We start from the raw sequence: 72,089 nt of genomic DNA, 5'->3' as shown, positions 1-72,089 counted from the left end.
TTTTCCTTAATCAACTCACCTAACACACACACCCCACACCTTTGGGATACATGTCACCACCTCCTCCATCCTCCCAAAAATATCAACAACCACCCCTTATACCACCATTATTCTAATCAAAACCCCCTCCTTCCAACTTACCTAACACTCAACCCATATGGATTGAGAAATCCAACCCATTTGGATAAAAAGCTACCCATTACATCCCTTTTCACAAATACCTTTTTCCTAACTTTACATTTCACACACCTCACCCATAAACTTTATGCCATTATCTATCTTTTTATTTTTTTCACCCCATCGTACCCCTAAAAGTAACCTTCAACACCTATAAAAACCTCATTCACCTCTCAAAAATCAATAAATGCTTGAACACCCCCACCCTTCAAGTCATCTCTCTCAATTTTCTTATCACTCTCATCTCTCCCAATTTTAAAAAATGAACTTCTCAACCCACTCAACTCTCAACTCAAAAAGTCCATCAACCTTCAAGTTCTACATTATAAACTACTTAAGTCAAGACGACGAAAAACACCCCCAAAATATAAAGAAGATGAGTCAAAGAAAGTCAAGTCAAAGACAAGGTATAGTAAAGACAAAGTGATGTGCAAAATCCTTCTTCTCTCCCTCCATTTTTCCTCTTCTATCCTTGAAAGCGCCCTCGATTCGTAGGGTGTGCGGATCCACTTTTAATTTTCTAGGTTTGGGAGTCGCCACCTAGTTATTACGATCTAGGAATCGAGCATTGATTCAAGATGGACAAAAACAACTAATCTATAAAAAAGAATTAAGTCCGGGGATCACGTTACGGGGTTGGAAGGTGTTAGGTACAAACCCCGCCCGGCAAACACTAGTTTCTACTATTTTCCAAAAAATAGATTACATTGCTAAAAGACCTAAAACAAATAAAATAATTAAAAAGGTAAAAAAGAATACCTAGATGATCGCAACGATTTATTTCCTCAGTACTAGCGGAGAAAGTCCTTGTACGAGTTTCCTTATTTTTCCTCCGTCACTAGATCTGTTTCGGATCTCCAAGATGAAGTACCTCTTTCTTAGATCTGAGTATTTTTTTAATTTTTTGATGAATTTATAGGTATTATTTTTGAAGGGTTTTTTGATATTTTTTAAGTAAAAGCTGGGCCTTGGATGATAAGTAGGAAGTTAGGGCTTCAAAGTCAGGATTTGGGGAAGGTTAGGAATACTTTTTGACCTACTTTTTCTAGGATTTATTTTAACCTACGAAATTAGTTTGTGGAGGCTCCTATTTATAGATTTTTTTGGAAGAATTAGGGTTTGAATAGGTCTCCTTTTAAATAAGATAAATTAGGATTTTGACTTTAGTCTTATGAGATTGACTTAGTCTGTTCAGATTAAGCTTTTGACTTAAGTTTTATGAGATTGACTTGGTTGTTTTAATTACGGTTTTGACTGAAGTCTTATGAGATTGACTTGGTCTTTTTAGAATAGGATTTTAATTAGGATTTTGACTTAAGTCTTATAGATTGACTTGGTCTTTTTAGATTAGGGTTCTAATTAGGATTTTGACTTAAGTCTTATGAGATTGACTTGGTTTAGATTTTTAAATTAATTTAATTAAGATTTTACTTTACGTTAATTAATATTTTATTTATTAATTTTGAAATTAAAATTTTTAAAAATTAGAAAATTTTCAAAGCTAGTGACAGTTCATTTTGCAGCTTGATTTAGCAATTCATCGGGATGTTCGGATCCTTGAGGGTAAAACTCTCCTCGAACAAGAAGGTTGTCAGGTCCTCGAGCGCAAGTTCTCACTGACGACGTCAGATCCTTGAATTTTAGAAGATTCTCCTTAACTAAAAATGTGCAAGTAAGTGTACTTGAAATCTGAGATAAATCTCAAATGGTCTGAGCAAAATCTGAGTATAAACTTAGCATAATCTAAGTATAAATTGTGCATAGTTGAGCGAAATATGAGCATAAACTGAGCATAATTTGAGCAAAAGTTGCATGTGTTTCTTTACATACCCTGGGTGAAAGAGTATTGTTTTTTTTTTGGGAGTCATACTTTACCTACTCGGGGTGAATGAGTAATGAATTAATTTTCTGGGAGTCCTACTCTACCTACTCGGGGTGAAAGAGTAATGAACTAATTTTCTGGGAGTCCTATTCCACCTACTCAGGGTGAAAGAGTAATGAACAAATTTTCTAGGGAAACCTACTCTACCTACTCAGGGTGAAAAAGTAATGAACTAATTTTATGAGAGTCCTATTCTACCTACTCAGGGTGAAAGATTATTGAACTAATTTTCTGGGAGTCCTACTCTAACTACTTAGGGTGAAAGAGTATTGAATTGATTTTCTAGGAGTCCTACTCTACCTACTCGGGGTGAAAGAGTAATGAACTGATTTTCTAGGAGTCCTACTCTACCTACTCAGGGTGAAAGAGTATTGAACCAATTTTCTGGGAGTCCTACTCTACCTACTCGGGGTGAAAGAGTAATGAACTAATTTTTTGAGGAAAACAAACGGGGGATTAACACCACATTTGATTTTTTCTTTTAAAAAAACAAAGAGTTGGATTTTATGAAGGTCCGGTCAACATTTTAATTTACTTTTGAACCTCAGGGGTTTTCAACAAATTGATATCAAGAAGGTAACCTTTTAATTCAGTGTTAACTTTATCCTTTGGAGTTGATTAAGCTTCAGAACAAAATGCCCCTAATTTGACAAAAAACATTGCACTATGAATAGTTGAACTCATTTTGAAAAAGACTGCCCCTAGTATAAAGGAGAAAACTACATACTTTAGAAAAAGAAAATGCCCATTGTTTTGAAGATTTGAAATCTTTGATTACCGCAAGCGCAATAAAGATTTAACTTTTAACTTTGACTTTTTATTGAAGATTTTGAGTCTGAGTCAAAGAAAGTGGAACACAATATTTCTTTCTGAAATTTATCATAGCATCTGTTCTTTCTCCCCGTCGGTTCACTTAGGGACATAAAGCTCTTCAGATCAATCATAGACGAGATACTTGTATCCACTGAGTGTATATTTGATTTAAACTGAATATTGAAACTTGATCATTCGAACTTTTAATGTTTCGGCTTGGACCGCCTTTTAGCTTTTCAACTCCCTAAATTTTTTTTTCTGTTGTTCTAATTTTTACCTAGATTGCCCTTTCAAGTTTTCAATCTAGCGGGCTTGCTTTAACTTTTGCCTAGATTGCTTTTTCAGCTTCTCAATCTAGCAAGCTTATATTTTTTTTATTTTTGCTCTGATTATTGTCAAGGTCATTTTTTTGGATTTTCAACCTTGCAAGCTTTCCTTAATTTTTTTCTAAGTCACCCTTTCGGATTTTCAATATAGCAGGCCCCATTTTCTTTTTCTTTTCTTTTGAATTTCTGGAGATATTGTCTGATCATTCTTTATTACCTTCCTTGACTTTTTCACACGGTACTTAGGAAGACTTTCATGGGTAAGCTTAGGACTAGGCATAAAAAGAAACGAATTTTGAGGCTCACTAACCCAAATGCCCCTTGTGTGGCATTTCTTTTCTTTTGCTTTGAATTTTCTTCCCCATTTTGAAGATATTTCTTTTTTTCTTTCTGGGTTTTTTTTTTGTGGGAAAATATATATTTTTTTTATTTTGTTGTGGTTGGGCCTGAAGTAACTTCTCAGGTTGCCTACGTACCCCAGAATTTTGGGATCAGACTAAAACGTAGTTCGAATTCTTCCCTCCCCTAGGTTAGGTGATCGGGTTGAAAAAGAAAAAGGCATCATTTTTTTTAAAAGGCTGCAAAGGGCTGAGAAAGAAAGTATTGAACTGGGTAGCAAGAAAATTGATTTGGTCAAAGATGGCCTCCTTAAATGTACTACCATTTGATTTGGTCAAGGTTGGTTGGTTCTGATAATTTAGTTCCATCATGATCTTGAAGTCTAATAGCTTTTCCCGATAATATTTCTTTAATGATGAACGGACCTCCCCAATTTGGTTTGAACTTCCTTCTAGGGTCAAAGATAGGTGTCCGATTCTCTTTAAGTACTAAATCCCCAACTTGTAAGTGACGAGCCTTAATCTTTTTGTCAAAAGCACGAACGACTCTTTTTTGATAAGCCTACACGTGGTACAGAGCTCTAAGTCATTTTTCTTCGATCAAGTTTAGTCCTTCATACCGATAACGGACCCAGTCTATTTCTAACAATTGACTTTCCATCTAGACCTTGAGATACGAGATTTTCATTTCAACTGGTAAGACTACTTCCATACCATACATTAGGGAGTAAGGAGTGGCTCTAGTGGAAGACTGTATTGAAGTATGATATTGAAATCGCCTCGATCCGTTTTCCACCAAATTGTGGATAGGAGTCCGATTGGTAAATTGGGGATTTTTAGGGAATAAGGAGTCGCCACCTAGTTTAGTTCTAGGAAAGGGTCAGATTACGAGTTTCGAAAGGTGTTAGGCACAGAACCCGTCCGATCGAGATGATCAGTCTCTACAACGATTCAAACTATCCTACGGTTAACGGGTAGAGACTAAAGTCAAGGTTATGGTCCAATCATCATCAAATTATATCGAATGTGCTAAACGAATCTCAAGGCAAATATTTCCCAAATATCGTATAACTTCTCGAATTCCGCATAAAAATGGAAACATTTGAAAAAACCTTAATTCCAACCTATGCTCCAAAGTCCACATGGCAACATTTCAATTAGAAATCCAAATATGTGAAGATTTTCCAAATCTACTAAAATAGGAATTTATGAAAACTTTCTAAAATGGAAAATTGGGAATATGAAACTTCTAATTTGGGAATTCATGAAATTTCTAAAGTAAAAATTAGAAATTTCCTAAATTGAGAGTTTATAAAAATATGAGAGTCTTCCAAATTGGAAACTTGGAAACATAATCTTCTCGAAATAGAAAATTTCAAATATTAGAGTCTCAAATTAGAAATTTGCAAAAGGATTTTCCAAAATAGAGAATTATGAGTATGGGTTTTTTCACGATTGACATTATGAACATGGACTTTTCCAATTTGGCAACTCGCAAATATGGATTTTCTAAATAGAAAACTATGAGTATGGTTTCTTCACTTTTACTTTGGAAAACAAAAAATCACTATGAATGCCACGTACCAATTTTATGAAAAGAACCGATTTTGAATCCCCCATATCCACAAAAATTAGGGAGTCAACTCGTGCATCAATTTTGTTAAAAAATCGATTTTAAATTCCTATGCACACACAAATCAGTGAGTTATCCCACGTGTCCATTTTACTAAAAACAATTTGTCCCATGTGTCCATTTTACTAAAAAAATAATTTCGAAACTTCTATGCACGCAAAAATAACGAGTTGACTCACCTATCAATTTTATTTTAAAAAAAACCTATTTCGAAATTTCTATGCACACGTGCCTTAAGTCATTCTCATAACATAATTCATCAATCAACTCTATCGCCATCATTCAAAGAGAATTCTCGCACCATTACTTGTATAACCCTGCATTCAAAAACAAATCCAAGACTTTAAATATCGAAATATATACAAACAATGGGACTCACCTTCAGATTTTGTGAACCTGGATATAGAAATGGTTCCTTTGAATTCCTTCAGGGACTGTAAGAAGTGAAGACCTCTATGAGAAGTAACTCGAATGGAAGGAACTTGAAGGGAAGAAGTAGGACTGCTGTGTCGTTGAGTGGCTTGGGTAGGAGAAGCAGCAACAAAGATTTTGACTGCTACAACGTTGAGTAGAGAAGTAGAAATTGGAGACCTCATTGTCGGTGTGAAACTTTAAGAAGAAGAAGTGGGCTGTCTTGGAGTGGTTTTGGGACTGGTTATGGGGCTGTAATGATGCTGTTAATGGTGGCAATGTTGCAAGGATAAAGAGTAGTGATTGGGGGCTGGTTTTGGACTGTTTTAGGGGCTGGAATGGGCTGGTTTTTCGGATTGGTTTTGGACTAAAACAGGACTACCAATGGAGGGTGTTTTGAATGGTGGTTGTGGCTGCTAATAGTGATAATGGGGCTGTTCTATAGGCTGAAAAATCAAGGGAAGGAGGGGGCTGAAAACATGATGAAGGAAGGCTATATTCAATTGGGTAATGAAGACAACAGTAGTGGCTGTCAAGGTAGAGAAGATGATGGCACAATGGGTGCTGTAATGAAGTTTTTGGAGGAGAAAATGGTTGTATGTGAATGTGGTTGCTGCAATTCTAATGGAGAAGGTGAAAATGAAGAAGAAGAAGAAGACGTGGAGGAGCTTGAAGCCTGTACGTGGCTCCTGTAAGTTAGTTCTTTTGTTCTTTCTTTTCTCTTCTCACGTTTCTCTTTCCTTTTTTTTTTTCTACTATTTTTTGGTGTCAAAGACGTCAACCTTCTTCCCCCTTTTATGTTGTTGTCTGTTCCTTGCTCTTTTTAGTGTAAAACATCAACAGTGCAGGAGATGATAGGGAAGGGTTCAGCCAGCGTTTTTATCGTTTTAGCCCTCCAAAACCGTGAGAATGACCTCTTTTTATAAGTTTCACTTGATAAAAGTTTTTTAGAAGTTTTATCCATTTGACTGATCCTACCAACTCGAGATCTCCTTCCCTTCCATTCTTAGAAATCCTCCACAAATTCTCCTTTGGTCTTTCCCTTTTCCTTCTTTCCAATTTTCCATTTTATTTGTTTAATTGACTGAACCAAAAAGGGACCATCCTCTTTCCAATTAAAACGAAAGAAAAGGGAGGGGTACGTTTCCATGCTTTGTGACTTACACCGCTCCCATAACTCAAGAATGGTTAGATTCGATGATTGGTTATTGGATTGTTCGATATTTAATCTTTTTGATTGGTTGATTAATTTTGGTTGGTTGATTGATTGAATTTTAATTTGAATGTTAATTGGTTGATTAGTGTTATTTATTTTATTTTATTTTTTTCATCTTGAATGGTTAATTTTAATTTTATTTTTATCCTCGAATGGTTGATTTAATTTTATCTTTAACCTTGATTTTTGAGTCTTGATTGGTCGATTGAGTTTAATTCGAGCTTGGATTTTGATTTTTTTTTTATTGATTGACTTAGTTGGATTTTGATTAGGATTGGTTAATTAGTCATTAATTTGATTTTAAATTTATTTTTGATTTAATTTTAAATTTTAATTTGAGTTTTAAGTTGATCTTATATTTTAAATTGTTTAAATTTTAATTTTAGTTTAATGGTTATTTTCAATTTGAATTTATTTGAATGTGAATTTTAATTGATTTTTTATTTTAAGTTTTAATTTAATTTTGATTAGTCGAGGTTTTTTTTCTGAATTTTTTAAATTTTGTAATTGCGTTTTCCTAAATGTTAAGGTTTCTAAATCGGATTTGGCTGTTGAGGGGCAATTCGATCATTTTGTGATTTTTCATAAATTTATCTAATTTTATCGATTTGGGTCTCGTTAGACTCAAAATCATGTTTTGAATGCAATGGAGGTACTTTCGAGATTTTTCAGAGGTTCGAAATTTATGAAGGGTATTTTCATCATTTTTTCGATTTTTGTCCATTTTGGTTAATTTTGGCCTGAAATTTCTTTCAGTCGCAACGTGATTATTTCCAAGTCTCGAGGTCATATTTTCCTAACGTAGCGAGGTCTCTAAGTTATTCAAATGTGTAGCGAACCTAAGCATACGTGCTTGCTAAGTCGAGTGTATGGTGTGGCGATCCTAAGCGTGCATAATTCTATGTCACGTGTCAAGGAGAAAGAATATAATAAAATTAGAAGACAAAAGTAAATTAGAAGGATGCTTCTCTCAAGCTTTCGAGTTCTTTGCGCTCATCAGTAGGAATCCACAACAACTGGGTGACGGATCGCCAAGTCAGGCGGATGTAAAAATGGGGTGTCTACAGATGCCCCTCTTTGACAGAGGGTGGAAGCAAACGAGATGGCAAATCTATTTTGGTAGATAGTACGATATCCGAATGTCAACGTCAATGACATGTCATTTTTACAGCCTGATTTGGTGGTTCGTCGGGGAGTCCAGATCCTTGAAGGTAAGTTCTCCTTGGACTAAAAATGTCAAATCCTCGAATTTTGAAAAATTCTCCTTGACTTATGCAAATGTGCACGTGTGTGCAATGGTTTGATGCTCACGGAGTAGTCTATCAGATCATTGAGAATAAACCCTCCTCGATAACAACAAATGTCAGGTCTTAGAGATCTTCTTTCGCTGACGATGATGATTCAGATCGAAATGCACATATGCAGTCAAAACACTCATATGATATTGAATTATGGCAAGTCTGAACAACAAGATAATTAAAATCAAGCAATGTAGGAACTTCATTAAATCTTATTTGTAATTCTTTTTTTTTTTTTTAAAGTTCGAAAAAGTTTGAGTCTTGCTTATCGAACTTGAACTTATTGGAGCCACGCTTCTCGGGCTAAGGTTTGTAGGAACTAAAAAAATCATATTCAAGTTGGAGTCTCGTTTCTCGGACTCAAACTGAGGTTTACAGGAACTTAAACAATCCCGTTAATTCATTCTATGATTTAAACAAAACTGGAGTCTCGTTTCTCGGACTCTAGCTAAGGTTTACAGGAACTTAAACAATCCTCTTAAAGTTGGAGTCTCGTTTCTCGGACTCAAATTAAGGTTTACAGGAACTTAAATAATCCTGTCAATTCATTCTATGATTCAAACAAAGGTGGAGTCTTGTTTCTTGGACTCTGGCTAAAGTTTACAGGAACTTAAAAAATCCCGTCAATTCATTCTATCATTCAAATAAAGTTGGAGTCTCGTTTCTAGGAGTCTAGCTAAGATTTACAGGAACTTAAACAATCCTGTCACAGTTGCAGTCTCGCTTATCGGACTCGAACTTGCTGGAGCCACGCTTCTCGGGCTAAGGTTCGTAGGAATTTAAACAATCCTGTTAACTCATTTTACGATTCAAAGAATGTTGGAGTCTCATTTCTCGACTTGAACTTGATGGAGCCACGCTTCTCGGGCTTGGGTTTGTAGGAACTTAAACAATCCTGTTTCAAAAGGTTTGAGTCTCTTTTCTCGAACTCGAACGAAGGTTCACAAGAACTTAAACAATCCTGTTAATTCATTATATGATTCAAACAAAGCTGGAGTCTCGTTTCTCAGACTCTGGCTAAGGTTTACAGGAACTTAAACAATCCTATCACAATTGAAGTCTTACTTCTCGAACTCGAATCTACTGAAGCCACGCTTCTCGGGCAAAGGTTTGCATGAGCTTAAAAAATCCTATTCAGGTTGGAGTCTCACTTATCGAACTCAAACTTGCTGGAGCCACGCTTTTCGGGCTAAGGTTTGCAGGAACTTAAACAATCTTGTTAATTCATTTTATGATTCAAAAAAGGTTGGAATCTTATTTCTTGGACTCTGGTTAAGGTTTATAGGAATTTAAACAATCTCGTTAATGTTGGAATCTCGCTTCTCGGACTTGAATTAAGGTTTGTAGGAACTTAAAAAATCCTACTCATTCTATGATTCAAAAATATCGGAGTCTCGTTTCTCAGACTCGAATTTATCGGGGCCACGCTTCTCGAGCTGAGGATTAATGGAGTCTCGCTTCTCGGGCTTAGATTAATTAAAGACTCGGTATTATCGAGTTCAAAGATTGAGAAATTGAGCCTTTATTGGCTTATCATGCATCTGAATTCATAATTATCGTTGGACTTCGTCGGACTTTTAAGTTTTTGAACAAGATTTTACTTTTTGATCATGGAATAAGAATGAAAACTTCAAAATCAATGTTATTCTCAAAAATACCCCAAGTTTCAAGGTTGGCTTATATCTGAAACTTGACTATGAAACTGATAGAATGGTTTGCACTTGAAAAGTGGATGAGAAGCTACGGACTTTGACAGAACTCTGACAAACATAAAGATCGACATTCCTCTAAATGTTCAAGACTCTTAAGATTATCATATGTGCAATAAGGAATTGATCATTCTTTTTCGAATTTCTTTTTGAAAAATGCTTGAGCTGGACTTTGATAAATATTGGAATATAAGATCTTCCTCTTCAAAGTGGTCAATGATTCCACATTTCCCATTAGTAGACACTACTAAAGATCTTACAATGTTCAAAAAAAAGGCTTCTGAGTTTTTTCGACTTCAACTTTGTCATTTGTCAAATGTGAGCTCTCAACTGAAAAATAAATGTTCTGACTTGAACGATTTTATACATTCTCCAGCTTTTGTGTATTTCTTCTGAATTTCCTTCTCGGTAGGATCTTCCCTTCCATTTGATGATGCCTTAATTTTTTCCTAGATCGCATCTTCAGGTTTTCAATCTAGCGGGCTTTATTTTTTCTTTTCTGAAGATGTCTTGATTTTTGCCTAGGTCGCCTTTTCAGGTTTTCAACCTAGCAGGCTTACTTTTTTTTGTTATACCCTAATTTTTGCCTAAGCCGCCCTTTCGGGTTTCCAACTTAACGTGCCTCTTTCTTTTTGATGATCTAAGATACTCAACTTGACAACCTTTGATTCTCTAAACCTTAATCAAATTAATTAACATTCAGGAGAACTTAGTAGGTGGGCTTAGGACATGATTTAGAAAGGAAAGGTATAAGGCTCAACTTCCCAAAATGCCCCTAGTCTGACATTTTTCTTCTTTCGTCAATTCTTTTGAACTTATCTTTTCTCTAATGCCCCTAGTTAGGCATGTTTTGTCATTTTATTCTCATTTTTTTAATGCCCCTAGTTTAACATTATCCTTTCTTTGGCATTATCCTTTCTTTGGGAGATTTTTTTTTGACACTTTTTTTAAGAGAATGTATATTTTATTTTTTGTTGTGATCGGACTTAAAGTAACTTCTTAGGTTGCCTACGTACCCCAAATCTTTTTTTTCTCTCTTAGGATCAGGTCAAAACATAGTTCATACTAAATTTCCCTCCCAAGGTTAGTTGGTGTGGTTTATAAAGAAGAGGCTATTGAAATTTTTTTTCTTAAGGCTGCGAGGAGCTAAAGAAGGTTACATTTTTCTTGGTAAGATAAGAGAATTGTTCGTCCAAAGAAAGCCTCCTTTGGTGAAATGCTATTCGATTTGGTCAAGGTTCTGGGAATTCGATGTCTTGATTGCCTTGTCGAGCGAGATCTTCTTTTGAGAATGAACCACCTTCAATCTTTCTTTGTAAAATTGAATATAACTGAGTTTTCCGTATTCAACTATTCACTTTTTCTTGGACTTCGAGAAAATCTTGTATACTTTATGATGGATCCCTTCTTGCAAATGTTGGCACCTTTATCGATGGTTTCAACTACATCATTCTTGATGATCTTTGGCTTTGAAGTTCACTCTCAACAGTAAGTTCTGATCCATTTTGGTGTAATCCGTTCTGATGAAAGGTAAAATGGTGTTCTCATTTAACATATCCTCATGAGACCATGCGAGAACATTGTTGAATTTCTTAAGTGAGTTCATCGTTTTTTCATGTTATTTTGAGGATAATGCAGTATCAGTTTGCACTTCTTGAGTGTACCCTTCTATTTCGATATTTATCAAGTTCAATTAATGAGCTCTGAGTCATTCCTCATGTTAGATTTTATGTTCACATCGTTAATGCATGCATGATAATCAAAAGCTTCTTTACTTTATTGGAACACAAAGACATGAACTGACAAACTTGACTGAAGGTGAAAAATAATAAATCCTAACATAAGGGAATTAACCAACTGAATTTAAAGACTAACGCAACTGACACTTAAAAAGAAAACTTGAAACGGGGATATGATCCTGAATGGAAGGACACAACACTAAGTTCTATGCCACTTTGGATATCTTCACGAGGGATGATTCAGGCTCGTCCGTTTTTGCCATACCTTCATGTTCTGATTCAAGCCTGTTTGATGCTGAAAGATCCATTGCTTCAATACTTTCATTGTTTTTCGATTATGTCATTGTCTTAGGGCAGATGGGCTCATTCTAGCATGATAAGGAGGCATTATCAAAATCAATCAAGCGGATAAAGAAAATCGGGTCAACTGATTCGGGTTTGGATATGGATATTAAGTTCAAAGTAGAAGGGGGATGATTTTGAAAGGTAGGCAAAGGGTTAGTTTTGATATTAGGCGCAGTAAGAGCGGGTATGGTAACTTTCCCTTGTTTGATAAGGTCTTGGATAGCATGGCGGAGGGTAATGCACCTATCAAGAATATGGCTGGGTATTTGATGGAATTCACAGAATTGCTCATTATCCAAGTTTGGAGGGAGAGGGTTAGGCAACGGCGTAACCGTGTCAACAGTCCCATTTTCATTAGCTTTTGATAGGCAACACTAAGGGACATTCCAAGATTGGAGAATTATCTCCTAGGCTTGGTTTGTAAGGATTGAGTGACTTGAGAAACTAGAGCGAAAGAGGTGTTAACTACTTGTAAAGAATTTGCACTGGGTTTGAAGTGTTTGGGTTTTGACTCAGACGAGTTGTCAAAGAGTCCTGAAGAGTAGGCATCCTCGACTTGGTTTCCAGCTTCAAGAAGGGATTGAAAGGTAGGCAAGTATTGAGGCATTAAGTACTTAGCGTAATTGGGAGTAAGATTCCTGAGGATGATCTTAACTTCCTCTTTTTCTTGAGGTCGATCCCATAACTGAGCGGCTTTAACTCTTCATCGAGCAATGAATTCTGTGAAGGTTTACCCAGGCTTCTACTTAGTCATTTTCAGATCTCTTCTTGTGAGTTCAATGCCCGTGTTAAACGAGTATCGACCAATGAACTCTTTCATCAATTCATGCCATGCTCTTACTCGAGACGAGTCCAGTGACATTAATCAGCGTAAGGCAGGACTTGTAAGGGTTCTCTGAAAAAGTTGGGCCATCTGTTCTTCACTCAAATCCTGAGACTACATGATGCCGACATATATTTTCAAGTGAGTCCTAGGGCATCCAGTCCCATCAAATTTATCCATATCTGGCATTGTGAACTTTTCTAGCAGACGGACTGTAGGGAATAATGTCATTGCCCCTAATCCAAGGACGAGATCGTCAGAGTCCTTGATATTCTTCAATGCAGTTTCTACCTGAGTTATTCGATGAACTAATACAGGGTCAATGGGCACTTGATCATCTTCAAAATCTTCAACCAGGTCAAACACGGCCTGAGGTTCTATAACTTTATCTTTTTTATTTTCAGTCTTCAGGGCCTCAATGTGTTTGGACAGAAGCAATAATCTACACTTGAAAGGAGTCCAAAATCTGACGGAGTGTTGTTTTATCCATTGTACTTGTTTCTTTCTGTGGTGAGTGTTGACAACTTGAGCTTGACAAAGGTACTTTGACGAGACGACTTTTTTCACGGACCCAAAGTGGTACGGTTGGTTTAGAATGCCTAGGAGCAATTATTACCTAATTAGAAGTAAATCAGGATCAACTATTGACTCAGAATGTTGGATTCTTAACCACATGATAAAAAGAAATTTGAAATAAAATAGCCCAAATCCAATTGTAAACATGAAGTCCAAATGCATTATAAGTCTATAAAGACCACAAGGGTGAAAGAAGTTAATTACGGGTCTACCCCTAGTTGGGGTTGAACCTTGGGTCAGACTAGTTAGTTTGACCACCTGATTGCATCTCTTTGGCACGGATTAAGTTGAGTCTTTGCAACAGAGCAGGAGATGACAGGGAAGGGTTCAGCCAGCGTTTTTATCGTTTTAGCCCTCCAAAACAGTGAGAATGACCTCTTTTTAGAAGTTTCACTTAATAAAAGTTTTTTAGAAGTTTCCTCCATTTGACTGATCCTACAAACTCAAGATCTCATTCCCTTCCATTCTTAGAAATTCTCCATAAATTCTCCTTTGGTTTTTCCCTTTTCCTTCTTTCCAATTTTCTATTTTATTTGTTTACTTGACCGAACCAAAAAGGGACCATCCTCTTTCCAATTAAAACAAGAGAAAAGGGAGGGGTACGTTTCCATGCTTTGTGACTTACGCTGCTCCCATAACTCAAGGTTGGTTAGATTCGTTGATTGGTTATTGGATTGTTCGATTTTTAATCTTTTTGATTGGTTGATTAATTTTGATTGGTTGATTGATTGAATTTTAATTTGAATGTTAATTGGTTGATTAGTGTTATTTATTTTATTTTATTTTTTTCATCTTGAATGGTTGATTTTAATTTTATTTTTATCCTCGAATGGTTGATTTAATTTTATCTTTAATCTTGAGTTTTGAGTCTTGATTGGTCGATTGAGTTTAATTCGAGTTTGGATTTTGATTTTTTTTTATTGATTGACTTAGTTGGGTTTTGATTGGATTTTAATTAGGATTGGTTAATTAGTCATTAATTTGATTTTAAATTTATTTTTTATTTAATTTTGAATTTTAATTTGAGTTTTAAATTGATCTTAAATTTTAAATTGTTTAAATTTTAATTTTAGTTTAATGGTTATTTTCAATTTGAATTTTAATTGAATTTTTTTTTTAAGTTTTAATTTAATTTTGATTAGTCGAGGTAATTTTTTCTGAATTTTTTAAATTTTGTAATTGCGTTTTCCTAAATGTCAAGATTTCTAAATCGGATTTGGATGTTGAGGGGCAATTCGGTCATTTTGCAATTTTTCATAAATTTATAAGATTTCATCAATTTGGGTCTCGTCAGACTCAAAATCATGTTTTGAATGCAATGGAGGTACTTTCAAGATTTTTCAGAGGTCCGAAATTTATGAAGGGTATTTTCGTTATTTTTTCGATTTTTGTCCATTTTGATGAATTTTGGCGTGAAATTTCTTTCAGTCGCAATGTGATTATTTCTAAGTCTCGAGGTCATGTTTTCCTAACGTAGCGAGGTCTCGAAGTTATCCAAATGTGTAGCGAACCTAAGCGTACGTGTTTGCTAAGTCGAGTGTATGGTGTGACGATCCTAAGCGTGCGTAATTCTATGTCACGTGTCAAAGAGAAAGAATATAATAAAATTAGAAGACTTTAGAAGGATGCTTCTCTCAAGTTTTTGAGTTCTTTGCGCTTATCATTAGGAATCCACAGCAACTAGGTGATGGATCGCCAAGTCAGGCGGATGTAAAAATGAGGTGTCTACAGATATGCTCACAGTGTAAATGGTAGCTTCTCTGACCAATCCCGGTGTGATTAAAGCATTTTCTTGATGATTGTTTGGAGACTCTTATTTAGCTTCTTTAACTGCTCCATTGGTCTGAGGATGGTAGGGAGATGATTTGTGATGTCATATCTCGAACAGAGTGATAATCTCGACTTTAAAGTGTGACCCATTATCAGAGATCAATTCCGCTTCGACTGTTTCATTAGTCTGAGAATGGTAATTTATTATAGGAGCTCTACCATGTTGAGAAGTCCAGCAATGATACATTTTGTAATATCTTCTTTGATCTCATTCGTATTTCTATCTTATCGAGCGAGTATCTACTCCTTGTTAACACCCATGCTTGCACCTGACATATATTCATAGGGCCACGCGAACAAGTCTTTTGAAATTTCTGAGTAAATTCATTATCCCCTCGTGTTCCTCTAAGGATAGGATGATTTCTATCCGAATTTCTTGGAAATTATTTTTCAAGGTCAATGACCTTTGTTTTCTAATTAAAGGTTGAGCCCGACTCTTATCTTCTTGTGCAAGAGAGAAATCTATCAGATTATTAGTTAATTCGTTAATGCGCTCGAGGTATTCAAAAAATTTCTTTATCCAATTGAATTCAGATAGGGCGACAAACACCTCTATAGACTCGACATATTAACTCGAATCAATAGAAAAAGAGCAGACTCGATCTAAAGAAGATATGACCTTGCTAAAAAAAAAGGACTCGAACTAACCCAAATGACTCATGAAAACTCAAGACAACTACCCGTAACGGGCTTGATTAGGACTGAGGACTGAAACATTGCTTACAACCAGTAGGATTGAGGCACAGTGATCTTCAAAGAACAACTGTGTAATTTTGAGAGATTTTGGGGTTATTTCTGATCGATTTACCTGGTGTTGACATTCGTTCCAACTGACCGGACTAATGACCCTAACAAAACAGTGAACAATTGAGCTCGGGTGAAAAGATAACCTTATAACCCCATCAAAGGTGGATTATCAATTTTAGTGTTTCCCCCTTGATAATATTTTAATGAATCCTAAGAATTTATTGAATTCTATGCACCAATCCATTAAAAATTCATTCATGCAATGATTATTCAAAAAGAAAATAATTTTATTGCATTCTTGAAAATTATTGACAAATAATGTTTTCATTGAATAAAAGCTTTCACAAATCTGATTATTTTTTTGCAATCATTTTCTTTTTAGAAAAACATATTTTCGTAATTTTTCAAGGTCCATGCAAAAAATATATTTTAAAATTTTTTCATGCAAAAATAGATCTTTTGTAAATCATTTTTCCTTCATTTTCTTTTCTTTTAGAATGCATTTTTCCTGGAAAATATTCTTCTTCCAGAAAATTTTTTTTCTTTTAAAATGGGTTGAAACCCAAATTAGCAAAGAATTTGAATTCCATTTTGATTTAAATGGTCTGGCCCACCATGATCGTTGGATCGAGACAGACTGGGTTATTATGAACCATTGCCAAGTTAAAATAGATTCTTTATTGGGTTGGTGCACCCAGTGATACAATAATTTCGAATCAAGTTAACCAAAAAAATTTGATCCTTAAAAATAAAATCGTACATTCCTGATCTCATCATTTGTAAGGTCCATTTTAGAAAAGCAACCCGGGAACACCTACAATAAGTTTGAGTCGTGATTTATAAGGAGGTTTCTAGACTCTAGGTTTATTACATGCAATGCAATTTATCTGGCCACCCTTGCCCAAGTGCACCTATATACCTTTCGAGCGTACTCAATTAGACAGTACGTGGTGACTTGGTTTGATATACTGTATAGGGGACAATCTAAAAGCTCCAACCCACTTCTCTGAAGTCAAAAATAGCCAGTTTAATCCCCAGTTGAGAGGTGGCGCACAATGCTAAGCAAGGGCCCTCTTAAATACCTCTCGTCTAGAATAGATGTAGTCTATCCCCCTCGTACAGTAAGGTACAGCGGGGCAGGATTTTGCTTAGGCATTGATTTTGACCATAGAAGTGCAGTTGATAAACTTAGACTAACTTTGATACCGTGTCTAGGGTTGACGATCGGGACATGTGACAATGCGGCTTACAATAAGACAAAGGCTCAGGTCACCCCAACATGGGTGCATCGATATACCTTTCAGTGTCACCTGATCAAACGGTACTGATGCCCCCGTTTTATATACCATAAAGGTACGTGACTATAGTTGTGGTTTTCATGCATGACGTCATATCTCACGAGAAGACTGGGCCATACACTAGTATCACATTGGCTAGAAGGGACATGAGAGTGTGCAATGCAATAAAGTAAACGTGTTAGTGGTGTGTGCAAAACAGGGTGGGGTATGCTCGGGGCCTTTTTTCAAACAAATGGGCCCATGGGCCTGATCATTTCATCACAACATTGATACCATATTAACCACAAATAATATGAATCCAATCACATCTTTAAGATCAAAATCAGCATATCAAGCATATAACTCAATCAAGATTATGACAATGTTAGAAAGGCAATCAACACAAGGACCAATAATCGGATTCGATCGTTGAAATGAGTATACAATTCTTATTCCAAAACACAAATAAATATAGCCCAATCAAAAATCACTTTTAGACGATCCAAAATAAATAGAGATTTTAATGAATATTGAATTGAGGATAGGATGATAATCGTTGAGACAAGCGGGTATGACTTTTTTTTTTTTTTTAAATAAATTATTATTTTATTATTATTTTTTTGCTATTTTTTATTGAAATCCTCTCCTCATCATGAACAACATTAAAAAATCAATTTTTTTTCTTAGTGCACCACTCACAAATAATTTATTTGAGAAGAAAATGAAAAATAAAAAATCATTTTCTGTTAACGGCACACCACGCATAAAAATATTTTTTTTTTGTGATTTTTTATTGAAATCTTCTCATCATGAGCAACATTAGAAAAAGTATTTTTTTTTTTGTTTCTTAACGCATCACTCACAAATAATTTATTTGAGAAGAAGATGAAAAATAAAAAATCATTTTTTGCTAACAGCACACCACGCATAAAAATAATAATTATTTATTTATTTATTTTATGATTTGTTATTGGAATCCTCTCCTCATCACAAACAACATTAAAAATAATAATTTTTTTATTTTTTACTACATCACTCACAAATAATTTATTTGAAAAGAAGATGAAAAATAAAAAATCATTTTCTAACGGCACACCACACACAAAAATATATATTTTATTTATTTATTTATTTATTTGAAATTTTTTTCTTGGAATTATCTCGTCACAAACAACATTAAAACAAATACAATTTTTATTTCTTAGAACATTACTCACAAATAATTTATTTTCATAACTTATCACCCATACATGTTAACGTGCTAAAATAATTTTCAAATTTTTTCTTTTTAAAGTCTATGGCACCTCATCCCAACCACCATCATTCCGTCCATATGTCAATTTGAATATTTCATTGTTTAGGACCGTTATAAATGACTCCCGATTGAACTATAAAAAAAAATATATGCCAAATCAAAGTATCCAAAATCGAATCGAAGGATACTAAAGGATAATACAAACCCAAAAAATAATCCAAAAACTGGGTCAACACCCATTTTTTCACATCATCATTCTCTCAATATCCTGCATTATTTAGGGTCATCCCAAATGATCATAATTTGAATCATAGCAAATAATATTTCATAATAATATGCTAAAAATAATGTCGAGAGAATATAATATAATCCCAAAAATAAACGAATCAAATAAACTAAAAATAAACAAAACAAACACACAAAAAATTAGGTCTAAATGGCAATGTTTCCATACTTAGGGCTTTTCAAGTTTGATCCTCAATAATCCTTAGTGGAGTCGCCACTGAAAGCACCCTCGATCCGCGAGGTATGCGGATCCATTTTTGATTTTCAAGGTTTAGGAGTCGCCACCTAGTTATTACGATCTAGGAACCGAGTATTGACTCAAGATGGACAAAAATAACTAATCTACAAAAAGGAACTGAGTCCGGGGATCACGTTACAGAGTTGGAAGGTGTTAGGCACCAACTCCGCCCGGTAAACGATGTTCTCTACTATTTCTCAAAAAATAGATTACATTGTTAAAAGACCTAAAACTAATAAAAATAAATGAAAAAGTAAAAAAAGAATACTTAGATGATCGCAACGATTTGTTCCCTCAGTACTAGCGGGAAGCGTCCTCGTACGAGTTTCCTTGTTTTTCCTCCGTCACTGGATCTGCTTCGGATCTCCAAGATAAAGTACCTCTTTCTTAGATCTGAGTATTTTCTAAAAAATTTTGATGAATTTATATGTATTTTTGAAGGATTTTTTGGTGTTTTTTTGAGTAAATGGGGCTTGGATGATAAGTAGGGAGTTAGGACTTCAAAATCAAGGTTTGGAGAAGGTTAGGGAGACTTTTTGACCTACTTTTTTTAGGGTTTATTTTGATCTGCGAAATTAGATTGTGGAGGCTCCTTTTTATAGATTTTTTTAGAAGAATTAGGGTTTGAATAGGTCTCATTTTAGATAAGATAAATTAGGGTTTCGACTTTAGTCTTATGAGAATGACTTGGTCTTTTTAGATTAGGCTTTTGACTTAAGTCTTATGAGATTGACTTGGTTGTTTTAGTTAGGGTTTTGACTTAAGTCTTATGAGATTGACTTGGTCTTTTTAAATTAGGGTTTTGACTTAAGTCTTATGAGATTGACTTGATCTTTTTATATTAGGGTTCTAATTAGGGTTTTGACTTAAGTCTTATGAGATTGACTTGGTTTAGATTTTTAAATTAATTTTATTAAGATTTTACTTTACGTTAATTAATATTTTATTTATAAATTTCGAAATTAAAATTTTAAAAAATTAGAAAATTATCGTTTTGCCCCCGAAGAAAACTTTTACGTTTCAAATCGTTTTTCAATGTTTTAGGATGTTTTGGAATCAGTTTTTCGTAAGGGATTTAATGGGATTATTGGTTTGTGTCACTTATGAAATTTTTTGGCATGAAATGATTATTAACCCTTATGAGGGGCATTTTCATAAATTTATCAAATTTTGTGAAAATTGGCGAAATGGTTTATTTGATTTGATTTTATTATTTTATGTGTTCGAATGGGTTTTTCTAAGCGTAAAGGGGCTCTAAGGATGTTTTGATGTTAGGGGTATTTTGATAATTTGATCATTTTTAGTGATTGTTATCATAAAGTTTCTTTTTGTCTACAAGATGATGATTTTCATGTTTTTGGGGTTATATTTTCCTAACGTAGCGTGGTTTCTATAGTTTTGTTAGTTTGAAATACTTCATCTGAATTTCTGAAACATATCTAGTAACAAATAAAGCATTAGAATAATCATCCATCATTGAGAATCATCGCGATCGGGTTGACGAGTTGATTAATCAGGTGACTGCAAAAATGGGGTGTCTACAATCCTCCCTACTTTTCTTTTTTCGGTTTAGAATAGTCATAGGATGTAATTTTAATCCTCCCCTACCTCCAATAGATCGGTCCTCGGTTCAATCGAAAGTGTAAGGATTGAAGTCCCTTTTTTCAAAATTAAATTATACAATCTTTAATCCCTAATCACAAGTTGTACACATCACAAAACTCATTTTGAGGCTAAAGGAAGTTGGGCCCTTCTCATTCCATGATAATTGGTCCATAATTTCAATGCCGACATTTTTTCAAAACTTGTTTTCTAAAAACAAAACATGGTAGGGTCTCTTCTCTCAATGAGACAACCCGCGTAGTTCAAGCCGACATTAAAAGTCTCCTCGTTTGAGGGCACAAAATCGACGTTTAATAGAATTTTCTTATATTTACTTTATTTCAAAAATGACCGAGCTTCCAAGGTTACCATCACTTGATGAAGAGAGAGGGGTGCCTAACACCTTGCTCTCTCTCTCTAGCCGAACCCTTACTTAAATCCTAGGTGGATCAGTGTCCTAATCCATACAAGAGTTACAAAGATGCAAAAAAATTATTTTTCTCAAAAATACCTTTCGGGTGAACATTCATACCCTTTTATAAAAAGAATGGTGGCGATTTCAAATCCTCGTAGAGGTGATCTTCAGATTCGAAAATCACGTATCTATAGATCCCCTAGGATGACTCGTTGGAATCCATGACCACAAATAAGAGATAATCAAACAAAACTCGTTGTATTATAATATTGCTCATTAGTACATATTTATATATTTTTTTCATCAATAGTATAATTTATTTGTCCTACTTTTATTATAGGTTCATTGGGACCCATGTAGTAGGGTGCAACGTGTTCTACATGAAATAACATTTATTATGGTTGTTTGAGAGTTTTTTTTATGTTATTGAGCCTTACCACCCAGATCGTGTGCTTCGACAATTCGATTTTGTTCAATCTATGCCATTAGTCTCATTCACACCACTATATGCTAAAAGAGGAACCACAACAAATGCCTATAAGGTGTTATACCAAGTCTCGGACCAATATTGGGACAATTGGGAGAACCACATGTTATCTCCTAGAAAATGTGGAAAATCTACAAACAACCCATGGGATAGTGTACATGGATATTTATCATGGTTCATAACATTACCCATAAATGGGTTCAACACCCTCAACGAAGATCCTCTCATGCATGGAGTGACGTTGAGAATGAAGAATGGGTAAAATATTTTCGTGTATTTAACTAATCGTGATTTCAGTATACAAATCCATCATGAGGACGTAGCAATGCGACTTCTTAAGTATTTTGTTGAGTTGGGTGTTGCTCAAGACCCGAACGCGTGGATGGATAGGGAATGAGATGTGATCAAAATTTTACAATTTGATTGTCTTCTACCAACTATGCCAATATCTCAAATAACAATAGAAGTTGTCATTGAAGATGTCGGATGCAAGCAAAAAAGAAGGAAAGGAAAACAAAAGAAGTTAATGAAGAATGTTTGAGTACATGGGGCATGGTCCTACCGAAACAATTATTTTATGCTTATAATGTTCATGTAGTGAATAGGAGCATTGATCTCAAAAAACATGTTTAGGTGGTGATTTTAATGTTGACGGGAACATCGATCCTAGAAAAATAATGTAAATGGATAGTAAATTTTAATAAGGACATGAGTCCTAGAAAAAACTTAAACAAGTTAATGGAGTTATTTAAATGAATTTTTATTTTGAATGTGTAGTGAATAGTGTTATTTGAATGAATGTGTTGTAGGATATTGCATAATTTAAATGAATTTTATGTCAATTATGTTTGGTATCTACATACCGCATAATTTTTCTACATTCGACATGGTCATACCGAACAAAGAGTAGTCCAAATATTGTAACTAACAATTCAGCAAGACCATACCGAACGTTTAAAATATATTCAAGATAACCAAGTCGAGTGTATTTGTTTAAGTTAGTACCATCTTACCGAACAAAATGGTGGGTCTGTCATTGTACTTCCTTCATAAAATTACTATTTATAAAATTATCTTAACTTGTTGGGCAAATAAAGGGTTGAACCACAAGGAAAAGAAATAGAATCATGTAAAGAAAATGAAATCCATTCAAACAAAAACTACAAAACTGTTTGATGTTTTAGAAGTCACAAAAATAGAATTAAGTTTTGTTGGAAAATATACTAATAGAAAGAAACTTGAGCTAAGAGATGGAGAGAAACACCATTAGAGAGAGGTTCCACCTAGAGCAACTTAATTCAACCAAATCTAGTCCATATTCTCTATTTGACTCAATCCTAAGGGCTTAGTGTTAGCTCCTTGGATTGGAAAATTTAGAAATGAAAGCTTTGATGAGAAGGTCTAAGACAGGGCTCCTTCACTCACCCATGTGTGAAGCTTCTACCATCAAATATCTAAATATGCATTAAGCATCTTGAACTTATCTAAGTATGATTCATCAACTATAACATATAAGGTGTAGGAATTCACTATAGTCTTGACTCATAGAAGTTGGACAAGCCTTGAATTGAACTCATGAACATTAAAACATAATAAGAGAAAGATACCTAAATTATAGTAGAAAATAAGCTTGTTTTAGACTTCTCCACTCTCTAATGGAAGGAGAATTAGTCTAAGGTCATTGCAAATAAGGTAGACAAATAGAGATAAATAGAATTCTATTTATAAGTGAAAGGTAAGTTACACTCTATCACTTAATTATAGAAACTTTAGAAAGAAAACCTAAGCTAGAAATGAAAAATTACAGAAGAAAAGGCCAAAGGCCAAAGGTTAACGAAGAAGGGCAAGAAAAAGACATAAGGATTCTTTCCTAAAAGGCTAGGGCCCAATTATAGGAAATATGAGGTTCTAAAACAATCATTTTCAATACATTGCTATCAAATCATCCAAGTTTAAATGCGAAAACAATTCCCAAAAAAATTAGGGCGATCCAATCGAGGTCTACTATGCAGCGTCATGCTCTCTCCACGCTGCGGTCAAGCTGGCTCCAATGGGACTGGGTCTTAATTGGCCTTCTTCTTTTCACCTCCTGGTTGCAATGCAAAGTCATTTGATGATTTCGAGGTCCATTCTTGGTGATCTGATCTTTGACCTGTATAGTGAACACACACGTAATCAAATTTTTTGACAAATGCAATTATTTCATGTAAATATGCTTATTTAACATGGTAGAACATGCAACACAATAATTTGAGGCATAACATGATTATTTACATAATATGGTAAAATAGGGATGTAAACCGAAATAAATGCCTAGGAAATGTATGGATAAATCAGTATTTTGAGACACTGATCATACCCCCAATACTTATATTTTTCTAATCCCTAGAAAATAAATTATCACTTTCACAGGCATTTTGAATGCATTTAGAAAATGCATCAAGCCTTTAAATCACTAGGTTATCCTTACGAGTTTGACTCGTAGGGGTTTGTAGAAAATATATCCAAAAATTTAAAATAACTTTGAAGTAAAAATAATCAAAATCAAAACTTATATTTAGAAGTACAAGTCAATTAAGATTTGTCAGTCATTTGGTTGTGATATTGGTGTAGAGTCTCAACTCTTATTTTTCTATGAACAAAACTTAAACTTAAATTAACCTTTAAGAAATAGTATTTCTAATTTAGAAACTTTAGAGATTTGTATTCTTAAAATAGTTGGAATAGTTGGATAAATTTAGGGTTTAATTCTAAACTTAGCATATTATCTAGGGTAGTGAGAAGTGTAGATGTTCACGTTAATACCTCTAACGGGTTTTATCTATGATATTCTAGTGTACTCACATTTTTACACTTAACAGCTTTCACCCTACTAAAATTGGTAATTCTAAAAATGTGTTCTTCTTTAAATCTTTCTTTCTCATGTTTTGAGGGATCTTTTTCTTTTCTTCCACTTTTTATTTTTTCCTCTTTTTTCACACTCTAAAGAAAATCAGGTAGCCATTTTAAAGGTACCTAGTCTAATTTGATGATTGATGTTCAAAACGTATTCAACTCAAAAAATTGAAATTAACAAAAGGAAATGAAGTTGGTTGGATAGTACTAAAAAATGATCCTAGAATCCAGTTGTTACCAATACAATGTCCCCTGAAATGAGATAACACACCACTCATCATTGTCGCAACGTCGATTGTATCTGTCGTATTAATCGTGGTCATGTTGTATTATGCCAAAAGTAACACAAAAGGTACCTTGCTCATAACCCGGGTAAATGGTTCCTAGGCTAATTTGAAAAAAGATATACAAATACTTTCAACCTACATTGTGTACAATATCAAAAAGACAAAATAACTACGAATCGGGTATGCCACTCCGATTCGTCAGTAACTATTTGAAGAGGGCCAGCAAGGTGGAAACCTAACGTCAGGTAGATCATTTCTTTCTGTTAAGTTATGTGCAGCCCTTAACATATGAGATCAATTATGATTTTTTTTCTTTTAGAACCTATCACTTTGGTTCCAAATCAACAATTATCCCAGATGAGGGAAATGGTCAAGTTCTAAGCGAACAAAAGTGAAGAACAACATTACTCGTCTAAAATCTAAAAATAATAATTTAAAACAAAACAAAAAGAGTAGGTTGCCTCCCACAAGCACTAAGTTTAACGTCTTCAATCAGATGAAATGTTTGTTAATTTTGATAGATAGGATCATCGAGGAGAAGTACCTCCTCTTGCAGTGTACACTCGAGAAAAGGTTTTAATGTCTTCAGCCAAGCAAAAGGTTAGTTAAATTTTGATATACAGTTTCAACAACACCGTAAGGGTAAACTCTTTGGATAATATATGGGCCCGTCCAAAATTTTCTTGAAAAAAGTTAGAGTCTGTTATCATACAACAAAACTATTTGTCCTATAAGTATCTTAAATGCAATTTTATAGGCCAAGAGTACTCTAGGTTTGTGGGCCTCCAAATAATTGGGCTCACAAGCCAAAGAAAAAACTCAAAACTCACAAGCTTCCAAAAAAATGGCTCACATGTTAAAAGATGCATCAAACATCTCGAATATCTATTGGAAATTCACGAATGGAACATCCAGGTTGGTGCTAGACTTGAACCATTTGATCCAATCATAGAAGATTCCCTCCCAAGTTGAAGTTGTAATCTCCCGATTTTTTTTCCACATGTCGGTAATTGGTGGGATTGGGCATCCTTCAGACAGTATAATTGGATAAAATACCCATTGACAAATCCAATGCTATTGATCTTCGGTTCCATACCGAGCAGTAGTGGTGATCGAAGGAGTACGAATGTCAGATTGTCCTAGAGATATGTGGACCAAGACTATATTATAACGCAAAGTTATAATATGTTCCATGTCTGGCATGGTCATCCAATGCTGAACCGAAGCATTTTACTCAAAATAATTAAGGATACTTAGAAGCTCATCAACCCGGTCGCCAGAATGATATAACTTTGTGTATTGCGCTCAAAAGAAATAAAGTTTGTCCATAAGATATTTTCTTACCTGATACCAACTTTTGTCTTCTTTCATCCCAAGGATATTGGCAACCAATCTAATTCCAAAATGACCATCCCCTAATATGTTCCTCACATCCGAAATCTTTTCCATTTATTCACTAGGCAAGCATGAAAAATATTTCTCATCGTCTAAAGACTGACTGTAATGAACATATAGTTTTGATGTTTTTTTGGCATGCATCTCAACCGTCTCATAAGTTTTCGAAGAATGATTTTGCTAAAACTTTTCTTCAATTGAAACGGCATATTCAAACTCTAAAGTATTATGTTTGGTCGATGTATCGACTTTTACATATTTCTTAGACCTGGACCTGTTTCGGTCTACCCTTGCTAAAGAAGCTTGAACAATTTTATATAAAGAGAGCTGTTATTGGCACCCCAACTTTCACTTATTACAACCAAATAAAAATTACAAAAATAAGAAAATGGTTGAAAATAAGTACAAGCTGGGGTGCCAGTAGAAACTCTCTTCTGAAAAAAAATTTCCCTAGATTTATATTTTTTGGGTTAAATATTTTATGAGCCTAATCATAATTATAAATCACTGGTGAATTTTTAAAATTGAGTGTTATAATGTTGAGATAATAATTTGAGCAAAACCTTTGTAATGTTTGAATTGTGTGTTTTAATCTTTAATTGGGGGGTGATAAATAATTTAAGAAATTGGGGTGTAATAAGTAAAAGTTAGGGTACCAATAGCAACTCTCTTTATAAAATCCCATCATTTTCTCCTTTTACATTGAGGTCTGTGGGTTAGAGTAGACAATATCCCAAATTGAGACAACGGTAAAAAAATTTCCCAAGAAAAGGGAAAGAAAATTATGATGTTGTCTCACAATCATCCAGCAAACAAACTTTGGTAAAGTATCTCTCATAATCAAACCCACAAGTACCACCCCTCATTAAAATGGTGAAATAGGATTTAATGTTGTGAACCCTAGCAATCAGGTTAACATGTAAATGCAATGATGACTACGAAAACAAATTTTTGGACTGTAGGTCCACCAAAGGGTGGGTAGAATTTGGACCTCCAGGGTCCTGTAATTTATGCCCTACAAAATTATGGGGAAATCAACAGTACTTTTATTTATTTTTAAAATAAAAAAAATTAATTACAAGTACATCAGAGAAAGATGAGATTCCTTAGTTTTAACAATGAAAGACTCCCAGTATAACTAAACCTTTTTTTATATATATAATATATAATTTTTACATAAAACTTACATCATGTAATGGTTGTTTAACTATTTGGTGCTGAACCTCCATTCATGTCCCCTTGTGAATTATGATGTGGTGGTGCTCCTGAGAACATCCCCATAACAGATCTCCAAGTCCCCAAAAGCTCCTCAGGTACATCTTCTCCAAAATTCATGCTTATGTTACCACCTATTCTGATTTCGGGCTCATCGGGGCCACCTGTGTTGCTTCCATCAATTGGTCCCTCTTGAGGGTGTTGAGTCTGATATGCATTAGCAGCCATGTTCATTAGGATGTTTGCAAAATCAGTTGGGAGGGCACCGGCATTAAAGGGCATAGATGTAAACGGTGGTGGTGCATTGGGGTTCCTAGATCCTCCTGTGGACTGACCATTTGGGTCTTCGTTGTTTTGACTTGTTGACCCTGCATTCTGTATGAGCAGTCACGGATATGATCAAAAAATGAAATCAACTGACCCATTTTAAGCCCTATTTGGGCCAATAAGCAACATATAGTCAACATGAAACAAAAAGACAGCCATAAACAGGGGCGGAGCTAGTAAAGAGCTGGTGGGGGCAATTGCCCCCACAGAACTTTTAGACACCCCTATATTTTCAACTAATTACATGCCCCATTTGTCCCCACTCCCTCATCTCTCTCCCCATTTACCCCCACACCCTCCCTCCAATTTTTGCCCCCACACCCTCACCTCCCTCCATCCAAGTTCTTCAACTATACAACTAATTATAGTTTGCCCCCACTACTAGAAAATCCTGGCTCCGCCCCTGGCCATAAAAAACCACATTCCATTACTTTTGAAAGTAAGGAGCCAGATTTCTGCAAAGCACATCCAACCTGTTATCATGTTAGTAAAATTTTGCAAAATTGCATGCTTGTTTCCTGGTCTGACAAATGAACTTGAAATCCATGTTATCAATGTGGCAGCATTTGAGTATGGCAGATCAAGTGGTGATTTTGGGCCTTTCTAAGTATATCATTATACATAAAATGGAGTATCAGTGATGGACAATACTCAAGGGTCAAATCATCACTCATCATCATTTTATTTATTTATATTACCAAATCCCATCTCAAGATTGAGGTATATATCAAATACCTTTAGTGTAAACTAGTTACTTGTTACTTCATTTGTTAGAAACTACATCTAAGATTTCTTAATTCTTACTTTACTAGATATTTTACTTCACTGGTTTTCAAAAAATTCTAGAAGTATTTTTCTTTACAGAAATTAGAAAATAGTTACACGTATATTATATAGTTATATTTTATTTTACTACTTTGTGTGACTTAATACATAGTAGTTAGTCGTTACCACTTCCTAGTTAGTATTAGACTATTAGTGATTTAGAATACCTTTTTTATTTTTTACTTTGTTAGTTGCTACTTGTTAGTTCTTTATGTTGGTTTTTGTTATTTTCTATGTCCGTTGCTTTATTGAAGATTTAGAGGCTTAGAGACATAAACTTCAGAGGCTCAGAGTTTTACTAAGCAGTTAGTACTTACTAGCTGTTACTCAACTCACTTACCTAGGGTTTTAGAAACTATAAAATCATTCATCATGTCTTCCTCGTTGGGCAACTCTTCCTTGAGGCCAAAATTTAATGATCCCAGTTTGAAATAGGGGCATTACTGTTGTGCAACCAAAAAGATCCAAGTGATCTGTGAGTTATGTGGCTACAGAAGCCAAGGGGCATTATCGACCACAAACATCTTGTGCATATGGTGGGACCAAATGCAAGGGCATGAGATAAAGTTATTCATGAAGTCCAAAGGAAGATAATGCCACAATGGAAAACATGATGCAACGAATTTAGAAAATTATATGAAAGGTGGTGGGATTGGTAAAGAAGACGAGGATAATATTATCACATATGATAGCGTTTGCTTTTTTGGATTGATGATTTGTTTTACTTTCACTTGGGCCTATGTGGGGTCTGTATATAGCTTGGATCATTTCTTGCACCCTTTTAACTTTTTATTGCTAAAAAAATAAAATAATGTGTCTATAATATCAGTGAGTTGTTCTCAAAAAGATCATCATCATTGCCAAAATCCAGGATGACCATTGGATTCATCCTAAATCCTATCATCCCGAGGATTATACTCGAGAACTCAGGAAGAAATCCTGAGGATAAGAAGACAAATAATGAGGTGCTATGCTCAAGCTCAGGAACCATGCCAAACGTTACAAAGGATTAAGTTTGGATCCCAGGAATCATGATGAAAATCAAGGGTTATGATAGTGATTGAGTTCAATTAGAAAACAAATCGAAGAAACATAGAAGATAGATGCCAAAAAGAGAGGATCTTGAGGTAGAAATAGAGATAAACTTGTTAATTTGTTTTGGGATTGCTTTTGCTTAAAAATAAACACTGAATCTGACTTTGTCATCGGAGTTTCTTTGGCAGGTATCACATTGGTGCTCAGGAAAAAAAAAATTCAACCTTAGTCAGATTTGGCCTGACTTGGATTTGACCCATGGTCGAATGGCCTCTGACTCAATTTGACTTATTTTATCACCTGACCAAGCCTATGTCTAGATTATGGATGATCCAGTCTCCGAGTACGATAACAAAAGCATGAGTTAGTGTCAACCTCAAGATCACTATTTGCTAACATATTGTAACATGAATGAATCATAAAGTTGAAGTGAAGAACAAAGTTATATTTTGCTCAAGTATTACCAGGAAAATTCCCTTAAAAAAAAAAAAGAAGCAACATCACCAGCAAAGCAACTAACCTGATCTCGCTCTGTTCTTCGCAGCTCCTCCATCATCAGTTTTTGCTCAGCTACCTTTTGAAATGCAGAAATTGCAAGTATGAGTACCATGTTCTTGAGTTCCAAAATAACCATAGAACTTTCACAACTCTCCACCACCATAAGAGAAAACAATAGAAGGCGTGCAAGAACAAACCCGGATGTTTTCTTTGATGGAATCGCTATTTGGGTCCAAATCTAGAGCTGCATGAAATTGATCTCAAATCAGGAACCAAGTTCATTTGCCGTTATACTTCTTAATAAGAATATAGCGAAAGTCGTTCTTTGTAAATGCTATAGATCCCATACCAACCTTGCATAAATCCTTTGTCAATAGCCTCATGATAACTCCCTTGTGCATAATAAGCTAGACCGAGACGACTATATGCTTTACTGTACTTTGGATTGATTTCAGTTGACTTAAGGCAGTCCCTGATTGCTTCCGTATACTTGTGAATCTGAGTATAAGCAGCTGCCCTGATAACCATGCAGAAAATATTAAATCATGGAAGGGTTATAATTTCAATAAATAAAAACGTAACTTCTATCATGGAATGCCTGAACAGCCCAAGAATGAAGATAGGCACAAAAGCAAAGATGGGATAATACGTTTAACCGGAATCTCTTCATATCCGTCTTCTAAAAGAAAAAGCACTCTATCATTCCTACCCACATGAAACAAAACATATTTGTAAAAATAAATAACAAAAAAAAAAAAAAGAACTTCTATTGCCACACCAACTTTCGCTTACACCACTCCAATGTATGCTAATTCTTCAGTGATTTACATATGAATTGGGGTGGCATTAGCAAAAGTTGGTTTGGCAATAGAATCTCTCAATTGAAGGTATTATCAATTTTTTTCAATCTCAGCAGCATTTCCTCCTTAGATGCCCATATAATGGAATTTATTAACTCTCCCACCACTAAACGAATTGAGATTTCCTAAATTCCCAGACCATGCACAAGCACCTTAATCTAGAGTTTAATCACAAAGTTCAAAAATCAGTATATAGGCCACAATATGCTGACATGTTTGTCTACATCCACAAGTACAGAAACAAAATGTACATGAAAATGAAATGTGCCAACATTTATAATCATGACATTATTTTTTTTTTTTTTTTTTTTTTTAAGAATAAAATGTATTTTAGCGATCATCATCTTCTACACCTTATGCCAAATATTATGGTTAGGGATCAACAGATGAATCCTGTTTTGCTATTTAGATGTATTAATCTTATATATTCTGTCAAGAAATAAGTCTTCAGATATTTTCTTGCTACCTCAACCACCTTGTGTTTGACTTTACTCTGACATCCGTATGGGTCTATGCCACATGCCCAAACCATCTCAATTGACTATCCGTCATTTTATCTCCATTTGGGGTTACGTCAAGATTCCCCCTCCTTTTTTTATAGGTACAACTACAGGAGATTACAAGAAAAATACAAATGGTTACCTCAAATATAGTCACATTTACTATATTCATTTTATGAACATTTTCTTGACTGGCCAACACTCAACTTCGTAAAGCATAGTTGGTCTATAACCAGTGTATTGGTTCCAAGCCTGAATGAAGGGAGGTTGTGTCAAGTTGACAAACAACGTAAAATAGTTCCAAATCCCTTAACATTATTCTAGTAAATGCAGATTTTTTCATTCAACCACTTCTTCTAAACACAAGGTTTGATGCTCCATTCTCTTATCTACAAATTACTCAGCAGATTCCCACGATACAGATACTCAACATTGTTAATATGATAAACCTTAATTTTCTAATCAAGTTGATTTTGAATCATCTTGATAAGCACCTTAACCATGGAACAAATATTCTCTCTACCATTTTCAAATAAAGTTATTATAAATGAAAGAGAGTATTGATAGAAAAATATAAAAACAACGGGTGGAGGCCCCCACACATAAGAATGGAATATGGAGAAAATGACACTACTTTTATTGGTGCTTAAAGGATACTTTGTTGTATTATGGACGCACAATCCAACCACAAATTAGGGAATAAACCCAAGGGATCTCAAAAATAAATAGCACAAGCGTGCTAGGATGAAACCCCTGTTAACCAACCAACTCCTCCAAAAGACCAATCTGTTGGAGAGGGGCAGAACTATGAATATAAGAGGGTCACAGGGTATAACTGGGGTATGACACACCCGAAAGTAGAGGAAAACATACACTCAAGACTCCCCCTCACCCACAAGGGTGGAAAGAATCGAACCCATGACCTATACAAACCTAGCAATCTAATACCATGTTGACCAATGAACTAGTCCAAAAGACGGATCTGTTGGCGAGGGGGAGAACTATGACTATAAGAGGGTCACGGAGCTTAACTGGGGTATGAAACACTTGAGGGTGGAGAAAAATATACACTCAACAACCCCATCCTTCCTGCTACAAGACTCAGAAATAAAAGTGGGGGATGTACTATGCCCATATCGAGTACTATCCTAGAACACATTATAAGTAGGATAGAATGTTACATTATAATTCAACTGTTTCGTAATGCTATTCAGAAAGTAGAATTGAAGGAAAACAAGAAACATGAAGGACTAGACATACTGATAAAAAACGAATTATACAAAAGAAATCCACCTTTCTTGCAAGTCATGCGAGTTGAAACTCTTGAACGATGATCCAAGAAGTGGATGAACAGATGATGCCTTATTGGCATATGCAGATATAACCACATGATGGCTGGAAGTGAAGAGCGATCTTGAGAGCAGCTACCTATCTCTGTAGTTCATTGATGGCAAGGTCCCAAGGGTATGTTGAAGATCCATTGAAATTTTGTTGTGTGGAGGACAAACTGTCTCCCTAAATCTCAACAATGTTGCCATTTGGATTCCTTGGTTTTGGCTTCAGATGAGGATGCAGATCCCAGCAACATTCTTTAATATGCCCGTTCTTATCAAAATGTGTACAGCAAAACTTCATCTTTTGAGCAGCTTAAATAGGAGTATGACTTTGTTCTCTTCTGTAACTTCAAGTGTTCTTACCTTATTTAGAATCAGATACTATGGTCGCTCAATAATAAGATTAGAATACTCAACAACAACCTGTCTACTGGCTGAACCTTTAATGTAGTTGTAAACATATTCACGAGAAAATAAAGTATCGATTCTTAGGACTTGTACCCTTTGTACCTCAAATTACTGGCTCAATCCAGCAATAAACTCAAATATAAGTGACTACAGAATCTGTCTTTTGATCTCACTAAAACCCATAACAGGTGTGAGGGGTTGGGAACATGGTTTCAAAACTCGTCCGAGACCGAGACATATCGCCTGAGTTGTCTCAGTATCAGGCATGGACAAGACAGATGGACAAGTCAATTTTTCGGATGACATATTAAACCACGAGTTCAGTTTTTTGAACGAGACATCTCAAACGTATCGAAAACTTGTCTGAGACAACTCAGTATCTGGCATGAACGAAACGAGGCAAAACCGAGTTTTAAAACCATGGATGGGAAATAGTCCAAGTCTTCTAACTTTTGTCCAAGTTTAATGAAATACTCCTCGAAAGGTAAACCACCTTGTTGCATCATGACCAGCCCAAGATGCAACTGATATACGTGGGGCTACCATCCTTTTTGGGAACAATATCCCAAATTTTTCTCAGTAGTCTAAAAAATAATAGCCCATGATTAATATTGGACTACATAGAATAGAGATATCATGACCTCACAGTAAGATTTTCAATTTTCCAATCTTAATGCAATAGATTTCCTAACAACGGCCCCCCCATTTGAACCAGTAATACACTTCGGACTAGGGATAGAGGGGGCAAAAGTCGTATCATGACCAGCCCTCCATAAAAGCAGCTGGATTTTGGTATTTCCAGAGGACTATAGATGGGTACTCACTCAAAAGGTTGTTCGCCTTATTTACTTTTTATGTTATGAGAAAGCGACACAAAGGACATATCTCTTCGGAACTAAGTAGGCGGCATTGAGAAAAAAATTGCTCCTTCATAGGTAAGTCAAGCCAGCAAACAGAGTAAACGCTGGTCCGAAGACCTCCTTTATTAGTAAGGGTGTAGGAGAACCCCTAAAAAACATCCTTGTCAATTGACAACATACCACGAACAAAAAATCCTTCCAATTGTAAAGCCCTAGCTGGGAACTTCTTCATCTCTCCAGAAGATGAAAGATCCCTCACATATAGGCTTTCATCCTTTAAATATCCTTTGGAAACCCAATTTAAAAGAAACCCCAAAATTCCTAAAGCAGCCCCAAACATCCTAAAATTAGTAACATGACCCTCACTCATAACAAATGACCAAAAAGACCCCTGCTACATATTCTGGACAGAACGTAGGTGAGACCATGGCCACAATTACAAAAATACCCTTTACAAGGAAAACTTCCCAAAAAGACTCAAGACTAACTAGACACAAAAACACCCAAAAGTATAAGAAAGTTGGACCGCCCAAGCGGATTTCCAGTCCAACAAGTTTTTTTTGTTTTTTTTTTTTTTTTGCATCACATGCTCTACTTGAAGTTTCATCACTCATCATTCCATAAACAATTATAAAATATAAAATATAAAGTGACTGAAAATTGCTTACAGACTGAATTTTATTGGAAGATCATATTGATCTTCCACCAGCCTTTCATAATTTAAATTAGGGTTTCAATAACAAATCATCTACCACGCTTTAATAACATGCTAAAGTTAGTGTATCATCATGTCTAATATCAAAGAACAGAGAAAATATGCGAGGAAGATGCGAAAGATGGAGAGAGAGAGAGAGATAGAGAGGGGGGGGGGTGTGTGAGGTGCGCATCCACTCCTTTCTTTTCTTTATTAGTAGGTCTCAATAGGATTTCACAAAATGATAAATCTTCCCTTACTGGAAAAAATAAAATTCCCACTTCACCCATATATTAATTACCAAGTAAAACTAGATAATGAAACATTAGTATAAACCATCTCAATAAGAATAAATGAAGATTTGTCCTAATAAGAGTGTAGTGTGTGCATGGCACATGCTCAACATGGCCATCTTTCACGAAGTCGTCTCTTAGCTACATAGTCCAACACTACAAGCTCCATAAATGAAATAAGTTTAAATTTTCATCAAAAAATACAAGTTAGCCAAACTAAGAACTTACCTGTTACAGTAGTACACAGCGTTGTTCTCACAAAGTGCAATGGCACAAGCATACAAATCAATTGCATCAGAATATAACTTTTCCTGCATAGCCCTGTTTCCTGGAAAGAGAGAAGAAAACAATTTTACAACTACAATCAAATAGTACGTGGAGACATCCACTCAAGTATTCAATTTTTACAACAAATTATATAACAGTCAGGTCAACGGGACATGAGACTGCACGCATGCATGCATGTGGGGCACATACATGCACCAGCATTAATGTGCTCACTAACACATCTATCAATAAGAAATTCACATAATGAAGCTAACATAAAATAGTATTAGAGAAAGATAATTGAAGGTTCAAAGAAACTCATTGCAGAATCATCTAATGTGCAAGTAAATGTTAGATACCTTGTGTTTTAAATGTTTCAGCCAAGTTGGTCAAATTGACACTTTGGCATCCAGATCTTTCCATTTCCTGATACAATGAATGATTTGCTCGTCAAACAAGCTCGGCAGTGTTGAAATAAGTATGGAAAGAAATGTAGGAATTAACCGAAATATTTAAATCAAAAAAATGAGCAGATAGTAGTAGTAGTAGTATTACTAATTTGAAAATTTTAATTATTGTATTTTTTTTATTAGTATGGTTTTTTAGAAATACCCTCCTGTTAAATTCGTCATATTAGGTTTACCCACTTGCAAAATGCAAGATAAGGTTTATCCCCCTTGACTGTAAGTTAAGGTCGCTTTTTCTTGATGATTTAACAGTGAAATTTTGATTTAGTAATTTAAGTTTTTGAAGAGCATTTTGAAAAAAAAAAAAAAAATCAAAATTTCACCGTTAAAACATCAAGAAAAAACAACATTGGCTTATGATCAAGGGGGTAAACCTAATATGCATTTTGCAAGGGGGTAAACCTAATATCACCCATTTAACAGGGGGGGTATTTCTAAAATACCCTTTTAATTATTGTCATCGGGGCATGGAGACACCCCAAAGGAACCTTTACCAAGTGCCTTACATTGCATTTATAAGCAATTTTTCTCAAATCATTGCCCCTAATGAAGCCTTATCTCAACCATTTGGGTAACATATTTTTTTTTTTTTTTCGCTTGGTGGTGTTAGTGATTAACAGTTAGCATTTGGGTAACATAAGTCCACTTTCTCCATTCAATTCTATCCAAAGCTAAATATTTGTTACCATGTCTTCAAATCTCTACTTATCACCTCAATCTATGTCGTTTAGGACCTTTCGCTTTCCCCTGTAGAGCTTCCAACCAAAAAAAGTGACCCTTCTCACTGCTGCTCCTATGGGCTTCCTTTCTACATGCCCAAACTGACTCAATCAACTTTCCATTATATTCCCTATTGCATAACTCTTGAATTCTTCAGATACACTCATTTCTAATTTTGTACAGTACAAGAGTTTTTCATTTCTTCAAAGATATACGGAAAAAATTGTTAGAAGAAGAGTTTCTTCCATGCATATTATGTTTGTGCAAGGTTGCCTAGTTAACTCAATCACTGCAATTCATACTTTAACTTTGATTTTAACGTAATTAATAAGTGCATATACACTAATGAGTTATGCTGTTCCGTGAGTGCAACAAAACTAAATTAACAATAAGTAAATAATATAATCCATACCTGTACCGCCTCATGAAATAAGCGTGTTGCTTTATCCAGTGGGAAATGATCCTCATCTTCATTAGTTGTGGGCTTAAAAAAGTGGATTTTATCAAGAGCACCAAAGAACTGTCCAAACAATTCATCTTTCAAAACCCCTGCCAATCACATGATCATTAATGAATACTAAAATATAAATATTGAATATGGTATTCCTTCTCCTTCAATGAAAGTAGATCTAAAAAACACGGGATGAAGATATTTAGAATTTCCAATATATAAATTCAAGGATTCATAGAATCATGAAATGGAAACTCATAACAACATTGCAGAAGGTAATCAATAAATCTATGTTTATTTTTCGTATTAATTAAAGTATTCCAAGTTTATTATAGCCCCTTACTCCACTCTTTGTTTGAGTCTTGGTCATGGGGTTTTGCTTTCTGTTTAGCATTCTCAAACTCTAAGAGAATACTGTGGAGCTTGATACCCTCCGCAATTTGCTGTGGGATATGGCAAGAAAGGAACCATCGTGTTTGATGGCAAGGAGGATTTTGTTCAAGATACTATAATTGCTGTCTTGGGTTTCTTGTTTTTCTACTATAAAATTTTCAAGGAGTACAAGGAAGTCCTCAAAATATTCAAGGAGTTGAACGGAGTCTTCTTTGAGGACTTCATCAGGAGATGGTAGTGGGATTGTTGAATTGGACAAATTTCTGGGTAATGGGTTTTATGATCAAGTTGATTTGTTTTGCTTTGGTGTGTTGGCTTTTTGTTGTTCACCTAGTCTTATAAAAAAAATTGCAGTTATTGTGATTAAATAGATTTTTGTAGCTAATTGTACTTCTTGTTTATTTAGTGTACTAATTTTGTAATTGTACTCAATATGAATGTTAAATTGTGTTTTTTTGTTATATTTTTCTTAATTTTTTTATATACTTAATCTTTTAAATATTATTTTATTATTGGGAGCCACAAAAAAATAGCATAAGAATATTGTTTGCCTCAAGAGGTCCAAAAAAACTAAATGACACCTTTTTTTACATATAAGAGCATTCTGGCATTTTGCCAAAATCCAACAGTTAGAAATTATTTCTAACAAACAATAATCCCATCTTCTACAAACAATATAATGCTTTTGCAATATAGTTAACAAAAGATAACTTACCAAAACACATTTCCCAACTTTTCACAACCGCACTTCTTAGTCATAGAAGCTAACAACATTACCAAATAGGTCCATAATCAATGGCTTATATGAGGATGTGATTAGTGTAAAAACAAATAGAGAGGAGATGAATGAGTTCCAAATCACAATTGGTTACATTAGGGACTGACTTTGTGTTTGTACTTGTCTGCTCTAGTTATAGATATAGATGAAGTAACTACTCATATTCAAGAACAAATACCTTTATTTGCATATATGGTATTGTTTAATGATACAAGAGGGGGATTCAACAAGAACTAGAAATTTTTTTTTTTTATAAGTATAAATTTATTAATAGAGAAAGAGATACAAACCAGAATAGGGGTGATCGAGGAGACAAACCCCAAAGCAAGAAAGCACTAACACAAACACAACGAATCCCATCTAAAAACAAAATCCTCAAAAAGCATGCCTTTGAAGTCAGGCCACAATTTGCGCCCAAAAAAAAAGACTTATAATGTTAAGAATAATCTTTTGCGATGTTGTTTCCAAGCCTTTGAAGATTCTCCTATTCCTCTCCAACCATAACCCCCAGGTGATCGCAAAGGGGAGAAGTCTCAGTTCTTCTCGCAAACAAGGACAAATCCCAACTCTGGAACAAAGAAAGGGTTGAATTGGGCATCACCCAAAAGGTCTTGAAAAGACTGAAGAAATGAGACCACACTAGAGAGGAAACCTTACAATGGAGGAGGATGTGATTCACGGATTCACCATTCATAATGCAAAGGAAGCAGTAGTTAGGAGTCACAAAGCCCCTTCGAATTAAAAGATCAAGGGTAGGAAGTTTTTGGATCACGGCTAACCAAGGAAAAAAATGCATCTTAGAAGGGACCTTCAAGCCTCAAATGAGATTTGTGGGGAAATCCTCAAGAAAGAAGTTGGGTGTGTGTAATCCTGAAGCAAAAGACTTAACAATGAAAATTTTGCTCTTATTACGAGTCCACTCCCTAACATTGTTTTCTAAAAAGGTCCATTACAGACACTTTAAAGTTGTCTTGAATCAACGCAACATCAATCAAAGTGGGTTTTGTAGCAAACAAAAACTAGAATTATGGAGAGAGGTGTTTGAGTCCAAAGGCTTTAGACTAAGTATAACCAAGATCGACTATGTCTAGTATAGATTTAGTACTGAAACCCAAGAAGAAGAATGTCCAATCAATAGTCCAAAGAGACCAATTTATTATCTAATTTATTTTATAAATAACGACGGGGACATTGAGGAAGATGCTTCCATAGAATCAGAGCTGGATAGTTAAAGTGGAGGTACACTTCTGGACTGTTGTGACTGACATACCAATCAAATTTAAAGGAATAGTCGCATTTTAATAAAGAGCAATCATTCCTAGATGCCATCAACTCAATTATGGGTTGGTTGTTCCCTTAGTGTAAGCTTTATAAATAATTAATGGGTTTTTTCCGAACATTCCTTAGGTAAACGAGAGTGGGTTTGTAACATCTTAATGAAATTTACTTTCCAAAAAAAACATGTTGGAGTGGAGTGTTGCTTTCTGATTTCTATGCGTCCGTTTTTTTAGTCTTGGCTGAACTTAGGTGCCCCGTTTCATAATTCCAAAAGGATATTCTGGAGCATTATCCCTTTTCTTAGTTTGTTGGGGAATTTGGAAGGAGCAAAATAATCGGATCTTTAAAAGGAAAGCGCTGCCAGTCCATGAAATCATCATTTCAATCATGAGTATTTTGGTTTTATGGTGTAAGATATTTAAAGAGTTCAGGGAAGTCTTCTTTAAGGACCTTTTAATTCATTGAGATCAGGTTTGCTATATAAGTAGGGTGGGCAAAGGTCTTTATTTGTATATTGCTTTTTGCTGGTTATCTTAACCAGCTTAGTGATATAATCATTTTTAGCTATCAAAAGAAGAAAAAAAAATTATCGATAACAAAAGGCATGGCTCTAGACAAGGTGGAATGGAGGAATGGGATTCATTTAGCCGATCCAAATCTTTGGGATTAAGCTTTGATGATGATAATGATCAACATTAAAAAAATAATAGAAAATTCACTTATGTTTCCAATCTTTGAAGAGAAACTAGAATTCTCTCCTTTCAATCATACTCCATTTCTCTTTTTCACTTATAAAATAATGTACAAGGTGGAAGTAGGGAGATCCTTTTTTCGTATGAGCAGGATACGGTCGTTGTTGTTTGCAAAAGCAGACTTTTATTCGATATTACATTATATGTGAACATGAGTTGTTCTTGTTCCTAGTGCATGCAAACAAAAATGCAACATGGGCTACTGTTTTTTGTTGTATTCAACCATTTTGACTCCACAACCCAGAACCTCTTCAATTCATATATAGGTTTTCTTACATAGTTGATGAAGTAGCAAGAGAAGAAGGGTCCAACCATTCTGCCACCTCACATTCTCTCCAAGTGGCAAGTTTCGGCACAATAATACAATCGCATCTCAAAAGAGGAATGCTTTTAAACCTATTTTTATCTAAATATTTAAAAATAAAACATTTCATTCATCGTGCATAAGTACAAGACATGGCAGACATGGGAATATCATGGACAGACCATTGATCAAGTGGACGACCCAAAGAGCTATCCATCAGTTGGATGAGAAGTATTGGTCACATCATTGTTGAAGATGCAAAATAAAAAAAGACTGTATTTGTTCAGTGAAGAGATTTGGAAGGGGGTCCAAGAAATTTCCTATCTTCCAATTGACATTACAAGAATCCATAAATTTGGATTTCTAACTACAAAAAGTCATTTACTTTTGGATCATGTTATTATTCAATGTTGAGTTGTGCAGGTTTAATAGTCTCAAATATATGCAGCAGTTGTAACACACTAACACTTGTAATTGTTCTTGATTTCTTATATTAAGTGGTTATTAAGGTGCTATAATGACTTCTCAGTTTGTTTTGATGCTTGTCTTATCATTTTTAATTATCCAAGACAAGCAGAAATGGATATGAATGCAAGAAACATAGAGAAAAGAGTACACTATTCAATCTTTTTAAGTTCAATTCAATTTTTCAGTTTTTACAAATACAATATAGGGGAAGAGTCACATCTAGTTTGCAGCTAGCGTAAAAACTTCACCATATCCTTCCATAATGCCTAATCCTTCATTTCAATTAACACCTGAACTAAGGAAAGATGTAGCTGTTAAATAAGTCTGTTTTTTAGGCTATGTCCTTTTTGGTCTTTTCACTTTACTTATATTATGTAATCTTTATATAGCCTAACTAGGGCTAATCAATAATTAATCTTTTCCCTTAATCTTCTTCTCTCTAAACACGAACTTGGTATCAAAGCTTCCTTCTCTACCTCTACGATCAACTTCATCAAACTATTCCCTCTACACCTCCTTTTTTTCAATTCATATCACCCCTACGGGGATTATCTGTCGAAAAACACCCTAATCGCATCATGCGATAGAGAGTTAAGACCTGTTAGGAGTCTGCGATCAGACTGTATTCATAGTAGTGATGCTGTATTCACAGCAGTGATGCTAGTTAGAACCTACGACACCCACGATGGCCTTGTTCAAGTCTTACGACACCAACAATAACAGTTTCAACTCTGTACGATGTCAGCAGGTGGCTGTTTGAGCCCTACGATCACAGCAGGTGATCGTTTTTCAGCTTACAACACCAACTAGAGATACAGAAAACTCTTGTTATAAGCCTTGAAATCAACTTCCCTGCCTTGTGCGACACAGCAGACTGTTGTTATAAGTTTTTTTTTTTGTCACAGCAGGTAGTGACAGTTGTTTTGCATCCTACGGAAGCCTACGGTTACAACAGAGTGCTGCTTGAGGTTGTTCTAACAGCAGTTTTTATTCCTTGAGTGTCTGCGCTTGCACGAATGACTGCTCGGGTAACACACAATCGTGTTTAATCAGCTCTCACAGAAATTTTGATCGTGTATTGTCACCTTTAGGGTGTTGCGGTTGCTTTATCCTATGGAGTTGTGCCCTTATCTTGCTTAAATTCTATTCCAATCAAAGTATTTGGATTCGTTGATGGCCTCTGAAATATCCTCTTCCTCGATCACTAGTACTGGATCGAGTGGCCTTCCTTCTCACTCAACCGATTTTCCAAACATTCAAATTACTACCGTGAAATTAGATGGCCCTAATTATCTCCTTTAGGCACGATCAGTTGAAATGTTCATTGGTCGAAAGGGAAAGATCGGTTATCTCATAGGAGCAGACAAACAACTTGCACAGACCGACGCTTCTTACTCTCATTGGTTTGATAATGATTCTATGGTCCGATCGTGGCTGGTTACATCTACGCAACCACATATTGCAGCTGGTTTTATGTTATCATCTACAGCAAAATAGATATGGGATTCTGCTAAGAGCATTTACTCGCAACGTCAAAATAACGTTCGGATTTTTAACTTAGAACGTGAGATTTCTCGTCTTTCGCAAGGTGATTCTTCAGTTACCACCTATATATCACAGTTACGTGCTCGGTGGGAGGAGTTGACCCATCAGCGACATAAATGTGATCATTGTGGAAAGTTGGGTCATGTGAAACCTCGTTGTTATGCACTTCATGGTCGTCCTAACCAGCATCGTCAACAGTCTTAACGGTCTTCAGCTCATGTAGTTTCTCAGCAAACGAATGATTTAGCACCTCCTTCAACTACTACCTCCTCATCGGATTCAGTATCTCTGTCCCAAGCTGAGCTTGACAAGTTCAGAAAATTCTTCAATCAGATAGAGACCTCATCTTAGCCAATTTCTACCTTCGCTCACTCAGGTACCTTTGCATCTGCACACAGTGTTTCTACCACTTCCTCACCATGGATCATTGATTCTGGTGCCTCAGATAACATGACCGGTACGTCCTCCCTATTTAAAACCTATAGTGTTTGTTCTGGTCATCGCAAGGTCCGACTGGCTGATGGTTCTTTGTCTTCCATGGCTGGTCAAGGTCATTTACCCGTTACATCTTCTTTATCCTTAACTAACACACTTCATGTTCCTCAACTTACTACTAACCTTGTATCCGTTAGTAGTCTTACCAAAAATTTGAACTGCAGTGTAACCTTTTATTCCTCTCATTGTGTTTTTCAGGATCTGGAGTCGAAGAGGACGATTGGCACTGGACGTGAAGTGAATGGATTGTATCTCCTGGATGTTCCCGGTTCCCCTAGCACCCATTCTGCTCTTCAGCTTAGTAGTATTAGTAGTCAGTCTAATAATGCTCTTGTAATGCGTTGGCATTTATGCTTTGGCCATATTTCATTTGGATATTTGAAACACATGTTCCCTAATTTATTTAATAATAACAATTTGCTTGATTTTTCTTGTAAAACTTGTCAATTAGCTAAACATGTGCGTTCTTCTTATCCTATTAGTATGAATCCTACTACACCTGCTATGTTTGACTTAATTTATTCTGATGTGTGGGGTCTTTCCCCCATCACATCCACTCCCGATTTTCGCTATTTTGTCTTGTTCATTGATGACTACAGTCGTACCACTTGGGTTTATCTTATGAAACACAAGAGTGAGGTTTATGGGATCTTCAAGCATTTTCTTGCTATGATTCAAACCCAATTTGGTCGTACCATCAAGACCTTCCGTTCTGATCATGGTACTGAGTACACCTATAGTGAGGTCTTGAAACTTTGTTTAGAGTCTGGTATTGAGCATCAAATGTCTAATGTTAAGACCCCTCAGTAGAACGGTCGATCCGAAAGAAAAAATCGCCATATTCTAGAGTTGGCCCGTGCTATTTCTATCGGCATGAATGTGCCCCAATTCTATTGGGCTGATGCAGTTCTTACGGCTGTTTACCATATTAATCGGACCCCCTCCAGTGTTCTTCGATTTGTCACACCCCTCTCTAAGTTCTCTCCAGATTGTCCCATGTTTCCATTTCTTCCGCGTGTTTTTGGGTGTGTCTGTTTTGTTCAAATTCTTGACCAAACTTGTTTCAAACTTGATCCTAAGGCTGTCAAATGTATCTTTCTAGGTAATTCCTCTACCCAGAAAGGATACCGTTGTTACCATCCTCCTTCTCGACGACGTTTCATTTCTCGAGATGTTTCTTTTTTTGAGCATACTCCTTACTATAGTGGATCCGTTGGCAATCTGAGTGGTTTCCTCTAGATTCACCTGATGATCATTTTCCTTCTTTATTTCCCCTTCCCATGCCTGTTCCTCCCTCTCCACCCCCCGTCAGTTCATCCTCTCCTCCATTGCTGGTTTACTCTCGACGCCCACATGATACTACCATCACTTCTATGTCCGACCACCTCGCCTCCAGCTCCGCCTCCGTCTGTTCCCTGTGATGATCGTCCTATTGCCACTCGTAAGGGTAAACGCACTTGTACTTATCCCATTTCAAATTATATATCTGATTCTGCACTATCAACCTCCTATCGGAGTTTTCTTGCTTCTGTTTCCGCTGTTTCTCTTCCTACTACTGTTGCAGATGCTATTGCTCATCCTGAGTGGCGTGCAGCTATGATTGATGAGTTGACTGCTCTTGAAAAAACTCAAACTTGGGAAATTGTTCCTCTTCCTCTTGGAAGGAAACCTGTGGGTTGTCGATGGGTATTCACACTAAAGCATAATCTGGATGGTTCCATTGCTCGTTATAAGGCCCATCTGGTGGCCAAGGGTTATGCTCAGACTTATGGGCTTGATTATCAGGAAACTTTTGCTCCGGTTGCCAAGATGACTACCAGTCGTGTTCTCCTTTCTGTTGCCGCTATTAAAGGGTGGCCACTTTTTCAGTTAGATGTCAAGAATGCTTTTCTCAACGGTGATCTTCAGAAAGAAGTCTATATGGTCCAACCTCCTGGGTTTCTTACGTCTGCTTCTCTTGCCCATGTTTGTCGTCTTCGTCGTTCTCTATATGGCCTGAAGCAGTCTCCTCGTGCCTGGTCTGAGCGCTTCACTAAGGCTATGCATCAGTTTTGATTTCATCAGAGTTCTGCTGATCACACATTGTTCTTGTGTCACTCCCAAGGCAAAATTGTTGCTCTGCTTGTGTATGTGGATGATATTGTCATTATTGGTGATGATGACGATGGCCTTATCGCAGTCAAAACTTACTTAGGACGTCAATTTGAAATTAAGGACCTTGGACATCTTCGCTATTTTCTAGGTATTGAGGTTGCACGGTCCCAGTCCGGTATATTTATTTCTCAACGTAAGTATGTCATTGATCTACTCCGTGCCTCTAGTCAGCTTGGATCTCGTCCAGCTGATACGCCTATTGAGTAGAATCATAGGTTGGCTGATTCTGAGGGGGAGTGTTTGTCAGATATTAGTCAATATCAGCGTCTTGTGGGAAAATTGATTTACTTGTCTATGACTCGCCCTGACATTGCCTATGTTGTTAGCGTTGTAAGTCAGTTTATGCACTCGCCTCGAACATCTCATCTTAATGCTGCTTATCGTATTCTTAGATACCTTAAGGGATGTCCTGGATAAGGTATTTTATTCAAAAATCATGGTCATCTTCGCGTTGAAGCATGGACAGATGCAGATTATGCTGGTTCAGTGACTGATAGAAGGTCTACTTCTGGGTATTGTACTAAAGTTGGTGGTAACTTGACAACCTGGCATAGTAAGAAGCAGGATGTGGTTTCTCGGTCTAGTGCTGAGTTAGAATACAGAGCTATGGCACTTGGAGTATGTGAGTTGTTGTGGCTCAAGATCTTACTAGCTGATTTATGTCTTCCTGTGCCAGTCCCTTTCTTACTATATTGCGATAATAAGTCAGCTATTAACATAGCTGCAAATCCGATTCAGCATGATAGAACGAAGCATATCGAAGTTGATCGTCATTTTATTAGAAAAAAGATTGTTTCTGGACAGATTTGTACTCCATTTGTTCCTACATCTCAACAACTCGCTGATGTTCTTACTAAAGGTGTTAATAAAGCCTCCTTTGAAGATGTCTTGTTCAAGTTGGGTGTTGTTGATATCCACGCACCAACTTGAGGGGGAGTGTTAAATTAGTCTATTTTTTAGGCTATGTCCTTTTTGGTCTTTTCACTTTACTTATATTATGTAATCATTATATAGCCTAATTAGGGTTAATCAATAATTAATCTTTTCCCTTAATCTTCTTCTCTCTAAACACGAACTATAGCTTTAGATGAAATTTAATGGATGGACTAGATTTGTTCAGGCTATACCATATAATTGGGATAAAGCTTTGATGATGATGATACATACCAAATTGAATAAAACTGGTACATATAGGGTATTTGGGATAAACATGGAGGAATGTTTATGCCAAATATGAGCTCCAAAAAAAGGGGGAAGCGAGGAGAGAGTCTTGTGCCTTCCTCTCCTTATGAATCGATTGTTCAGGGAGAGGTGACTCCAATTCTTATTGTGTGTTTTAAGGATAACTAATATCTCGTTCGCAACATTAAAGTCTAAGATGATGAACTTTGGTGTGGAGAAGAGCCTCTTAGAACTGCTTTTCCCTCCATTAAAGTGATTTTAATAACCAAAGATGCCTTCGAGAAGGATTATTAGATTATTGAGGGTGGCCACACTTTTTGGTGCTTGCACCTTTACATGAACTTCAATGATTGGGAATTGGAGAATATGAGGGATCATGGAGTATGATCCAGGATGTTAAGGTGGCATCTGAAGAGACCCACAAAGGGGTTTGGTGTTGGCACACCAATGGCAAATTTTCTAGTAAATCTTTCACCACAAGATCAACTTTAAAGGAGTGCCCTTCACTTATGTAAGACTAGTAGGTAGTATGTGCAAATGCACATGTATCATACGAACTTATTTGTACTTTAAAATATTAATTTTGGGAATTTTTGAAGATAACATAGTAAAAGGATATTTTTGTTGATTTTTGACAAAAATGACCATGATAACATTAAGTTTAAACATAAAGGTTGGACATTTTTGACCTCACAAATTTTGGTGTAAACAAACTCCTAATTCTGCTCTCTTATTATAAATAGTAAAGATTTGGAAGTCTAAGATCCCGTCTGAAGTAGTATTTCACGAGGACAGTATAGATCACTGTCTGATCTTTGTTGGGAGTCTCATGAAACTTCCCCAAGTCTCTGACTGAGACCCTCATTAGGTGATCTAAACCTTCAATCAGAGTGGAAAGGGCCTTAGGAATTCAAGTGCCTCAGTTGTGTACGGGAAAGTTCTGAAAGAGAGAAATTGTAAACCCTTGGAAGGCAAAGAGGAAGAGATTGAAGTTACTATTTTGGCCTTCAAACAGTGACTTTTAATTGGTCTTGTATCCTCCTATAGTGGAGAGAGTCGCACTTTTAAATTCCTAGACTTCACATGACAGATAGTGTCTTTAAGCCTTATTTATCTTAGGAGGAAGTGAGATCATTGCTCATTCCCTCCCTGCTTCACATCTTTGTTGGGCTTTCCCCACTCAATAAATCATACTCCTAAATAAAATAAATATATCTCAATTCATCTCAGAATATCTTAGCTGCGACATCCTGAGCACAGAGCTGACCAATATGAGACATATGCTACAAGTATCCATAGATTTACATGTATGTAAGTATGAATATGTGTAATCTTGTATATCGCTGTGCAAGTATAACCTGCCAAGTTGATTAAGCTTTCCTTCTCTTCATTTTATGTACATTGTCAAAATTAGAATGTCATCTAATGTCAGGCAATAAGCATTCTACCCAATCAAATTAAAAACTGAATATAGAATAGCATATGCAAGCAAACTACGACATTGAAGATCAAAATCTCTACCTAATGCAGGGGGTTCTCCGGTAAGATCTTTGCCCTGAAAAAGGACAACATGAAATAAAATCAAAATCAACATTCATCAAAAAAATCGAAGCAAAACAATTATAGCATAACTAAAAATCAAATGTCGTTCAACACTCTATGAATCCCAGCCTCAGGTTTCAAATAATTCAAAGTAACAATTCACAGATGCATACTAATCAAATTATAAGGAAAATTTGATAAGACAACAGTAAGACCAGCTATATTTTATGGAGTCAAATGTTGGACGGTCAAGAAGCATCGAGTTAATAAATTGTGTGTAGCAAAGATGAGGATGTTGAGATGGATGAATTGAAAGATTGAAAAATTAAAATAACCTAGTTGAGAAAATATAGGAGTAGCTCTAATAGGCATTAAACTAAGAGAAAGTCAATTGAGATAGTTTCTAAATGTTTAAAAAAGACCAATTACAGGCCAAAATACAATACATATTCAAGTTGAAAGTTCTAAAAGAGAGAAGAAAATTCAAAAGAAGGTGCGTGGAGATAGTGAAAGTATATATGAACACACCATCAATAATAGAAGAAGTGGATCTGGATAGAGTGGAATGGAAGAACTGGATTCATTTCGGCGATTCAAGCCTTTGGGATATGGTTTTGATGATTATTAATTTATGATGGCGATGAATCGAAACTAGACAACCAATTATAATCAATAATAACTGTTTATATAGACTCATTTACCAAATAATCCCCCAAAAATGTGCATTCGACTAATATGACAACTTAAACTTTACAATAGTTTAAACTACTATAAAAATATACTTAAAAAGTAAATCAAAAGTAGACAACAAATTATAATCAGTAACTGTTTAGATAGACTCGTTTGCCTAATAATCCTCCAAAAACGTGTATTCGTCTAATATGGCAACTTAAACTTTACAATAGTTTAAACTAATATAAAAATCCTGAAAACACAATTTTATATCACAATATTTGGAAACACCATTCACACAACCAACTTTAGCCTTTTTATAGGGGTGTATGTTTTAAAAAGTGGCAACTTCCAAAAATATACGAAGATATAGAAGTTGAGGAGACCTAAAAGAGAAGAAAAAAAAATACTACCCACTCTCATATTTGATCCTCATCAAAATGCAAAATCATCAAAGAAAAAGGCTCCTACACTCCTTAAATACTAAAAACCATTTAAATATAAGGGTTTTGATCTTCAAAAAGATGATCTCACTATTGCTAGGCCTTCTCGTTTCAAGGCAATGTTTCGATCGGGAGAAAACAAAAATGGTCTCAATTGAAAATTTTTGAGACAATCCAAAACATTCCGGAGAGATTCAATGTTTTGGGGTCAATGTTTCATTCTAGTCTCAACCAAAATTGTAATGTTCTAATGAAACATTCTGAAACAACAAAAAACTTCAAATCATGACCATTGTGGATGATACTAATTTGCTAGGGCAACATGGCAACGATAAATTGGAAAAGGGGGCCACATTGCATCACCTCGAGGGTTCCATCTGGAGGAACGTCATGTGACTTGGAAAACGCACATGTACGGCTCAAGGGGGATGTGCACCTCTAGGACGTGCGCACATGGACGGTTAAAGGGAGATGTTCACATTTACAACATGCGCACAAGGACGACTCAAGGGGGATGTGCACCTCCACAATGTGAGCACATTGACGGCTCAAGGATGGACTGCTCAAAGGAGATGTGCACATCCAGGACGTGCACGCATGGACAGATCAAGAGGGATGTGCTACTCCAGGAAATTACGTGACTTGGACAGCTCAAAGGGGATGTGCACCTCCAGGCATGCGCATATGGATGGCTCAAGGGGGATGTGCACCTCTAGGGCGTCTCCCAAATGGAAGAACGGGATCTAAGTGGAAATGATCATCTTGCACGCCTAATGAGATGTTGGAAGGCTAGGGCGGACATGGCACTCGTTCGGATGCAACCCCCACGAGATACGTGGCCGAATTAAGGGTTGTTTGTACGTTAAAAGGGACGTTTGAAAGCCTATAAATACCTTGGGAGAATATTGTTGTGAGGACGAATTTCGAGAGAATAAAGACCTTATCAACAATTGTATCATTTATGTATTTTAACCCAATACATTTTAGCAACTCTGCTGAAGAAAGTAACATCGCACATTCAAAAACATTCGAGAGGAAGCAGACTGGAAGTGTAGCCGTCACTGAAACTGAGTTTGCACATTACTCTTCGTTATGTGTGAAGATCCTCTTACATCAATCTAAGCTAGGAAGACAATGACCTGAGCACCTAAAGGGCATGCGGGGACATCTTGTAGCCAAGTAGAAGTTAGCGCAGGAAATGGGCTAGGCGGGCAACAACATGTCGTGATCACAAACACAGTCGACACTCGACCCCCACCCTTGAGGGAGAACGACTATGCATCGATGGTACCAAACGAGGTCATCCTGAAAGATGCTTCAAACACAACAGGAGAACGACCTTTAAAAACCCCTCAACTGTCGACAGAGACCCGAAACGAGCACTCAAGCCTCAAGTGCTGATGAGTCAAATGACAGAGTTCGTAACAATGACAAATCTTACTCGTTTGCTAGTGAGAGAACGAGATAAAAAAGATGAGCGAGCTCCAACACAGTTTGTACTCAACGTGATAACCACACCTCCCTTCGTGATGTACAACTAAAAAGGAAATGCACGAGAACACGTCTCTTTCTTTATTGAGTTCTTTGGCAAACATGGGGGAGATCATGATTTTCGTTTACAAGAATTCTCGAAGTCACTGACCAGGTATGCATACACGCGGTAACGTTCACTAACCTTGGAAGGACAAGGCAAGGCGAAGGAGAAAACTTGAACAACTACATACGAAGGTTCAATGGATTGCGATGAGCAAGTCGCAGAGGTACGCCTAGTGGAAATGTGCATAAATGGGATGGTCATCCCCTACCGAACATTACTTGAAAATCTCAGGATTTCAAACTTTTCAGTGCTTCATGAATATACACGTCGGATTGTCGTCCCCGTGCAACTAGAGGGGAGCTTATGAATGGAGAGTGTGCTAAGACCGAGAAGCATTATGGACCTCAAGTATTCGCAACAGGATCTTCGCTTAAGAAGAGGGGTAGTGACTACCCTGGGCAGATGTGCACTAACAAGAAACCCAATCTCAAGGCCGACAATGACGACGTCCCTGAATTTGCATGCAGTATAGGCAAGGTTGAAGGGATCCTCGAAGCATGGATCTAGGATGAAGCCATCCACCTACTACCTATACAACGCAAACCGTTTGTTGCCGATCAACTATACTTTTCAAAAGAAAAGCGTTATGTGGTGTCCATCAACTTTGTTGTGATTTCCAACCCCATTCAAGACCATGCCATCATGGTCAAGACGTCAAGGAGAAGCATAAAGGGTCAGATAGGCCTAACCAACATCTACTTCTTGCCACTCCGAACCGTCACCTCACATGCCAAGGTGTTTCAGAACAGGTAGAGACATCTTGTAAAAGAAAGAAAGAAGACTAACAGATGTTGATCATAAACTTCTTACAAGATGGTTAAGTGAAGGGAAGCACTCGAACCAAAGAGGCACACCCCATGTTTCTACATCCACCGAGGGGTATTGTAAAGGAAGAGCATGCAAGGGGAATTGCAGATGGGCATTACTGACTCACAAAGGAAGGAGACGCCAGATTGTTAGTTTAAAGGTGTGAACTTTGTCAAAGGCACGAAGACATGATGCCCCCATAGTCGTTTTTTGTTTGGGGGCTAAACTTGATCGGACCAATCAACCCTGAGTTAGGCCAAAAAACACACGTGGACAATCACCACTATAAAATTATTTATCAAACGGGTTGAAGCCATACCCTTAAAGATGACTAAATGACCCACAGTGGCATTTTTCATTAAAGAGCACATCATTTGCTGAATAGGACCCCATTCATCAATCAACATGTGAGACAACTACTAGCTAACTAAATGGTGCACGAACCCCATAGGTCATGGCACAAGCACCAACCCTTAGCGTTATGGGCATTGTCGGATGTCACCTCGCACGTCCAAGAAGGCGACCCCCTGCGAGACGACTTAGCTTTACGAGTAAATGGTTATCTTAGATAAGGGATGTTGACACACACGATCGTACCAACATGATAATGACCATTTGACATACACATCGCATCTGACAGCAGCCATACAATCATTTTTCCCTTCTCTCCTACTTATCGGTTGGTATCGACGTACTCTGTTCAAAAAAAGGGGGGGGCATAGAAAATGTAATACCAAATGAAAGATTTATAAAAAATGTTCATTGTTTCTCAATCAATCAAAAGAAAATGAGACACTTCCCCTTACCAAAAGTTTTTGTTAAGAAGTTACATACATTCTTGGATTAAAAAAAAAAGAAAGTGAAACACCAAGGAAACTACAGAGTTAAAAGCAATCCAGTGGGCAACGCTCGGAGGGTGTCTGTACGACGACGGATGGGAGCTAAAGCAGCTAACGCATCTGCCTGCTCAACAAAGCACAACGGCTTTCTCTTTGTGCTTAACAAGCAACCACTCTAGGCAAGCAACCTCACCCTCAACATCAGAAAGTGTAGATGCTTCTCAACATGCTTCAAAATCACAAAGTCAAAAGCAACCCAAATCAACGCTCGGAGGGCATGTATGCCACTGTTCTCATAACATCTGCATGACGTCGGATGGGACTGACATGGTAGGCATGCAACCTCACCCTCGACATCTGAAAGTGTAGATGCTTGTCAACATGCTTCAAAATTACAAAGTCAAAACCGGCACAATGGCCAATGCTTGGAGGGCCTCTGCACCATTGCTTTCACAACATCTGCACGACGTCGAATGGAAGGTCTAGCATGGTCAAAGCTCAGCACACTCTTAACAAAGCACAATGGTTTTCTCCTTGTTCTTAGTGAGCAACCTCACCCTCCACATCTGAAAGTGCAGATGCTTGTCAACATACTTCAAAATCACAAAGTCAAAAATGGCCCAATGGCCAATGCTCGAAAGGCCTTTGTGCCACTGCTTTCACGTCATATGCACGACGTTGGATGGGGTCTAGCATGGTCAAAGCCTCAACACGCTTTCAACAAAACACAACGGCTTTCTCTTTGTGTTTAGCAAGCAACCATTTTAGGCAAGCAACCTCACCCTCAACATTCGAAAGTGCAGATACTTGTCAGCATACCTCAAAATCATAAAGCCAAAAAATGACACAGTGGCTAACACTTGGAATGCCTTTGCGCCACTACTTTCACAAGATCTACATGGCGCCAAATGGGGATGGGGTTTAGCATAGTCAAAACCTCAGTAGGCTCTCAACAAAGCACATTGACTTTTTCCTTGTACTTAGGCAAGCAACCTCGCCCTTAACATCCGAAAGTGTAGAAGCTTGTCAACATGCTTCAAAATCACAAAGTCAAAAATGGCCCAATGGGCAATGCTCAGAGAGCCTTTGTGCCACTGCTTTCACAACATCTACACGGCATCGGATGGGGTCTAGCATGGTCAAAACCTCAGCACGCTCTCAACAAAATGCAATGGCTTTCTCTTTATGCTTAGTGAGCAACCGCCCTAGACAAGCAACCTCACCCTCAACATCTGAAAGTGCAGATGCTTGTCAACATGCTTAAAAATCACAAAGTTAAAAGTGACCCAGTGACCAACGCTCGAAAGGCCTCTGTACTACGACAGATGGGGGGCTAACGCTACTAGCGCATCTGCCTGTTCAATGTGAAGCTCGGCAGCCTTCTCCTAATACTCCACCAACAAGTAGGGGCGGATTTACAGTGGGGGCAATGGGGGCAGTTGCCCCCACAAGACTTTATAAAACCTCAAGGAGTAACTAGTAATTTATAATGAAAATTGATTTCTCAAGACTTGGCCCCCACAAAAGTTTCTAAAACCTCTTATTGCCTCCATAAGAATTTTAAAAATCTTAATAAGTTACTAATAATTTAAAATAGTTTCTTAAGAATTTAGCCCACATAGAAATTTCTAAAATTTAGAAGGATTTTTTAATAATCTAAATTTTTTTGAAGAGAGCTTTACTAGGCAGACCTATATGTTGCAATTTTATTGCAAAAACTCCCTTAATTTATCAAGTTTGTTAGTGAGCAAACCATCCTTATGAATTAGACTAGCATAACTAATTTAGTAATATTTCACATATTATTAAGGGTCGTTGGGCCTATATGATTTGTAAAATTTGCAATCCAACACCACAATCTTCTGGATTTCATGAAAAACATTAATTCAAAAAAATAAAAAAATAAAAAATTCTTTTTTGAGCCTAATCAAATATGTTAAAAATAGATGGTTACCGAACTCCAAAATTTAAAATTAAAATTCAATGGTAAAATTAACATTTTTTTCAAAGTTTTTAGAATTTTTTCCTTTATAACCCTGTGGCACCAGATCCTGTTTTTGGATACCACAAATTGATGCGGTTAGGATCCACTCCACGGTATGCTAATTAATAAACTAATCACATTGTTTTGAAATTTACGGCATGGATCTCCACCCTAAGGTTCGGTTACCACTAACTTGTGATCAAAATATGAGAACTCGTAAGAAACAATTGTGAAAACTTATGCATGTAGATTAGTGATTGATTTTTTTGTGGAAACAATGTTAACATTTTATATAAATGCTATGTGTTAATATTTTGTCAATTTAAATTATTGTAGACATATGTAGTAGAAGTTGATTTTGGTAGTTTTTATAAAATAAAATTTAATATTATTAATAAGTTCTTAGTTGCCCCCATGTAAAAAAAATCCTGGCTCCGCCCTTGCCAACAAGAGCTCTAGGCAAAAAGCTTTGCTCTCAATCCCTAAAAGTGCAGACCCTCTTTGTTGCACTATACTCTGCATCGACAAGCTCGATATCAACACGCTTCAAATCGTGAAAGGCGACTGCCACTAGCACATATTGTGCTTTCAGTCAAACTACATTGAACTTAACCCATTCCGCCATCCTAAACTTTCCACCCCAAATGCCAAGTTGTTGTGAGGTAAGATCAAATAAGCAAGCCTCGCATGGCATGCACGACCTTCAACACTTCTGAAATCATAAGGGTCAACAGCCCAAAACAAGACTCAATCAAGGTGTTCCCAAAAAAAATGTTTGTGATGCGCATAAACCTCTCGATACAAAGCCTCATCATTCGCAACAGCTGCAACACCCTGCACATTAACCCACAAAGGAGAGGGGTGGGCCTGATTGTCACCCATGGAGCTCTCTCGAATATGTAGACAATCAAACCCGAGGGCATAACCAATTGAAGCCGTTGGAGTAAGCTCTCTAGTAGAAATAACTTTGGTATTCATGGCATAAGAAGACGATATCGTACCACCCATTTGATCAGTTGGGGAGGTAACATCCCCTCTAAGAAAAATGGGCATTTCACATCACCCAACCACTCCACCCTTTGGAGTCTTCATCCCTTCTTCCTCATGACACCATTAGTATGATCAATATCACCGATACGTGAATACGTTGCACCTCCTTTGAACAAAGGGGGGCTTGTACAAAACTTACAATACCAACAAGAGAAGCAAATAGGGAATCCCCAAGAAAGACTACGGTATTGGCCAAAGGTACACCTGCAGGATTCTCCACACCAACGTCGTCCAAATCATCTTCAGGAATGCTAAGCCCACCCTCAAGAGCAAAAGAATGTGAAGCTCACCAATGCATCCTAGAAAAAAAGATCGAAAGTGACATAACGTTTCATCACTAAAGTCATGGACATATGCTTAGGAATAGGGCCAAGAAGACCTTGATCAAACCCACGTTGACATGCACACCTGTCTGGAGTATAGAACTCAGTATCCTACCTACCACCCAAGAACAATAGTACATGTCCAAGTGTTGAGCTTTGCAGAAATGCCATTTGCCCCTCATGAAAGGTAGGGCCAATGAGCTAAATTGAGATCCACGCAAGCGCTCAAGCAAAAATGCTAACTTGCCCAATGCCATCAATGAGATGAAAATATAGGCAATATATGACCTCAGAAGGCTCATATAAAATCTTGTTAATGACTTTGTTATCCTCACCCCACACCACCTCCAAGCATGAGGCTTTAAAGACTCTTGGTCCTCATCAACCAAGGTATCTTCCTCCAAACAACTGTCCGCTTAGAACACATAAGGGACGTAAGCACTAACATGATGAGCACATAGTGGATGACAAATTTGTGAAATGTCTGACATACGATACGAGCACAAAGGAAATATTACCATGTATCACGAGCACAAAATGACTAACATGCATACTTTGGGGTCACAACATTGAATGGCGTCAAAAGGGGGACCATAGTAAAAAAAGCGACTTCACAAGTATGTTAGCAATTGGGTAAGCACCTCAGCAATCTAGCACATTGGTGTTGAGGCCAAGGCGTCAATTGGATGTGATCATAGGAGACAGTAGCTTTGCGAAATGTCTCACAAAAGATATGGGTGGAAGGACATCATCAAAACAAACTCGATAGCAGCTTGAACTAAGTGTCCCACCCAATTGTGTACGGGGCTAAATGTGGATGATGATAATTTGCTAGGGCAACGTGGCAACGATGACTTGGAAAAGGGGGGCCACAATGCATCACTTCGAGGGTTCCATCTAGAGGAACGTCACATGACTTGGACAGCACACATGGACGACTCAAGAGGGATGTGCACCTCCAGGATGTCACGTGACTTAGACGGCACACATAGGCAAATCCAAGGGGATGCGCACCTCCAGGACGTCATGTGACTTGGATAGCGCACATTGACGACTCAAGGGGGATGTGCACCTCCATGACATGCCCACATGGATGACTCAAGGGGAATGTGCAACTCCACAGCATGCGCACATTGACGACTCAAGGAGGATGTGCACCTCCACGATGTGCACACATGGACTGCTCAAGGGGATTGTGCACATCCACGACGTGCACACATGGACAAATCAAGGGGGATGTGCACCTCCAGGATGTCATGTGACTTGGATGGCTCAAAGGGGATGTGCACCTCTTGGACGTGCACACATGGACGGCTCAAAAGGGATGTGAACCTCCAAGGCGTCACCCAAATGGAAGAAGGGGTTCTAGGAGGAATAGATCCTCTTGCATGCCCAATCGGATGCTTAAAGGCTAGAAGGACGTGGCCCTCGTTAGGATGCAACCCCCTCGAGATATGTGGACGAATCAGGGGCTTCCATACGTTGAAAGGGACGTTTGAAAGCCTATAAATACCTTGAGAGAATATTGTGGTGAGGAAGAATTTTGGGAGAATAAAGACCTTATCTGCAATTGTATCAATTATGTATTTTGACCCAATACAACCATCATTTATTTATCTCCCTTCGTCGAAGGCATTCAAAGATTGCTTAAATTTTTTATGAATATACACGTATTTCAATTAGACTATGCATCACAATTCCCAACATCAAAGTCTTCTAGCATCTACAAAATTTTGGCTACACAAGTATCACCTCAAGTTTACTTTTAAATATCCATTTGAAAGCTTTGGAGAGAAAGACTTACACTGATATTGATAGGGACATCAGAGATCATATGCTTTTTCCATTAGATCATTAGATTTTATGTCTTATTTAGCTTTATGTTTAGCAAAGTCTATTTTAGCAATTAAGATTAGTATTTGGGCTTATTTTTTATGTTTTATTAGCCCATAGTCTTAATATAAATGTTCAGGGGAAAAACACGTCCACTTGACCTTCTTCTTCATGTTGTGGACAAACTGCGCCATGAAGACCTCTTCAAGCTCGGTGAAACTTCCAATCAATCTTGGCACCAGCCCTTGAACCAAGCAAAAGATGTCTCTTTCATGGAGTGATACTTATAACTATTGAAATACATAAGAAAGTGCTTATCTAGTACTTAGAGCAAGAAAACCTTAAAAAGCTCTCGCAAGATGTTAATCCTAGCAACCCTACAAGTCGACCAAACAACCAAAAGCCTAATGTCAAATTTCTTTCAATAATTAGAGACTAGACCACAACTTACAGACAATAAAAAGTATTTATGAAGATTTGTAAATGAGCATCCTACAAAATCTAGATTGGCCATCAAATATGACTCTTCAACCCTTGATATTGTAACATAGGAAATTTGAAGTGCCCTTATACAACAAAATAATAAATAGATTACTTTTTTATCGGTTCTTAATATACAAGTAAAATAGTTTCCTATTCATTTCATTATTCACAGTAGCCAACTTGAAGCTTATTGATGTAGGACATCTACAATTCTAATTAGTTTCCTACTTCTATTAGGATTTGTTTCTATTTTCTAGATCTATTAGAATTTCTATTTTATAGTTCTAAAAGGATTTATATTTCATAGCTATTTTAGGAGTAAAATTCCTTATTAGTTTCTAATTTTTTTTATTATTTAGACTATAATAGTATCAAAATAGAGTTATAATATGTTTAGAAAGCTGCTATTATGTTATAGATAGGTTAGGATTTTTAATATTTTAGAAGGATTCTAGGTTGTAATGATGGAGTTATGAAGCAGGACGTTGAGGGGAGATAAGAAAATGGTATTTGATTTAAAAAAAATAGGGGATTTAGGGAAATCTTATTGGGGATTAGTTTAAGGATTTGGGCGACAATAGGAGAGGTAAGAAAATGGAATTTGATTTAGGAAAAATAGAAGATTTAGGATATTTGGGTATAGGGTAGATTTGGTTTAGGAGATTAATGAAATAAGGGTTAAAGAGAGTGGGAAGGATTAAAGGGTAAAACTAAAGGGGGTTTTAGGTTTCAAGAATCCAAGACTTCAAGAAATCAAGAATCAAAATTTCAAAATTTCTTGAAAAAAATCAAGAAAACAAAATTTATGGATTGTATTCTTGAAAGGATTAAAGGGTTCTTGATGGTTTCTTGATTTCTCACAAATAAAAAAAGAAGATAAATGATAAGAAGAAGATTAAAAAAATGAAAAAAAAAATTTGATATTTACCTTGGAATTATTGGAAATATTAGGATAGTTAGTTGTAGTTTCTACTAATATTAGTTTATTTCTTTATTTATTTCTTTGTAAGGGTATTTATGACTAATCCTCTATTATCGATTATATATATATATATGCCAAGCTCTAATTATGAAGTTAAGGTTTTTTCTTTTCTCTCCTAAATCTCTTCTTGGTATCAGAGCCTCCATATTCGTTCTTTTCAAAAAAAAAAAAATTCCTAAAATTTCTTCGATCAAACCTGCGATCAGGTTTTATGCTCTAAACAACCTCCGATCAAGTTGTATGGCCTGAATCAGGTCTGTGATCCTAACTCTAGGTCATTAGCAAACCTGCGATCAGGTTTTACGTCCTACTACAGCCTGCAATCAGGTTGTATGGTCTGAATCAAGCCTACGACGCCAGCAGACAGAGATTGCAGCCTTGCGATCTGTTTATATGCTCTTTTCAAGCCCTGCGATCAGATATTCAGGCTGCAAACAGTTCTCCGATCAATCTCCAAACCCTGAACAACTCTTGGGATCGACCCATTAGATCTTAACTGCCCTTACGATCAGTTCTGTAATATTTCTAAGGTTATACAAAGATATTCTTTTGTGAATTTCTTCGACAGCAACAGCAAGGAATTTTTTTTTAACTTCAACAACAAAGGGCTTTGACAGCAAGTAATTGTGCATTATCTGACCTTCGACAATATTACTCGAGATATCTTCCTTCAATCCAAAATTCCTCCCTGTGCATAGTGTGCAATAACAATGCCTCACGAGACTAAGGATTCTACTACAACTCTTGGGGCAAATTTCTCAATCCAGCGTATAACTAATGCACCATTAGATGGTCGTAACTTTCAGTCCTGGTCTAGGTCTGTACGTCTCTATTTGGGTAGTAGAGGCAAATCTGGTTGGTTGTCCGGTGTTATTCCTAGGCCACCACTCACTGATCCAAAATTTGAACAAGGGGAAATTGATAACTGCACCATTCTTGGATGGTTATTTAATTCCATAGAGCAACGCATCTACACTATGTTTATGTATCATGAGACCGTCTCTTCTTTGTGGACAGCTCTCACTCAAACATATGCACATGCTCGTAATGACTCCCGAATTTATGAATTTTACCGGGATATTGCTCAGGCTACACAGGGACATCAGAGTGTTGCCGATTACTTTGGATTTCTTCAGTCTCGTTGGGAGGAACTCTCGCACTATGAGTCTATGGCTGAGTTGTCTACTAAGGCAGCCAAGTATGTAGTCAAGAGAATTGCTCGTCATCAGACATATCAGTTCCTCATGGGTCTTCGTCCTGAGTTTGAAGCACTGCAGACTCAAATTCTTAATACCACGCCTTTACCGTCCTTATTTGAGACATTTGCGACCATTGATAGTGATGAGCGTCGTCGCCGTATCGTTCCCTCTCAGATTCAGTCTCCTGCCATTATACCTACTTTAGATACAGATCAGATGGCTCTCGCAGTCAATTCGGGTTTCTCTAACTCTCGTACTCAAGTATCCGGGAATCGAGGTCGTGGAAGCCGTGGACGTGGTAAAAGTAATGGTCTTACGAGTAGTCATTGTGGGAAGATTGGCAATGAGAAGGCCCGTTGTTTTCAACTCTATCCCCACCTGTTGAGATCTTCTAGGGGACAGCCCCGTGCTGCTGTTGTTGAATCTACTTCTGTTGAACCTGTGTCCCTTGGAACTATTGATTTGCAACACCTACAGACGCAGATTACAACTATTGTACGGGATCAGCTTCAAGCTCAGGCTCCCTCATCTTCAACAGTCGCATCTGTTACCGCACCTCCAGGTAACTCTTCTGCATTTCATGCCTCTCAGTCTGGCTCTACTCCTCTGACTTGGGTAATTGATTCGGGTGCCTCTGATCACATGACCGGTGAGTCTAATCATTTTATTTCTCCCATTTTTCCTACTACTCATAAGGAGGTTCGCCTTGCTGATGGGTCTCTTATCCCTATTCACAGCAAGGGTACTATTTCCTTGACCCCTGACCTTTCTCTTGAATCTTTTTTTCATGTTCCTCACCTATCTCTTAACCTTATGTCTGTGAGTAGTATAACAAAATCTCTAAATTGTTCGGTAACATTTTTTCCTACCTACTATGTTTTTCAGGACCTGACTTCGAGGAGGATTTTTGGCAAGGGGTATGAGAGGGATGGGTTGTACCTGTTTGGCGCTCTACCCACAGCTGTTCCAGCTTCCGTCCTCCCACTCATCGGCAATCATACTTTTTCTTCCCAGTCTTTAAACTTATGGCATGCTCGCTTAGGACATGCTAATTTTCAGCACTTATGTTCATTATTTCCTGCTTTAAAAACTTCTTGTGATAGCCACAAATTTCAGTGCTCTATGTGTGAGCTTTCTAAACATACACGTACATCTTATATTCATCGCATGCATCGTTTTAATGCTATTTTTTACTTAGTTCATTCTAATGTTTGGGGGCCTTCTCCTATTACGGCTTTTAACGGTCATAGATATTATGTTACATTTATTGATGACTATTCTCGTTGTACTTGGATTTATTTAATGCGTTCTCGTTCTGAGGTGCTCCCCATTTTTGCTAATTTTCTAAAAATGATTCAGACTCAGTACAACATAACTGTCAAATCTCTTAGGACCGATAATGGAGGTGAATATATTTCTGATGGGATTCGGTCCCATCTCCATACGCATGGTATGCTTCATCAGTTAACTTGCCCATACACCCCTGAGCAAAACGGGGTGGCAGAACGTAAAACCACTTTTCTAATGAATCGTGTCCCTAGCCGTACCTTAGGGGGACAGGTGCCTTTTCATGTTCTTCATCCTGATCGCACTCTCTTTCCCATTACACTGAGAGTTTTTGGATGTACTTGCTTTGTTCAGGATAGAACTCCCCATCGCACCAAACTCGATGACAAAGCCATTCGTTGTGTTTTCTTGGGTTACTCATCTATGTCAAAGGGCTATCGGTGTTATAATCCCCTCACCCATCGTCTTATTCATTCCCTAGATGTCACATTTTTTGAAAATGTTCCTTTTTTTCCTGTTTCATCTTCTTTGCAGGACTCTTTTCCTTTGCAGGACTCTATAGTGCTACCGTCACCCGTGTTCTCCCCACCTTCTTCTTCAAAGCCGCTACAGGTGTACTCTCGGTGCCCTCCCCCCTCTCAAACTTTGCCACCCTCTTCCTCGGACTCAGGTATACCACCTTCTACATTTACTCCTGTTCCTTCTATTTCTGACTCTCACTTACCTATTGCACTTCGCAAAGGTAAGCGAGGGTGTGTTACTGATTACCCTATTGCCCAGTTTGTTTCCTATCAGGGTCTCTCTCCTTCCTATCGAGCCTATCTTGCAACCACAGACTCTATTCGGATTCCCCGGTCTGTATCTGAGGCTTTACGTGATCCTAAGTGGACTAAAGCTATGACTACTGAGATGGATGCATTGCAGAAGAATCATACCTGGGAACTGGTTTCTCTTCCCTTTGGGGCGCGAACTGTTGGCTGTAAATGGGTTTTCACTGTCAAGTATCTTGCAGACGGTACTGTTGATCGCTACAAGGCCCTCCTCGTTGCTAAGGGATTTACACAGACTCCGGGACAGGACTTTGGTGCCACATTTGCCCCTGTCGCCAAACTTACTACTGTTCGTCTTCTTATCTCTTTAGCGGCATGTCATTCATGGCCCCTTCACCAGCTTGATGTGAAGAATGCCTTTCTAAACGGTGATTTGGCAGAAATCATTTATATGGACCCCCTCCTGGATTTCATCTTCAGGGGGAGTATTCTGGGAAAGTATGTCGCCTTCTCAAATCTCTGTATGGCCTAAAACAGTCTCCACGAGCTTGGTTCCAACACTTCTCTGAGGTCATTCTATCTATGGGTTTTTCTAGATGCCACTCTGACCATACTTGCTTTATTCGACGAGGAGTAGATGGTCGCAATACAATTGTCTTGGTTTATGTGGATGATATTTATAGTAACTGGCAATGATGTACAATGGATTGACAGGGTTAAGAGGCAATTGGGTAATGTTTTTGAGGTTAAGGACTTAGGTCCCCTCAAGTACTTTTTGGGGATAGAGGTGGCCCGTTCACGTCGTGGTATTTCGTTATCTCAACGCAAATACACATTGGATCTGCTTCAGGATACTGGTATGCTTGGTTGTCGTCCTGCTTCTTCTCCAATGGATCAGAATCATCGTCTTCATGCTGAATCTGGGGAGCTTTTATCTGATCCTTCATCTTACCAGAGACTCGTAGGTCGTTTGATTTATCTGACTAACACTAGACCAGATTTGACCTTTGCAGTTAGTGTAGTCAGTCAATTTATGCATACTCCGTGTACCTCTCATCTTGACGCTGTGTATCGTATTCTTCGCTACTTGAAATCTCGTCCTGGTCTCGGTTTATTTTATTCGTCCACTATTCAGCCACATTTGTCATGTTTCACTGATGTTGATTATGCAGGCTCTATTACAGACAGGAGATCTACATCTGGTTTCTGTACTTTCTATGGTGGTAACCTTATTTCGTGGAAAAATAAGAAACAAAGTGTGGTTTCTCGTTCGTCTGCTAAAGCCGAATATCGTGCTATGGCTCTTGGCACATGTGAGCTTCTTTGGCTTAGATCTTTGCTGACAGAGTTAGGATTTCCAATTGCTGGTTCCTCATCGTTGTTCTGTGACAACAAGTCTGCTATCATGCTTGCATCTGACTCGGTCCTTCACGAAAAAACTAAGCACATTGAGGTTGATGTTCACTTTCTCAGGGAGAAAGTTCGATCTGGTGCACTTGAGACAGTCTTTGTTCCTTCTTCAAATCAACTGGCCGATATGCTTACAAAGTCTGTAGGACCCTCTGCCATTAACTCTCACCTCGCCAAGCTGGGTTTAGTTGATATATTTGTCCCAGCTTGAGGGGGAGTATTGGAAATATTAGGATAGTTAGTTGTAGTTTCTACTAATATTAGTTTATTTCTTTATTTATTTCTTTGTAAGGGTATTTATGACTAATCCTCTATTATCGATTATATATATATATGCCAAGCTCTAATTATGGAGTTAAGGTTTTTTCTTTTCTCTCCTAAATCTCTTTTGGAATCACCCCAATGATTTCCATGGCATCAATCATATTGAATGCATCAACATTCAAAAGTAAACAGAAACTTCATATTTATTCTATTCATCCTCCACAAATAAACCCTAATACAATCTATAAATAAAGAAAATCAACCAAGAGTCCTTATAAAACTAAAATACCTAATTTTTGTAACTTTCTCTCTCCTAATTTTCAAACCCTAATAAATTAAAATTATTAAACTGCCCTATGAGCCAATAAAACACGAAAATAAGCCTTAAAAACATAAAATCAAAGCCCTAAAACAGAAATCTAAATAAAAATTAAAATCTACTCGTTAAGATTTGACCATTGGTGAAATAAAATTGTAGTAATTTCATCATCTATTGCATTCCGCATTATTCTCCTTTGGTTGAAGAAAACTCGTCCTCAAATTTTAAAGTGCTTGAGAATGATCAGGACAATTTGTGGTTCATCCCTTTTGATGAAGATTCGTCCTCGTGTCTTGATGTTGTGTTGAACCATTAACTTCAAATTGAGATCTTCTATCTTGGCAAAGTCTTCATTGTACCTGTCTAAGATGATAAAGTCGACTTGAGTTAGTGATGGAACAACTAAATCATGAACAAAAACTGTAGATGTTGTCTCTAAAAGATTTTCCTTAGGCTCTTTTGACATATTTTCCATTCCATGATCTTGTTCATGCGTTGATTCTAGAGTTGTGGCACACCATCTTGTGAAGTTAATGTTTGATTTGTCTTTTTTTCAACCAGCTTTTGGACTAATGGTACTGTAGGAGTTGACTTCCACAATGATATCTTGAGTAAATATCATTTGTATGAAGCAACACGTAGAATACCCTACTCCGCATCAAAATTAACCCGTTCACGTGAGATCCAACCTCGTCCCAACATGATATGACATTCCTCTAAAGAACCACCTTACACTCGGCACTATTGATGAACTTTCCTTAACAAAACTGAATAACGAAATCTCCATCATAATATCCACAAAATCTTTTATCTTCATCATTTTGTAAGATCTTCTCAACGAAACTGGTTGAAATTAGGTTCTCTTCAGAATCATCCCTGCACAATACCTTGAATGACTTTCCAGAAGGTATAACAAATCTAGTTTTAACTTCCAATACCATTTCCCTTCAATGCGATCTGCTAATGTGTCGCCTAAACCTAGGCTACGATACCAATTTCATGTAAGACGATGAGGGGAGATAAGAAAATGGAATTTGATTTAGGCAAAATAGGGGATCTAGGGAAATCTGATTGGAGATCAGGTTAAAGATTTGGGCGACAATAGGAGAAAGAAGAAAATGAAATTTGATTTAGGAAAAATAAGGGATTTAGGGTGTTTAGGTAAGAATAGATTTGGTTTAGGAGATTAATGAAGTAAGGGTTAAAGAAAATGGGGAATGATTAAAGGGTAAAACAAAATGGGGTTTGTAAGTTTCAAGAATAAAAAATCAAGAATCAAGAATCAAGAAAGAGATTTCAAGAACCAAGATTCAAGAATCCAAGACTTCAAAACTTCAAGAAATCAAGAATCAAGATTTCAAGATTTCTTGAAAAAATCAAGAAAACAAAATTTATGGGTTGGATTCTTGAATAGATTAAAGGGTTCTTGATGGTTTCTGATGTCTCACAAAAAAAAATGATATTTACCTTAGAATCACCCAATGATTTTCATGGCATCAATCATGTTGAATGCACCAACATTCAAAAGAAAACAGAAACTTCATGTTTATTTTATTCATCCTCCATAAATAAACCGTAATACGATCTATAAATAAAGAAAATCAACCAAGAGTCCTAATAAAATTAAAAGACCTAATTTTCGTAACTTTCTCTCATAATTTTCAAACCCTAATAAACTTAAATAAAAGATAAACTAAAATTACTAAACTACCCTTAAATATTATACTAAGACCATGGGCCAATAAAACATGAAAATAAACCTTAAAAACATAAAATTAAAGCCCTAAAACAGAAGTCTAAATAAAAATTAAAATCTACTCTTTAAGATTTGATGTTGCCATCAATTCTCCTCGGCTGGGAAGATTTCGTCACTAGCGAAATAAAATTATAGTAATTCTCATCATCGGTTGCATTCAGTATTAAGTTATCTATATAAGGAGCTCCAAATCCGAAACTTAATAATAATCAATCACTTCAATTACCTTTTCTCTCTTAATAATTACCTTTTAGCTTTATGTTTTATTTTCTTTCAAGCTATTACTTGTTTTATCAATTGAATCTATTGATTTAAATTGATTTTGAGTGTTTTATTGAACACAATATTTAATTCTTATTAAATCTATTGATTCATGCGCTTCTGCTACTCAAGTGGTATCAAAACTTTTGTTATGATCCACATTCATGGCTGGTGACGGAGAATTCATCACTAAAACTGAATTGGAAGCCCAATTCAAGAAGTTTGAAAAAGATAAACATCTTAGTTGTATTATCCACAACTCATTGCCAGTACAACATGTTGATCCTTCAACTTGACAGTCATTTCCGAACTAGATGCAAGGTGCAAGGTAAGTTGTGCCAATTAATTATACATAGTGGAAGTTCGAAAAATATAATTTCAAGCCACATGGTCGATGCACTCAAATTACCCACTACGCAACACCCTACACCTTATCTATAGGTTGAGTGGATGATAAGTGCAACAAGAATGTGACAAGCCAATGCTCTCTTTCATTTAGAATTGGGAAATATAAGAATGAGGTTATAAATGACATCGTCCCAATGAGAGCATGCCACATCCTCTTGGGAAGGCCTTGCCTTCATGAAAATGTTGTCACCTATCAAGGTAAAACCAACACTTATTCTTTCACGCATAATGGTGTCAAAATGATTCTACACCCTTCCAATGACAAGCCCAAGTCTGCCCAACGAACCAAAAAAATGGAACATGTTTTATTTCTACTAACATCAACGAGGACTAAAAGAAAACAAATCAAGAGTTCGTGGAACTAGTGCAACCTTCCAACCGCGACCCTCTTATTCAAGTTCCTACTCAAATGCAACCCCTCTTTAAGGAATTTTCTTGTGTTCTTCCTTCAAAATTGTTAGATTCAATGCCTCTCATGTGGAATATACAACACCACACCGATTTGGTACCCGATACAAGTCCCCCAAATCTGCCTTATTATTGGATGAATCTAAAAAAGCATAACTTATTAAAGGAACCACTGAAAAAGAACTTTGAAGCTTCTACTGATAAGTACAAAATCGATGTCGATAAAAGAATCAAGAGGTATGAACAAGGAGACTCGGTCATGGTTTATCTTAATAAATATCATTTTCCCGCCAAAACTTACAAGAAGACCAAATTGAAGAAAATTGAATCCCTTCATACCTTGAAGAGGATAAACGATAATGTTTATGCGAAAAATTTGCCTGATGATATGCTATAGTCAATTATATTCTCTAATCTAAATCTAAAGAAGGGATATCACTGAAAGTGGATTAGAGCGAGGGATGAATGGAGAACAAGGAAAAAAGAAGGCCTTCAAAAATAACTCAAGGACAAGTATTTTTAAAAGAAAGAGGGCCTGATGTAGGATATCTATAATTCTAATTAGTTTCCTAATTCTATTACGATTTGTTTCTATTTTCTAATTCTATGAGAATTTTTATTTTATAGTTCTAGTAGGATTTATATTTCATAGTTATTTTAAGAGTACAATTCATTGTTAATTTCCAATTTGTTTTAAAATTCATTTTTATTATTTAGAGTATAATTAGAAGTATCCAAGTACAGTTATAATAGATTTAGAAAGTTGCTATTATGTTATAGATAGGTTAGGAATGTTAATTTTTAGTATTTTATAAAGATTCTAAGTTGTTATGATGGAGTTATCTATAAAAGGAGCTTTAAATCTGAAAATTAATAATAATCAATCAATTCAATTATCTTCTCTTAATTACTTTTTAACTTTATGTTGTATTTTCTTTCAAGCTATTACTTGTTTATCAATTGAATCTATTGATTCAAATTAATTTTGAGTATTCTATTGAATACAATATCTTAATTCCTATAGAATCTATTGATTCACAAGCTTCCGCTGCATCACTTATTTTGAAGACCCAATATGGAAAGTTTTGAAAATTCTCTAGAGATAGAAGGTGTACATATTTTCAAGGCCTCCAAAAGCATACTAGTGGACCTAGAACAAGTGTGTAAGTAGAAAGTTATAATCATCAAGATACAACTGTTGCATAAACTATTAAAATTCTAAGAAAAAATAATGGAAATAAATGTCAAGTAGATCAATATAAATAGAGTCTAGAAAGAAAACCAAGTGGTTTGGTGCCTGTGAAAGATTTGCATCTGCGGCATCCCGTGTTGAGTGTATACTAGGTGCATCCATTGGCGCTGCTGCCTGACGAAAATCTGGTTCATGTTGTTTATTTGAATCCAGAAAACTGAAGTACTCAACCAACAAACCAGGTTCGGTTCGATCATCAACAGAAGATGAATTGAGCTTAAAAACCTCTTCCAAACACTCTTTAGCAACCTCAAGACCTTCAAGATCAACACCTGGAGCAGGTTCAACTGTCCTAGAAGAAACAACCAGCATCAAAACAAGAATTATATTATGGATTTTCAGTAAGCAAACATATAAAGGGGGGCAAAATCTTCCAAATAGATATCAGAACTCAGAAGGCAAAATCTTCAATTTTAAACAAAAAGTAAGATGGAAGGAGAGAGAAGGATATTATCACCTCAATGATGGGAAAAGATTCATATTTACAAATATTAAATAAATAAATAACAGTAATAGCCTTCGTCGAGAATAATCAGAAGTATTTCAACCGATAAGTACTTTTCAAATTTCTTTTGCAAGTAAAAGCAACTCTATAAACAACCTAGAAAAATCAAAAAATTGAGGGGAGGGGGGAAACTGCTCATCCTGTCAACCAAAAGTTGCGGTAAGGGTGTCTAAAGCAACCAAAAAATTGAGGGGAGGGGGGCAACTGTTCATCCTGGCTTTGCCCCTGATTCTTGTTCCCTATCATAGCCAATGTTGAAGTCAGTTTTGCAAAAAAAAATGACTACAGATAATGCAAAAACGTGTCTCGAGGTGAAAAGCACAACGTTGCAGAATTATCAAATGAGATACCAAGAGTATATACAACAAAAACAACTCATTGTCATAGAGTTTAGATACTATATTCACAGGAACCAAGTTGCAAACCCAACTTCCCAGACGTCAACTCCACATGCCTCACCAACAAAAATGGTTTAACCGTGGGAACAGAGTATACGCTAGACCACTAGCTATTGTGGCACATGGGATTCTTCAAATAGTGGCATGACATATTCCTCGGCCATTATCAACAAACGTGAGAAGAAAGGGAAGATACTAAGACAGAAATCATGATATGGTAGGTGGGTCCCACACATTCATTACCATATAAGCATAGTGACAAAGTCAGGGGTGGGTTGGAAAATAAATTGGTAAAATAAAAATCATATATTATTAATTATGGACTACATAAAAATGTGTGTTTACTATTTTGCAAATTAAACATAGCTTTAAAAAAATTACAAAACTTTATTCTTAATAAACATTAGATAAAAATGTATTTTCCACCAACTAGGTGGTGGAGCAATGGTTCAACGTCCTCAATTGCTCCCCAAAGATACAAGATTGAGTCCTCCCCCCCAATTATGCTTGATACGCCAATTTGTGGTGTTTGGGCTTATCTGTAGGAATTAGTCCTACTTCCAAAGAGAGTGAGGACACTCTACATCATCAAATACATACCAAAATTTAGCGCATAAGAACAATCAAAACCCAACTTAAAAAATAAAATAAGAATAAAACATGGAGAACTTTGTCATAAGAACAATTTTGTTCAGCTCTACGAAAACACCCATTTCCAGCATTTTTTTAATGATGGCATACAAATGTCAAAACCATTTATGACAAATCAATCATAATTCGTTACAAAGTTAGCAAAACTCATGCGTCCTAAACCAACATTCGTACTAGACACATTATGACAAACATAATACAAGAAGCTAACTCATGAACCATCCAAAGGGGTTGTTAGTTTATCAGATAGACTTCCTGGATTGGCCACATTATCCCTCCACTCGTTCAAAATAAAAAAAATAAAAAAAGATAATCCAATGAAGATGTTTGGAGCGTCGCTTCAGAATACTTAAAAGAGATACCCTAATAATCAAAAGCAATAGTAATCTCACAAATTACTGAGAAGATTAATAATCCAGAGAATCACCATAAGAATTACAAATTAAAAATCAGGGAAGTCGAAATCCAACTGGAAACTTAAATAAGTGATTAATTCGTTAAAGAGAGAACGAACCAGATTTGAGGAAATCCAAGAAAGCGAGGACAATGCGACGAGAGACAGGAGAATTGGTCTTCAAGTTTGCCATTTTATGAAGACTATGATTAGATCAAGTGCGCATTATAAAACCTTGCAGCTTACGACAGAGAAAGAGACCTTTCTCTCTCTTGTTTTGGTTCTCTCCTTACCTGTTTCGATGAAAAGATATGCAAGGAAGGAGAACAAGACTGCAGAAAGACTTTTCTCCGTCGATTTCGAGAAAAACAAATTTTCTTGTCCCCACAAAATTACTTAACGAGCCCCTACGAAGAATTTCTTTCACAATACTCCTAACTTTTTTTTTTTTTTTAAGAACGCTATCAGCTTTTGCCGTCAAATTCTAAACAGTAATAAAATGTTGAATAAAAGAAAATAAATAAATTATTATTATTATTTGATAGAATTTTTTTTAAAGTACTCTCTTTTATTATAATCTGATAATTACTATTTGATACAATTACTAGATTCCATTATATTCTGAAAAAATGATCTAAGACTTTAATATTTAGTAATGCACCAAATTATACATAACTCCAACTAATATATAATTATATTGAAATATATAAAATTAATAATTTTTTATAAAAACTTTATAAAAATAATTAATTAATATTAATACATTTATTATTTTGATTCAAATATTATGAAATAATAAAAATAATTAGTTAATGTTAATTTACATACATTTATAAATATTATAATTCTATCGAAATTTCGACAGCATCTCCTCTAAAAAATTGACTTATGAAATTTGTATTGAGTCAAAATAAATAAATGATACAATTACGGATACAGTCTTTTTCTCTTGAAATTTCCCCATACGACAATATTCTCACAGGGTATTTATAGACTTTCAATGTATGAAGAGCCCATGATTCGTCCACGTGTCCCAAGAGATTACATACGAACGAGTGCCATGTATGTCCTAACCTTCAAGCATCCCATTGGGCATGCAAGAGGACATTCCATCTAGATCCCCGTTCATCCATGTGTGCATGTCCTGAAAGTGCACATCCCCTTGAACCGTCCAAGTCATGTGACGTTGTTCCTCCAGATGGAATCCTTGAAGAGATGCAACGTGGCCCCTTTTTCCAAATCATTGTTATCATGTTTCCTTAGCAAATTAGTATCATCTACATTTAGCCCCTACCCAATTGGGTGGGATGTTTAGTTCAAGCCACTATCGGGCTTGTTTTGATGATGTCCTTCTTCACATCCATATCTTGTGTGAGACATTTCGCAAAGTCGCCGTCTCCAATGATCACATCATATTAACACCTTGTCTTCAATACCAATGTGCTAGATTACTAAGGTGCTTATCCTGTAGACACCCCAATTTGAACGAGCCCTCACTCGAAAGGACTTAAAAATAGTAATTTTCCAATAAATTTGGCCAACGGGCCTCGAAGGCCCAAATCATTAAAATATAGTATAGTTGTCGAAATCGAGATCCCTAAGACCCCCTAAGGGTCTAATGGGCCCACCAAAAGGACTCAGCATGCTCCCATCTACCCCTCTCCACTCAAAACACCGATTTTTCGACAAAATTGGCCAACGGGCCTCAAGGGCCCAAATCTCTGAAAAATGACATTTTGATTGAATCAAGGTCCCTAAGACCACCCAATGGTCTAAGGGACCCACCAAAGGTGTTGGAGCTATCCTACACTTGCCCAACCCTCACATGCATCTAAAAAATATCAAATTTTCGATAAAATTCTCTCACAGGCCTAAAAAGTCCGATTTGCCAACACGTGACATTTTTGATCAAATCAATGATTATAAAAATCTCAAAAAAAAAAAAATTAAAAAATTAAAAAATATGAGACTTGAGATGCTTACCCCCATCTACCTTCCACCGCTCCACCTCCGAATCCGCAAATACCCTAAGCCCATTCAAAGCCCATAAGACCTCAACTATTTCCTAAAATAATTCCTCACCTTACCCTCAACCTAAAATCGATCCCATACCATCTAAACCCTAAAACGAACCCACCCTCAAAAATCCA

The 72,089-nt window shown here is 36.5% G+C and overlaps 1 protein-coding gene across 5 annotated transcripts; it reads right to left on the bottom strand.

The window, feature by feature from the left end:
- Positions 1-27,134: 27,134 nt before the first annotated feature.
- LOC147409928 (uncharacterized) lies at positions 27,135-70,288 on the bottom strand. Of its 5 annotated transcripts, none has more exons than XM_086432105.1 (10): positions 70,060-70,286; positions 68,037-68,278; positions 47,624-47,657; positions 36,715-36,851; positions 35,475-35,541; positions 35,077-35,176; positions 30,253-30,416; positions 30,097-30,143; positions 29,922-29,975; positions 27,135-27,589 (listed from the first exon to the last, which is right to left on the bottom strand). In XM_086432105.1, the coding sequence occupies exons 1-10, from the start codon at positions 70,130-70,132 to the stop codon at positions 27,203-27,205; spliced, it is 1,305 nt and encodes a 434-aa protein (XP_086288231.1). In that variant the 5' UTR covers positions 70,133-70,286; the 3' UTR covers positions 27,135-27,202. The 5 variants fall into 5 exon arrangements, with proteins under 5 accessions (XP_086288231.1, XP_086288230.1, XP_086288232.1 ...); XM_086432104.1 differs by having other exon boundaries at positions 68,022-68,278; positions 70,060-70,284; XM_086432106.1 differs by having other exon boundaries at positions 68,022-68,735; positions 70,060-70,272.
- Positions 70,289-72,089: the final 1,801 nt, after the last annotated feature.

Source organism: Akebia trifoliata, chromosome 2 (genome assembly GCF_017979445.1).
Source record: "Akebia trifoliata isolate Shusen 1 chromosome 2, ASM1797944v1, whole genome shotgun sequence".
NCBI classification, from domain to species: Eukaryota; Viridiplantae; Streptophyta; class Magnoliopsida; order Ranunculales; family Lardizabalaceae; genus Akebia; species Akebia trifoliata.
Note: the sequence above shows the minus strand (reverse complement) of the source record. Positions and strands in the feature narration are given on the sequence as shown.

Excerpts from the sequence above, each read along its gene's own strand:
- LOC147409928 (XM_086432104.1), bottom strand. The coding sequence starts at position 70,132 with ATGGCAAACTTGAAGACCAATTCTCCTGTCTCTCGTCGCATTGTCCTC. Across the intron at positions 30,417-35,076 it reads GCTGTGTACTACTGTAACAG|GGCAGCTGCTTATACTCAGA; the intron begins GTAAGTTCTTAG and ends CATGGTTATCAG. Across the intron at positions 27,590-29,921 it reads GAAGAACAGAGCGAGATCAG|AATGCAGGGTCAACAAGTCA; the intron begins GTTAGTTGCTTT and ends CTGCTCATACAG.